The sequence below is a fragment of the Quercus robur genome, chromosome 9 (genome assembly GCF_932294415.1).
Source record: "Quercus robur chromosome 9, dhQueRobu3.1, whole genome shotgun sequence".
In the NCBI taxonomy this organism is placed as follows: Eukaryota; Viridiplantae; Streptophyta; class Magnoliopsida; order Fagales; family Fagaceae; genus Quercus; species Quercus robur.
Window position 1 is genome coordinate 51,463,276 of NC_065542.1, and position 72,089 is coordinate 51,535,364.

At 33.9% G+C, this 72,089-nt stretch overlaps 2 protein-coding genes across 2 annotated transcripts; one reads left to right on the top strand and one right to left on the bottom strand.

Moving 5' to 3' along the window:
• The first annotated feature begins 10,029 nt into the window (after window positions 1-10,029).
• Window positions 10,030-19,741, top strand: LOC126701177 (receptor-like protein 19). Its single transcript, XM_050399297.1, has 3 exons — window positions 10,030-10,414; window positions 10,555-11,419; window positions 19,366-19,741. Exons 1-3 carry the CDS (start codon window positions 10,030-10,032, stop codon window positions 19,739-19,741), a joined length of 1,626 nt encoding a protein of 541 aa, XP_050255254.1.
• A 1,034-nt stretch (window positions 19,742-20,775) lies between these two features.
• LOC126698987 (protein root UVB sensitive 2, chloroplastic-like) lies at window positions 20,776-32,179 on the bottom strand. The gene is made up of 11 exons (XM_050396533.1): window positions 32,086-32,179; window positions 31,871-31,965; window positions 25,456-25,590; window positions 25,247-25,335; window positions 25,070-25,154; window positions 24,214-24,273; window positions 24,031-24,124; window positions 23,753-23,850; window positions 23,349-23,528; window positions 22,126-22,248; window positions 20,776-21,803 (listed from the first exon to the last, which is right to left on the bottom strand). Exons 1-11 carry the CDS (start codon window positions 32,096-32,098, stop codon window positions 21,378-21,380), a joined length of 1,398 nt encoding a protein of 465 aa, XP_050252490.1. The 5' UTR covers window positions 32,099-32,179; the 3' UTR covers window positions 20,776-21,377.
• Window positions 32,180-72,089: the final 39,910 nt, after the last annotated feature.

Genomic DNA, 72,089 nt, shown 5'->3' on the forward strand with positions numbered 1-72,089 from the left:
CCAAGACTTCAGTGGCGACGCCATGTACAGGTTAGGGTGTTCCCAGGAACATGATGACCTGAAAAAACTTTAAAAAAAAATTATATTTAAGCTAATTTAGGAACACTCTCAATCACAAAATTAGAAACACCCTCAAATTATTTAAAAAAAAATGAACTAAAATTTGAAAAAATAAAATAAAATAAAATTTGTAACAGAGCCAAGCCAAAATTTATCTGTTCAACTTTCAAGCAAAAAAAAAAAAACCCCCCAAAAAAAATTGAACTACGATATGAAAAAAAAAAAAAAAAAAAAAAAAAAAAAAAAATTGTAACAGAGCCAAGCCCACAACGAGCCCAACAGAGCAAACCTACCCACAGATTCTCAAAAAAAAAAAACACAGAATCAGAAATCAAACTTACCCACCGTACCCACGATCACATCGCTGGCAGAGAAAACAGAGAAAACCAAACCCCAATACACTGATACAGTCTATACAGAGCAAAAGCAAAACAAACCAAAACCAATACTGTGTTTATCAAAAAAAAAAAAAAACCCCAATACAAGCCTCTGTACCAAAACCAAACCAAAAAAACCCCAATACTTGCTCGTCATTGCCGTAGCTCGCTCCTCGTCGTCGTCGCCATAGTTCACTCCTCCTCCTCGTCGCTGTAGCTCGCTCGCCCCTCGTCATCGTCACTCGCCCCTCATCGCAGATCATTCTGCTCAGCTTCGATGCTCGATGCTGGGTGCTCGTAGATCGCAGTCACAGATCCCTCCCTGAGCTGATCTCCCTCAAGGTATTTCTAATTTCTCTCTCTTTTTCTCTCTAACTCTCTCTCAGTCTCTCTCTCTCTCTCTCTCTCTCTCTCTCTCTCTCTCTCTCTCTCTCTCTCTCACTGAAACTGAAAGCCTAATTTTCTAAAATAATGAATGTCTCTCTCTCTTTAGTCTTTATTCATTAAGACTAAATTAACTCAGTAACTCTCGTTCTCTCTCTCTTTGATTGGCTGGCCGAATGAATGGGGCATTATTTATATTTTGTTTTTTCCTGTTTTTTGTCTTTTTGAATTTGGCTTTAGTGTTTATCTTATCCGTTGGTGTTGGTTAGTGTGTGTTCACTGTGTTGGTGAGATATTAATTGTCTTTTAATGTGTATTATGATTTGTGAATCTGTGATTGTGAAATTTTCTGATTAGCAGGCTATTGTGATTGGGGCATCAGGCTATTGTGATTTGTGAATCTGTGCTTGTCCATTGAGTGGGGTGGGGGTAGATGGGCTAATGGGCACATGGGGTCAGGAGCACAATAATTAAAGCAGTGTAATGTGCTGCACATTACACTGCTTTAATTATTGTGTTGCACATGGGATGTGTAATGTCAGGCTCTTTTAGTGTAATGTTTACAAGGGGCTAAACAATATAACAAATTAAAGCAGTATAATTAATGACAAACAAATTAAAGCAATATAGTTTATTGTTACACTAAACAATAATAATTAAAGCTGTATAATTAACCAATACATTATAAAAGACAAATAAATTAAATTATGTTAGGCTAAATAATAATGAATAATTTTATAATTAATGAAATAACAATATAACAAATTATAGTTTATAAAGGACAAACAAATTAATGAAACAACTAAACAACAATAATTAATAATTTTATTAATATTTCAAATGAACTTATAGTTTATTATTTATTCTTTTACTAGAATTATGGACAAATATTTGATAAGAAAACCACGTACCCAAGATTCATCTCCTATGCAAGATTCATTTCCTGTACAAGATTCATCTTCATCTTCTAGGCGAATTCGTGTTGACTTTAACTTAGAAAATCTTCTTTAAGATCCTGGGCTACGTCAAAAGATATCATTTTATCATCCTAATAATCATGATGAAATAAGAAGAAATTATTTAACAAAAGGCCCTTGTCAACCTGTTCTTCATGATTTCCCTATATCATATTTTTCTGAAAAGCCCCGTCGATTTAGATCCGAATGGTATGTGGGTAGAAAGTGGTTGGAATATAGTATAAACAAGGATGCAACATTTTGTTTTTATTGCTACCTATTTGGGTGGCAAGATGTTGGTAAGCAAGGAGGATGTGAGACTTTTGTAACGAAGGGATTCAAACTTTGCAATCAGCTTGCAAAGTTAGATTCCCATGTTGGAGGAGTTAATAGTGCTCATAACCAAGCTGTCAAGAAGAGTGAAGATCTACTGAAGGAAAAGCAACACATTCAAAGTGTTTTGGTTAAGCAATCAAATAAAGATAAACATGATTATCGGGTTCAATTAAATGCAATAGTTGATTGCATAAGATTCCTTTTATGCCCGGGATTAGCTTTTCATGGTCACGATGAATCTCAAGGTTCAAGTGATAAAGAAAATTTTCTTAAGCTTATACAATTTTTGGGGGATCACAATGAATCTATCAATGAAGTGTTGCAAACAGCTCCAAAAAATTGCAAACTTACCCACTCGGATATTCAAAAAGACATTGTGAATGCAATTGCACGTGAAACATCCAAAGCCATCATCATGGATCTTGACAATGGGTTCTTTTCAATATTAGTTGATGAGTCACATGATATCTCAGTGAAAGAACAAATGTCCCTCGTTCTTCGTTATGTAAACAAAAAAGGAATTATTATAGAGCGGTTCCTTGGTATTGTACATGTTGTAAATACCACCGCTTTGTCACTCAAATGTGCTATTGAATGTTTACTTTGTGAACATAATTTGAGTTTGTCGAACCTACGTGAGCAAGGTTATGACGGGGCTAGTAATATGTAAGGTGATATCAATGGTCTCAAAACTTTAATTTTGAAAGAGAATAAGTTAGCATTTTATGTCCATTGTTTTGCTCATCAACTTCAATTGACACTTGTTGCCGTTGCTAAAAATCACATTAACATTGCTAAATTTTTTTATGTGGTTAGTAATTTAGTAACTGTTGTTGGAGGCTCTTGTAAGAGACGAGATGCTCTTCGAGATGCACAATTTGCCAAAATTAAAGAAGATTTAGAAAATGGTGTACGTAGAAGTGGACAAGGTTTGAATCAAGAGACAAATCTTAAACGCCCTGGTAATACACGTTGGGGATCATATTATGGAACTATTCTCAACTTGATTTTGATGTTCTCTGCTATTGTTGATGTACTTGAGATTATTGAAGAAGATGGCCTCTCTAACCAAAAAGTTGAAACTCGATCTATTATGAGGTCAATTCTATTTTTTGAATTTGTCTTTGCCCTACGCTTGATGAAAAACATTTTAGGGATCACAATTGAGTTATCAATAGCATTGCAAAAAAAAAAAAAAAATCAGGATATAGTAAATGCTATGGATTTGTTAAAGTGTCTAAGCAACGATTGCAAGTGATGAGAGAAGATGAATGGAATTCTTTATTAACTGAAGTATCTTCATTTGTACCACGCATGATACTTCTATCTTGAACATGGATGAAACATTTGTAGTTAGTGGGAGGTCGCGACGCAACACTTAACAAAAGACAAATTTACATCATTATCGTGTTGAGCTATTCTACACAGTCATAGATATGCAACTTCAAGAGCTTAACAACCGTTTTTCTGAGGCGAATATTGATTTGCTACTTTGTATGGCTTGCTTGAATCCAAGTAATTCATTTGTGACTTTCGATAAGGAAAAGTTGATACGTCTAGCTAAGTTCTATCCCTCTGATTTTCTTGGGACAGATATTTTGGCATTTGACTCTCAACTGCAGAATTACATTTTTGATATGCGCAGCAACGACTTCTTTTTAGAGCTTCAAGGAGTTAGTGAACTTGCTGAAAAGTTAGTGAGCACAAGGAAGCATGAGACTTATCCCTTAGTCTATTTGCTTGTGAAGTTAGTTTTGACCCTTCCAGTTGCTACTGCAACAGTAGAAAGAAGTTTTTCAACAATGAAATATATAAAGAATGAATTGCGCAATCAAATGGAAAATTAGTGGATGAATGATTGCTTGATTGTATATATTGAAAAAGATGTAACTTGTATCATTTATAATGAGACTATTATGCAACGATTTTAAAATATAAAAACTCGTAGAAAACAATTGTAAATTTTATGTATTTGCATGTTTTTGATTGTTGTTGTTATCAATATATAAAATTTTCTTTTTATTAAATTGTGTAATTTATGCTTGTTGAGGAATACCCTAACAAAATTTCCTAGAGTCGCCACTGCAAGACTTGTTCCTATAAAAACTCACTGTCACGCCCCGAATCCAAGTATAAAGATAGGCACGTGACAACTGCCGCACGCTTATAAAGTAAGCACCCTACAAGTGTGCAAGACCTTCTTAGCAACTAAAATTTATCCTCAAAAATTAAATCAAATAAATCCAAAATACCTCAACAATTTCTTTATAAAATAGATCTCTAATAATTTAATAGGAACAAAATCCAAACCTCATGTACATAATGCCAATTGGCTAATAAATATAAAACAATTAGAAGACCATCCAATCCCAAAATCACTAAGTTTCTTTTCCTGCTCACAACATAACATCAAAACTCTCAAAACTTGCTATTCTTCACAATCTGAAACTGGAGGGGAAAAGGCGGGGTGAGTTGAAAACTCAATAAGTAACCAAAATCCTAATAAGTTCTATCAAGCAATAGATCTGTAAAGTATAAGATGTAATATGTGTTTTCAAAGTTATAATATTCTATGTGTTTTCAAAATGCTGAAGAAGTTTCGTAGTCTCAAAATAATAAGTTGCACATAAATCACATACTTTAATCTTACAACTATATCATAGATGGTTTAGAAGAGAGTTAGTTTTTCATGTATCAAAAGCTATAACTTATAATAGGTTCCAAAAAATACATAAGCAATTTAAGTGACTCAAAATAGTTAAATACTCAAACATTTCCAAAATCACATATGTAGTTTTAAGGATTCAAAATAGTTCAAATACTCAAACATAATTCATATTCTTAACAATCTTATGACTATGGTCACGCTATATCCCCGTGACAATCTTATGACTATGGTCACACTATATCTCCGTGACTGGGCATCAGAGTACCAATGAATAACCCCCATTGGCTGGGTATCAGAATACCAATGAATAACCCCCATTGGCTGGGAATCAGAGTACCAATGAATAACCCTCATTGGTTTGGGTATCAGAATACCAATGAATAACCCCCATTAGTTTGGGTATCAGAATCAATTCATAGTCAGATTGTCCATAATCATATATATCAAATCATAGTTTCTAACAAAAATATATCTTATTCAAATACGTATATATAATCATATATTCAATATTCAAATATATTTGTGATATTTCTATTTTCTTTACTTAAAATCAATATAGCAAAAAAAAAAACAATTAAATAAAATACATCATATATTCAGTAGTTAGATATATTTGTGATAATTCTTTACTTGAAATCAATAATACAATGGAAATAAAATTATAACTACTGTAAACAATTTTCAGTAGTTAGAATTACGCAAAATAAAACCAATTAGGATAAGGTTACTTACCTCCAAAAGCTATTCCAAAAGAAACTTTTCCTTAACAATTCCTCTAAAATCTTTAGATATCACCTAGAACAATTTTCAAACACTATACTCAATAATCAATTATTCAAGAAAACTTATAAGAAGAGAGACTATTCAAAAAAACCAATAATTGCCCATTATCCACTCACACCAAAATCCCACGTAATTTACAATATTTTTGCTCTCTTTATTTCTGCCACTAATAGGTCCTAGGAATCAAGTCTATAGTTACACCATACCTACAGGCATAAAGGGCCAAAAGTACATCACCCATTATTATATTCGGGAGTTGATATATATATATATATATATATATATATATATAATCACTTATGTTAGACCTACTGATTTCCCTTTTACGCCTCAACCAACCAAATAAACAAATATAATAATAATAATAACCATAAAGAAAAGGAGCTGGCGTTGCTTACTCAAGGTGGTAATTCCATTTATCATATATACATATATAAATGTATTTTTTTTTTCTTTCCTGCCAGTGCCGCCGACCATAGTTCTCTTTTGGCATGAGGACAAAACTAAGAAAAGCACTATATCAAACTAGAATCAAGCTCCTGACATGCTTCTACAGAAAATACTATTTGACACATATATTTTACCTCCGTAATTATCAGACTACCGGCCTACACCATAACTTTTTGCTATTCACCAAAACTCAATTCGGTAAACCTATGTAGCACTTACGGTTAACGCAACACCGGCAGGGAAAAAAAAAAAAGATCTAATTCCTTCTTCGTTTACATCATCATATTTCATTGGATTTTTTATTTATTTTTTATTTAAGTCTCACTATTAGCCAAAATACCCACATAAAAAAATACTCTAATTCTAAATAAAACTTAGATTTGACAAGAAAGAAATTCTTAAGCTCTTACCTCAATTGTGCAGTTAAACCTTCTCTTCTAGAGTAATTTCGGTAGTCTCCTCTCTCAAAACATCTCTTCATATACGTTGACATAATAAGCTTATATATATAGCTAGGGTTTCAACCTTATTTTCTAGAAACCCCTTAGAAATATTAATTATAAATTTGACCCCATAAACAAATTTACTTAAATAACCTTACTTTTTTTTTTCTGGGTATTACACTCACCTTCCAGCTCTCCATTCACAACATTCATTATATGTACTGATGATCTCATTAGGAATGATGAGGCTCTCTAAACTCTTCCATCTCTTGCTGTTCTTGTTTTCTCAACAATCTTTTTCATCATCATCTTCAACACTAGTGTGCTCCCAACACCAAAGTTCTGCATTGCTCCAATTTAAGCAATTGTTTTATTTTTCGAAAGAAGTTTCTTCCTTTTGTGAGGCAGCTGGTCATCATTCTTATCCAAAAATGGAGTCTTGGAAACAGGACATTGATTGTTGCTCATGGGATAGGGTTATGTGTGACAACACAAGGGGGGATGTGATTGACCTTGACCTCAGTTGTAGCTAGCTTAATGGTACCATTCTCTCTAATAGTTTTCTATTTCATTGTGAGAGACACGGTCCCCAGCCCGTTTTTATAGGATGTTGGGCCAAACCCATATGAATGGGTGGAGTCGTGTTATTGCCTCTCAAAATGGAGGTTCGACTAGTTATATTTTTCCCTTTAGATTAAGGGTTTTATAATGGAGTTGCCACTTATTTAATTATTGGAAAAATAAGAAAACCATAATTGAAAAATTCCTCATTTTATTAATTTGAAATTGAATTTACATTGATCATAGGAAAATTACATGGCTTTGGTCCTAGATACAATCTAAGATAAAGTACATGATTTTGTTTCCTAGTTACAATCTAAAAATCGAAAATTACATGGATAAGCATTTGATCTACTAACCCTTGATCTAAGCTTGAAGGCTATGTTACAAGGTGGGAAGGTATTAGGCACCCACCTTGCCCGGTGAAACCGGTCTTCTAGACTATGGTGGCCAATATTCATATCACATCATCCAATATGTTATCAATTAATTTGCATATTGAATTTAATGTCTGTGCATGTGATAAATCCTAATTTAATTTATTAAACATTGAATTTGGATTGAAAAATAAATTCAAGTGAATGTGTGTGGATGGTGATAACCTAGATTCAAGGATTTGAAACAATTATTAAACAAACATGTTTTTCATATTTTTGATGTGGATTTAAGATTAAATCTAGTGATATGCATGAATATGTAATGAACAACCAAGAACATGCGAAGAATACATAAGAAAAATTAAGAACATTCAAACATATTCAAGGGAATTATCATGCTTTAATCTTAAATTCTCATCATGGCAACATAAACAAACAGTTAGGGAAGGGGATTATACTTTCATACAAGATTCATATGGTGGAGGAGAGAACTCTTGATGGAGGTCCTAAGGGTGGAGGAAGAAGAATTAGGAAAGGGAGAATAAGTCTCACTCAATACCTTGAGTCTCAGGAATACCAAAATATGACAAGATTACTTAATTTCACTAGAACTCAAGAAAAGAGAAGAGAGGGGGGGTTTTTTTTGTGTGCCTTGAAATGAAGAAGAGGAAGGGTTTATATAATAGTGGTGGAGGAAATATGAATAGAAGGCCATTTAATGAGGGTTAACAAAGAATCATGAATTTGTACCTCATTTTAGCCTTTGGAGAAATTTGGTGCATTAAATGTGGAGATTGATGAGAGTGAGAAACAAGCAAAGTTCAATTTTCCCGTAGCTGCTGTAACAGTCTGTAGAGCCAACTTCGAAAAATCATATCTAACTCAATTCTGATCGGAATTATCTCATTCTTGTGCTAAAATTGAAGCCCCGGATGTCTAGTTTCTGGGAAAATTAACCTCATTTACAGATTCAAAACATTCTGAGAGATATTGATGAAATAGTGAGCAAATGTTATTTGTTAGAAAATGGTTTCAGCACAATTAACATTAATAGGTTCCAAATTAACTCCCAATTAACATTAAATAGCTCCAGTCACTCCCATTTTAGACTTAATTGGTTCCAAATTTATCCTAATTAAAAGATAATTGTACAAATTACTCATTGAATAATTAATGTTTAACTATCTAGTTAATTAGGTGTGTGCAACCCTACCATAAAATGTAGTCCTAACCAATCAAATTATGACACATCATCATTCTCAAATTGATTATATTTATAACCAATTGAAATCAATTGTTCATAATCACATATAGTTGGACTCAATTTGTGATAATGCATCTCAGCCATTAAAACTTGATTTGATGATAACTTTCAATCTGATGGTCCGATTAGGGCTTATGACCAATCGATTTGATCGTTACAACATCAAGATCATTTTGGTGAAATGAGATTAAGGATCTAATGACCAGAATCAAAATGCACATTTCCAAGGTGAAATTACCCTTTTACCCTCCATGTGAGGTTAAATGCGGGTTGCAAAATAGGGTGTCAACATTCATCTTCCTCACTTGCAACATCTCAACCTCGCTTACAACTACTTCAATCATTCACCAATTTCATTTGGGTTTGGCCAACTTTCTAGGTTAAGATATCTTAACCCTTCTTACTCTATGTTTCCTGGCCAAGTCCCATATGAGTTATCCCACCTCTCCCAATTGGCCTCATTGGACCTCTCTGGCTATGGAAATGTTAGCCTCGAAACATCAATTGTCAAGAGACTTGTTCAAAATTTGACCAAGCTAAGGGAACTTCATCTTGATCATGTTGACATGTCCTCTGTTTCGTTAAGTTCTTTCATGAATTTGTCTTCTTCTTTGACATCCCTTTCTCTCAACAATTGTTTATTGCATGGGAGGCTGATTGATTACATTTTTCACCTACCAAACCTACGTGAGCTTAGATTAGCAAATAATCCTTAACTCTCATGGTTTTTTCCTATGGTAAATTCAAGCAAGGCCCTAAGGTTTTTGGATGTCTCTTACACGATTCATGACTCAAGAGAATTACCAAAATCAATTGGTGAGCTAAAATTCTTAAGGCATTTGATTATAAGTGGATGTAATTTTTACGGGCCGATTCCTACATGGCTTGGTAACCTTACACAACTCACCCTTTTGAATTTATCAGCAAACAATTTTGCTAGTGAGATTCCATTATCGCTTTCAAATCTCAAGGCACTCTCCTCATTGGATATATGATCCAATAATCTTAGTGGTAAGATTCTATCAGAAGTTTTAGTTATTAATGTATATTGCTTAGAAATCTTTTGAACTCATAAAATTGCAATTTTATAGGAGCAATACCCATGTGGCTTGGCAATCTCATGAGAGTTACAGAGATTTTATTTGGAAATAACAGCTTCACGGGCCAAATCCCATCATCACTTTCATACTTGAAGGATCTCAATTTTCTTGGCCTCAAAGAAAACAACATTCAAGGTAAGATTCCGAGTTTTTTGATCAACCTTACATAACTCACCTCAGTTTTCTTGTCATACAACCAGCTCAGTAGTTTTGGTAAATTTTAGTTTAGCAATTCATTGGAGGTTCTAGCATTAAGTAATAACAAGCTTTATGGCTCTATTCCAAAGTCTCTCTAATCTTGCTAATCTTTCATATCTTGATATTTCATCAAATGACTTGACGGGCATTGTGGACATTGATATGTTCAGAAAGCTAGAAAAGCTTGAAACTCTTGACCTTCATGCCAATCTACTACATGGCAAGGTTCCTGTTCTACCATCTTTTATGCACAACTTTTTCACATCGAACAATAGATTACGTGGGGAGATCCCATCTATGATTTGCAATACAACTTTCCTTACAATCTTGGACATCTCTAATAATAATTTGAGTGGTACAATTCCATCATGTTTGGGAAACTTCAGTAATTCTATCTCAGTGATGAATTTGCGGATGAATAATTTCCACGGCATCATACCTGAAAATTTTGCAAAAGGTAATAGGCTGAGAACTCTTGCCTTTAATGGCAATCTTTTAGAAGGCCTATTACCAAAATCTTTTGTCAGTTGTATTGATTTGGAAGTTCTAGCCTTGGGAATAACAAGATAAATGATTCATTCCCTTATTGGTTGGTAGCTCTTCTGAAGTTACAAGTTCTTGTCTTGAGATCCAACAAATTTCATGGTCCCATTGAAAATTATGAGACTAGTGGGATGTTTTTCTCTAAACTACGAATTCTTGACCTGTCTCACAACAAGTTTATTGGTCCTTTACCTTCCCATTTTTTCAAAGACTTGAAAGCTCTAACAACCAATGAAAATGAAGATGATCCAAAATATATTGGGGAAAACTTTTACCATGGCTTGCCTAGGGAGTATGTCATGGAAAATTATTTGTTTCTTCAATACCAAGACTCGGTCATAATAGCAATGAAGGGAAATGTACTACCGCTAAAGAAAATCTTAACCATCTTCTCTGTCATTGATCTATCGAGGAACATGTTTTATGGAAAAATTCCAAAAGTACTTGGAACGTTGAAGTTTCTTCAAGTGCTCAACTTTTCCCATAATAGACTAAAGGGACATATTCCATCATCATTGGCAAATTTGTCAATGCTTGAATCCTTAGACCTTTCTTCAAATATGCTTACCGGAGAAATTCCTATGCAATTGACAAGTATGAAATTTTTGGCTGCGTTAAATCTTTCACAAAACTTGCTTACGGGACCTATACCTCAAGGAAAACAATTTAATACATTTCAAAATGTCTCATATGATGGGAATTTGGAATTGTGTGGATTTCCATTGTCAATGAAATGTAGTACTGATGAGACACAATCACCACCACCGCCACCATCAATATTCGAAGAAGACAATGATTCAATGTTTGCAAGTGGATTTGGTTGGAAGAGTGTGTTAATGGGCTACGGATGTGGATTGGTCATTGAAATGACTATGGGATATATTGTGTTTAAAATAGGAAAACCTCACTGGCTTGTAAGGTTCGTTGAAGCCTTGAAGGAGGTGAAATGGAAAGATGAGACGGCCTAACAATCAAAGACCTAGGTGAAGAAAACCGTTTACTGTGCTAAGGTGAGCTTAACAAGCTTCTATTTAGATTAATACTGTGCTATGGTTTTGTATAAATTTGTCTTAGAAGTAGCAACAATATAAATCATTTACTGTATATATTGTTGGGAATAATACACAAAGTAATAATGGAAGAACATTATTAACATAAAAGACAAACAGAATATAGATAACTTGGAGGCACAAAATTGTTATCCTTAAACAATATTTGCCCAAACGCTATTGTTGCTAAAGGGTTATCGCAAATTTATCCTCAGGATACAACCAAAATGTTGGGTTCTGCAGATAGCAATTTTGGAGAATAATCATAGGATTTCTTGTGTTTCTCTCTAACTTACATTTTAAAGTGAACATAAGCCTCTATTTATGCCCATAGGGTTATATATCATCAAAAGGCACGTATAGAGAGTCAAAATGTTTCATAAAACCGTTCACAAATCTTGATACCTCTTCAAACATTTAGAACAATTACCAGAAAATTAATTCTGCAGAAAATTCTGTTTTACGACTTTCGATCGATCAAACAGGAATCGAATAGCGATCGATTCATCCAGAAGCTCCAGGATTATTTTCTTACCATTTCAATCGATCGAGCCAAAGCTCGATCAAAAATGAATTTCGAATTTTCACTTAGAAAATTCCAGAACTTGAATTTTCACTTTATGAAACAATATTCTTCAAACTCAAACATTATTATTACAACCTATCCATGTATATACATATATATATATATATATACACACAACATATATTCTATAATTTTAATCTATATTACTCACAAGGTATTGTTGAAAGTGATGGGGAATTGGGGACCTTATACTCTACTAAGATTTTGAGAAGATTATGAGCCTTTAACTTGTGCCAAAACGTTAGGATGTAGGTGGTTATAAAGAAATGAATCATGCTTATATGAATTATGGTGTATTATTCTTCTTCCTATAATCATGTCCAGATTACAAATATATTTGAGAGTATGCGTAGTATTCTTCTTCCTAGAATTATCATGTCAAGATCACAAATATATTTGAGGGTATTATATGTGTTTAGCTTTCATTTCTATTGATTGATGGCTTGATTAAGATGCATATTAGCAGGGGTGGCTCTATGCATTTTGGGCCTAAGCGAAGATTGAAAGGGGAAAAAAAATAATTTTGAGCTTCTTTTTTTTTTTTTTTTTGTTGAGATTTTTATGTTTTGTTGAGAGAGAGATTTCAGCTTCTAGGTCACAAACTCCTTTCCTGACTTTTTTTATTTATTTATTTATTTATTTATTTATAATTTTATCTTAGATGTATTTTTTTGCTATATTTCTGGCATAATTGTTTCCTTATTTTTTGGCTATATTTCGGGTTTAGTTTATTAGCCTCCTTTTAGACCAAAAAAATTTTATTAGCCTAGCTCCTTTCCAGATTTTTCTTCTCTCAGACGTCCACCCCCCCCCCCCCCCCCCCCTCCAATTCTTTGGCTACAATTTGAAATTTAATTTATTCATTTTACATAATTTTTTTTTTTAATTTGTTTGGGAATCAAAGAACTTACCTAATTTGATAAAATTAGGGGTCTTCCACAATTTGGAATTTTGGAGGTAGTCGCCTAATTTGGCTAAGGAAAGAGCTGGTTGAGCATATTAGGTGTATCACATGGAATCACACCCATTTAAGTCTACCACTAAAGTTACTTTTTTGTCCACTAATAACAATCCATAACAACTTGCCACTTAAGATTTTGGGTAAATTACAAATTTGGGCCCTTATCCTTAACACCATATTTCAATTTGGTCTCTAACCTTTCAAATGTGTCAATTTGGCCCATTGCTGTGATATCTTAGATGAAAATTGCTGACATGGCAAACGACCAAAATAAAATTTAATTTATTCTCACATTAGGAAGCTAATTTTTTATTTTAGTCATTAGACACGTCATTAATTTTCATCTAAAAAGTAACGGCAGAGACTAAATCGTCACGATATTGAAAGGTTAGGGACCAAATTAACACAATTGAAAGGATATAAATCAAATTGAAATATAGTGTATAGGATAGGGACTAGATACGTAGTTTATCGTAAAACAATTTATTTATGTAAATATTGTGAACGTAGTATTTCTCTATTTCAAATCAATTATTCATTATATAAGTTTTAGAAAAATGACCTTAAATTTTCATTATTTATAAATAATTAATACTATAAAATAAATTCATTTATTCTATTGAAGTGAGCTAAGGAAGCTACGGATATGTTTGGTAACTATTTTCCCCTTTATTTTATATTTTCAAAAATAATTTTCTATTTTTGAGACTAAAAAACTTGTTTGGGAAACCAAAATGGACTGAAAATAAAAACTGTTCTCAAAACTCAATTTGTGAAGGAAACTGAAAACATGCAAAATGTTGTTTTTAGTTTCTAATTTTTCAAAAGTCAATGAAAACACACATTTAATTTAATGAATCTATCTCATTTAATGAGTTAGCATTAGAGTTCAAATCCTAGTAAAAACATATTTTAGTATTTTCTATTTTTTTCTTCAAAAAACTATCTTTTTAATTTCAACTAACCAAACATGTTTTTTATTTCAAAAATACAAGAAATTTTTTTCTTTTTTCTTTATATTCCCAAAAACAAGTTTTTGGAAATAGAAAATAAAAACTGTTACTAAACATAACCTAAATGGTTAATATTGATATAACTATAAATATGAAAATATTACTTTTAGCAAATTCATATATAATTAATTATTTTGACTAATTTAAATGTACATATGGTTTTTATATTCTTCATTGCATGTGCCATTAAATTGGCCTTTCCTTTTTGTTGTTTTTATTTGGCCACTCAAAATTTATAGCATAGGAGTAGGACCATACTGAATAAAATTAGTTTGTACCCAAATCCCTCAAGTCCAACCAAACGTTAAAAAAAAGGAAAGAAAAAAGAAGAAGGATATTGTTGATATTCTACAAGTTGTTCATATTGGGTTCTGCCCTTCTGTGCCAAAATGTCTGCCTAAAAGTATGTTTCACGGTATGCGTGCATGACATGAAACCACCCTCCATGGCCTGCACATTTAATTCTCTGCAATCCAAAACAAGAGTAGCCAAAGCAACAAGATAGTGACTTAGTGAGTGACAAGAGGAGGTTTGTAAAGAAACAATAAACCTAGAGTCTGATTCTTAAAGTTTAGAGAAATGCCCCTCAACCATCTACCATTCATAGGTTTCCTACAACACTACCAACGGTAATTAGTTTAAGAAAGGCTGAGTCAAGACTCAAGAGGAAGCCATGCAATACAATGTTCTGTATCGGGTAGAGGTGATCATGAAAGAAAAGGATCATCTCTATTTCAAGTCCTGCCTATTTCGTCTATTTTATAGATTAAATTAAATTTTACAAATTTAAAGATGTATATATCATTAAATTTAAAAGATGGTTTGTGGGACAATCTTAATTTCCTGGCTAAACATTGATGAAGATAATGAAGATGTTCCATGGCATTGGAATGAAGCCACCACAAAAGATGAATTTTTTTTTTAAAAAAAAAAAAAAGAAAAGGCGAAAGAAAAAATGGTGAGGGGTAAGTAAGGGTAAGGAATAAGGATGCCCAAATAAGTTGGTCCCAATGACAGTCCTGAAGACCCATGTTGATTAATTGGCCATTGGCGGTCAAGTAATAAGTTCAATGCAAAACTAAAATGTTTTTACTGATTATTCTGACTGAGCCCAAACATACGATTTATTCAACACAGAAAACTAATGGGCTATATACAAAGGTAGGGCTAAGTCCTTAACCTTTGGACCAAGATTGCGATTACGTTAACCCAGCTTGGCATGTGTTGCAATCTTTATTCTAACATCCTCTTCCAACTTGCAATCTAGGCCATGTCTTTCTTTTTTGGGCTGGGTAGGCCATGTCTTTCATGTTCATACAAAATACGTATTTGCTTCAAAAATAAATTATTTCTTTATTATTTTTATTATGTTACTACTATTATTATTAAGTCTTGTTGTGTCTGGATCTAAGTGTTTTTTTTTTTTAATAAATAATTTGACAATTACAAAAATGGAAGGAGACTTTTTTTTTTTTTCCTCTCGTAAAAGAGATGAGACAATGTCATTGAATTACAAAGTCTTTAACGATGAGTGAGTTACAAAATTGAGTCCCTATATTTTAGAGCATCCTAAGAACTCATGGGCCATGATATTGTGACATACATACCTGTCTAACAAATCGTTGAACATAAACATTGAAAAGAACTGTTACATGAGACCCGGCCTTCCTCTTTCAAATATACCTCTCATTCATATGCAAGTAAATTTAGAATGTGTATGCTAAAGGGTATATGACAAGGTATCCCTTTTTCTGTTGGACCAAATGAAGTTAGTGAAATTCTCAAGCCATTATTAGTTATTACGGCCCACCAAATGCTTCTAAACAAAGAAATAGTAAAATCATATACATATACTATCATATTTTATTTTATTTTATATAATAAAAGTTGGCTCCTATCATCTTTTTGCGACAACTGTTTACAATCATTAATTATCTATTACCTAAGTCTTAGGAAATTTAAAATTCTAATCCAACTAGAATTATGTTATAATAAAACAATTTCATAAAATTTGTGAATTCTAATTAATTCAACCGATAAAGTTATTTGTCGTCAAATAAAATATTTGAGATTCAAACTCTACCTATACCAAAAACTAATTATTATCTTCACCTGATGATAGAGAGCATGATGTTGGGAAAGCCGAAGTAATTAAGTTGTGAAGACAAAAATGATGTTGATTAATTGGTGAGGAATAATCTATACTATTATTTAAGGGGTTTCTCCTGTTTGGAATCCTCATTTTTTTTGTTCAAAAATGCCCCTAAAAACCTATATTTATGCAGAGATAAAACTAAAAGATAATTCGGTAAAAATACAATTGTAACTCCCACTAAAACATTGCCTAAAAAGTAGGGTCATTTTCCTGTTAATTTTCAAATTATTTTATCTATTTATAAATTAGATTCTCAAAATAAAAAATATATATAAAAAATAAAGACTTTTTTTTTTTTGGCTATAAATTAGGACCACTAAACCCAATGTTTTCACTAATCCAAAAAAAAAAAAAAAAAAAAAAAAAAAACAAACAAACCCCATTACACGCGCGAAGCATGTGTGATGAGGCTAGTATGGAATAAGGAATAAGGAAACAAAAAAAATGTCAAGTAGTAACTAATAAGGGTAAGGAATAAGGATGCCCAAATTAGTTGGGCCCAATGATAGTCCTGAAGATCTGTGTTGATTAATTGGTCATTTGAGTAATAAGTTCAATGCATAACTAAAATGGCTTTACTGCTTTTCTCAGTGAGCCCAACAATAATGGGCTATACCAAGGTAGGGCTGAGTCGTTAACCTTTGCACCAAGATTGTGCATTTCTGCTTATATTGCCCAGTTTAGTTGCAATTTTTTTTTTTCAATTTGTCATCCTATTCCAATTTCCAACTTGCATGTCTTCTTCTTCTTTTGTGCGTGTGAGCGCACAGGATATTTCTTTCATGTTCATACGAAACAAGTATTTGCTACAAAAATAAATTATTATTATTATTTGTTGTGTTATTATGGGTTTGCCAAACAAGAATTAGGTCCAGTATTTTTATGCATTAGACTCATTAAAGCATAGACACGTGGCAATTATTAAACACGCGAACTCAGTGCATAAAAACACTAGACATTAGCTAGTTCCAAGTCTACATATAAGTTTTTTTTTTTTTTTAATCTTTATTTTTTATAAATTAAATTAATAGTTGTATTTTTCATAATTTGATAATTATAATAATGGGAGAATAAGATTTATTTCCAGTAAGAGGGAGAAAAAATTACATAAATTCTCTTAACCATTGTATTTGGCATAACTTTCCAAATGAATTTTATTGTTTGGCAACTTTGAATTGCCCTAAGCATAAAAAAAATATATAAATGAAAAAAAATTTACAAAAAAATAAAATAAAACCTTAGAATAAAACGGAGGCTAAGCCTGGGAGTTATAGGAGGCTTCCTACATGTAGTGAGGACTGAGGAGAGACGAAAGCAATTTCTTCAATCTCCGTGGTTTAGGGGGTTTGCTTTGCGCCCATAGTTTTAGAAACCTATGGTTTTGGACAACACACCGACCATATTCCAACAATAATCTCTCATTTAATAACACATAAAAACAAAGCAAAGCAAAGAAGATATTATAGAAATTGATGTTAATTAATAAACTAATCTTAAAAAGTGCAAATTAAAGAAAAGCACTCGACCATCACTTTGAAATCCCAATTAAATTACAATATATAATCTCTCTCTCACTTTCTCTCTGTATGTGTTTTGTCTTAAATACGACCATTCTGTTCATGTTAAGCTTAGCTGTGTTCCTTTACAAAAATTGACATAACTTAGTTTACTTTCTAATGTAGTGCTAAGTAAAAGACAAGGCACAGTCCAACAGAAGAATATCCACTCTATATGAAAACTATGCTTTCATGTAAATACAAGACAGCTTTAAGAATAGTAATAAACAATACTTACGTTTGCTAACTTATGTTTTGATGATTCATTATGAAGTTTGATAATTGATAAGTGTAATATAATATTCATTTTAATATAGATTAGAGAACACACTTTGGGTAAGTACTGTCCCAACCATTATTTAAACTTTTGTAGAAAATTTTTTTATATAGCAAAACTAAAACTAAAAAAAAGTAAATTGTGCTTTGGGGGCACTAAACTTTATTGCTTGGATGTGTACAGTCTAGTGAAGCTCAAATATAAACCTCTTCAACAAGGTCTCCGTTAAGGAATATATTCTTAACATCCATATGAAAAAAGAAAAAGAAAAATGAAGATAAACAAGACAACAACAATAACAATTGTAGTCTACACTACTTTAGAGAACTAAAATAATCTACAATCGAGTTTTGAAATATTCAGTGATTATAATTGTAAATTTGTAATCTACACTCTTTTAGAGAACTAAAATAATTAAGTATCAAATCTGAACTAAAGTTCTCAATAATTTCATTTTTAATGTAGACAACTAAATTGTCTACAAAAACTCCTCCTTGGAGATTCATAGGACGCGCTTTGGGAATTGAAGTTTCAGTTGTAGAATTCAAAGGTAATTCTTGTTGATATGTTTTCTTTTAAAAACTATATCAATAGTTCTAAACCTAAACTGTGAAAACTAAATTATAATAAGGGTAAATAATATATTGAATTAATAACACTATTTTGAGTGAAATCAAACATGAACAAGAATTAAGAATTATATTTTTTCGTAAACAAAAGGAAGTCAATTAAAAATATAACGATAAAAGATTAAAAGAATTTTGGGAAAAGAAAGCGATAATTAGGAAGAAATTTACATATTCCTACCATGGCTTAACATGGGATGTCTTTCTCTCTCAATAACTCTTTGGAGGGTGATTACCTCAAATTTAGTCAAAATTCATGCAATTCCCATGCCTTTTCATATAATTCTCATCCATTCCCAGTAAGAACCATCTGAAAGTTTACTATTCTAAACATCCATATCAAAAAATTACAATGATAAACAAGACAACTACAATAACAATTGTAGTCTACACTCTTTTAGAGAAGTAAAATAATCTACAATCGACTTATGAAATATTCAATGATTAAAACTGTAGTCTTCGCTCTTTTAGAGAACTAAAATAATCAAGTATCAAAGTTGAACTAAAGTTCTCAATAATTTTATTTTTAATATAAACAACTAAATATATTGTCCAGAACTTAATAATTCATTGGAGAGTGATTGTTATGAATATAGTCAAATCTCATGCAATTCTTATTCATTTCCATACACTTTGCATTAGGTTCTTAACAAGTGGTATCAAATACGTCAATGTTAAGATGGGAGACTATGATCTACGAGAAATATTGAAAGAATTACGGCAAATGATGAACGAAGTTTCAAAGAAGGTCAAGGTGTTTTCCAAATCTCATAAGGCCATGAAAGAACTCTCAAAATTGAAGGAGAATACTAAAGCCTCAACCGAAAAAAAAAAAGAGCTATCGAGTCTTGAATCAATGGGAACTGAAGTACAAACAAAGCCACAAGAGCCAGTAGCTATTGGCATGGAACAAGAACACACTGTAGGTATTGAAGTTACTGTGATTGAGCACAAAGACTTTCTTGGGCTGGAGCACGTTGAAGAGTGTTATGAGTTGTCAAACCTAAGATTCAGCTAGTAAACACCCAATGTGGAATTCAACATATGTCCACATACACACCTAAATAATCCTATTTGGGGTATCACAATTTCCCCTACATAAATTCCTAACGTCTTTATCAGGGCTCATAATTTCCTCCACTTAAATTCACGACATCCTCATCAGGGCCTACATTGTGGTAGAGTGTCCTTGAGCTACATGGCGATATTAGGTTTGCTCCGATACCATTTGTAATGACCCGAGCAAAGTGTTAGCGACATCTGCACTTATATCCCCAAAAGGACTAGTCAAGTTGCAATTGGAACTCCTTACAATCACTTAAAAACCCAAGAATCACCTAGTAAACACCTAATGTGGGACTCAACCCATTCCACAATGCACACTCAAACTCTAACTACAGAGTAATAAAAAATTAATGATATGTTTTCTCTCTTTCTTAGATGAATAAGATTTCCTTCGGTATGCTAATTGACTTGGCATGTTTCATATCACCGTATTCAAGTTAATGTAGAACTTCTTTAAAAGAAAAATAACAAATTTTCATTTCTTTTTGTTAAATTTTATGTCTAAACCATAATATTTGATTATTTATATGAAATGAACCTTGATTTGGTTACTACTAATTCATCAAGGTATGCATTTAGTTTATCAAATTAATTTTTATTTGGTTAGGCCTCAACTAAGGGAAATTATTGTATACTCCCGGAGTACCATAAATACGTATTCCCTCCTCTCACATTAATGGTGAGTCTCACTAATTAAATTCATAGTAAGACCCACCATTATGTGAGATAAAGAAGTAAGCATTTATAATACTCCGAAAGTACCTAATAATTTTCCCTCAACTAAACCAAGTTTAAATTCCTAAATTAAACACTTACCCTGATGAATAAATGTCACATGACATCCAGTTAGCATAAGTGCTCTTTTTTTTCTTTTTTGGCAACCTCCGATTTTTTATTCACCACTTATTAGCAATAATCTTTTTAACACAAAAACAAAATATTAAAAACTAAAATGACACTTAAAAAAAAAAAAAAATTATGTAGGGATGAAGGAATTTGAATTCTAAATATTCTCATTAGAAACACCTGAATGTGTAAGTTGAGCTTCAAAGCTTTTGGCAAAATGAAATATTTAAAAGGATAAAGAATTTTGATATATAGGACCAATGTGAAAATTAAACCTTTTTTAATATAAATCAATGTCCAGAGCAAAACAGGTTAAAAGTCTTCCACCCAAAACCCCCAGCTGCTTGGTTGAGTATTACGTTAAACAAAACCAGATCTTGTTGTCCTACGTCTCTGAAACGTACATGCGGTGGCGTCCGAAAGACAAGGAAGCAACACGCCAACACGACCTGCCGTATATGTCAAAATGACATGTCCTGTACTCTTCAAAGTTTGCTATTAGTAAGGTAGCCAAATAAAAGCCAGAATGGCCTGCGTTTATTCCCTACAAAAGTAGAATTTCAAAGCACTTTTTCTTTTTCGACGTAAAAGTACGATCTCCTTGCAAGTTTCAACTTCCAAGTGATCCCTACCTCCCTAAACACTACTATAGTCCCACTTTGGAAAGTCCAAAACCCCAATCCCTGTAATCAAAGAATTTCTATATCTTGAATCAAGTAAAGGACTATTGAAATAACATAATACTACCAGGCAAACCGGCTTCCTGTACCATCAAGAAAACGATCAGTATGCCATCCTTTGGCCTGCAGTTCAGACAAAAATGGAGAGAACACATCGTTCATCTTGTCATAAGCCTCTTGCAGGGCACTAGCACTTGGCACATGAGAGGACTTCTCAATCTGTGCAGCATATGCAGCAACTAGCCACCCCCTCAATGCATCTTCACCAGTAGCATTGTTTTCCAATACCATGTCAACCCATTTACTTCCAGGATATAGCAGAAACTTCTCCTCTGGGAATATTTCTTTCAATTCCCGAAGTTTTGAAGGCTTCACAACCTTGCGCAGAGCCCTTCCCACTTTAACATTTCCAGCATCTTCTATTAGCCGCCCAGTAAATAGGAGATCTTCTCCGTACCTTAGATCAGCAGGGCTTGAAATATTTCCTGCCTGGTTGGATTTCAATCAAAAGATATATTAGATGGTGACATTTTAGTATATGGGCAAAACCTAGACACAATTAGTTATTATACCTCAAGTTCACCAATCAAATGCAACCATGTGATTATATTGGCCAATGCAACACATACAGTATCATCTTTCCCTGTGCACAATTAAATTCAACCATATGTTACATTGGTCAATGCAACCACATAGTTGGATTTAATTTGAGAACCCTGAAATACATCACTATCGGAATTGTACCTAAATTTTACCCTTTCATATAGAGAGATACATATATCTATTTTGCATATGGTAGTTCAAAATAAACCTTTAGAAAATCAGCCACAATCATTGCAGTTCTCTGGGGATTCAATGTGTTGACAGGAGTTGCTCGCATTTCTTCAACAACACTGTATACATGTAAGACAGAGAGGACAGGCCCAACAACCAACTGAAAGAAACTGTAAATAATTAGGAGTTCAGAACCACCAAAGACAAGATTCCTATGAAAATAAGATGACTTGTTGCAGTTCCAAAAAGAAAATAGATTAACAGAAAAATTTTCTAATTCGTGTGAACTATTAATCCTCTAACTGAACTACATAAATCGCATCCACCATGCTTTAAAACTTGAAAAAAGATTAACTCGTTCAAGCACCTCTAGATGGCCTAATGTTCAACCTGATCATAAATTTAATACCATATCATATCTTTTTTTAATAATTTTATATCTTGATTCTGAAAAGATATTCATACTCTGTTTCACTTCTACAAAGATCTAGGCATAAGTCAAAATTTTAAGTATAAAAACTTAATATTTATTGTCAAGAGGCCAAGAACTAGTAAATAGTGCTGCTACCGAGACTCGCCAAAATTAACTTATACTTTAGAAAAACTAGAGGGGGGGGGGGGGGGTGTGGAGGCAAAATCAGCTATTTTAGCAGTGCTCTAGATACAATGGTTAGACTGACAATTTCTCAACCGGCTTCTCATTACCTTCTGATTTGTCATGACTTTACTAGATGACTTTTAGGACTCCTACAAGTTTAATTTATTTACTTTTTATATTTTTTGGATAAACCACATTATAAAGTAGAGCATGTGACATGAGAACCATTTTTGTAGCTTACTCATTCAGATGGGTTACGGGCCATTGACCACAGATAGCAGTGAGACCATCAGTGAATTATAGGCATTAAAAATAAAAGTGTAAAAAAGTAGCGTTCAAATTACTAAGTATCATGTAATCCTCTCTATGTTCTCTAAATCCATGTTGTTGTTGCTATTGACGCTTTCAATTTTTTTTGTTTTTGGTAAGGAAACATTTTACCTGTTGATTCTGTATTTGGATAAAGCATACAATTAATTAACTTGATATCAACCCTCCCAGGTTTTCCATTAACAGATACCAATAAGTCAGAAATTTTTTCATTACATGATATGCTAGATTAGAAAGAATAACTAGTAGGACCCACTTATATCAGTAAAATTAAATATAATAATCCCACTGTTCTGAAATTTAGGAAACAAGGCATTCATAAGAGACTGTACCTTTCCTTGCATTGACGAACAAACAGTAGATGCTAGAAATATTCCTGCTCCTAATCCAACTACTTTGAAAAGAGTAGAGATGGCCTCCCCTTTTGCAAAGAGATCACTAAGATTGCCTTCTTTGGCAAATGAAGAATATATTGGCAATCTTGTCGCTCTAGCTGCAACAACTGCCATTCCCTGTAAACTCAAGGTAGAGAGAGAGATTCAATATGGAATTCATTTTTTGATTAGTTAGTTAAACGTAACTTCAGATGGCAGTAGAAAATTATAAATTGAAAAATATATATATAAATTAATTAATTAATTAATTAATTTAAATAAGATATTGCGTACTTTTGAATAGTAAATAAGATATTACACATTATATAATATATTATGATTTATGAAAGACATTATCATACCTTTGCAAAATTGCCTAGGCCTGCCACTTCAAGAAAAAGATGTGGGCACATGGGAGAAAGAACTTCCAAGCCTGTACCCAAGTCGTAAAGCACATCAGCTGCAAGATGGAAGGCTCATTCCAGTTAGGCACCTCATAATAGTAAAATACTTACCAAAAGCTTCATATAATGCAACTATAATGCACTTTCATCATAAAGAGAAAAGAGCATATACAATACCAACCCCCCCACCCCCCCCCAAAAAGAAAAACCAGTGTTCTAGAGCCAAAGATGTCAACCCAGAATCCTCCAACTTTTAGGCTCAGAGTCCATTCTAGCTCCCAAGTAACTACAGATGAGCTTCCCTACATGCTGCATCCCATCCTTTAAAATCTGCATGCCAACAAAAGGAACAGAAAAATCTCAACAAGAATGCAGTCAGGACTAGACATCCACAATTAACAAACACAATGAGAACTTACCCAACTTACGGCAGTTGCTTGTGCAGGTGTGGGTCGCAAACCTGCAGCAAACAGCAGTGACTGCAAAGTAGTAAGCATATAAAACAAATAGCATAAATAAATGGCAGTAACATGTTTTTCAATTCATGTGTGTATTTTTAAAATAAAAATAAAATCAAGCATGAATAGTTCGTCTATAAATCAAATAATCTATTCCAACTTATTAAATTAAACACAAAAAGCCCTTCTCTCAGTGCCCAAGAAATAGATTTACATTCATGCATTAGAAATAATTAAAGATCTTTGTTCCTGAACTTTATACATATTGTAATTTAAATTTTGTTATAGCATATATTTGGCCTCTAAAGCATATAGTATTTTCCACTCTCATCCAAATTAAGTTTTTATTTGTAAGAAATGTATTAAAAAAAAAAAACTAATGACTTGACACGAACATTCTCAACATTTTCCACGACATTGATTTTTATGACATCATGAATATAGCTTATCATCTACAGATCAAGTAATCTATTCCAAAAAAAAAAAACCATCACTCACTCTCATTCATTGATCTTAAGCTTTATATATATAAATGTATATTGTAAATTTTGAATTTTGCTAGAGCATACATTTGGCCTCACAAGTAGTCCCTGACTTTTAATGTGATCAATGTAGTCACAAAATCAGATGACTTGACATGAATCTTCTCAACATTTGCCATGTCATCAATTTCTACGACAGCATGATCATCAGTTTGGAGGAAACGACTAAATTACACAAAATCAAAAAAAGGAATTCAAACATTTTAGAATCTAAAGGCCAAATTGCAATATAGTATAAAAATGTAAGTTTACTACATATGAGTATTAAAACAGACCTGAGTTGATAACACAGAGAGTGCTGCACTGGTCATGTGTTGCAATGCCCGAAACTGCGTGTATCTAAGGTAACCTTCACTAACACTGTCACAAAGTATTTACTACATTTTAGATTTTTATTAATATATACATATATATATATATATATGTGAGTAAATTGTGAAAAATTATATAACCTGTAGGGATATCCAGAGGGGAAAAATTTGCTCAAAAAGGAGTCAACAGTTCTATGAATTACTGATCTAGAATCATCCAGAAGCTTCATCTACAATTATTAATAATAAAATAAACCCTAAAATCAATTAGTTTTTTTTTTTTTTTTTTAAAAAAGAGTGATTAAAAGGAAATAGAAATTTGATATAGAAAAAGAAATGAAAGAACTAACGGAGAGTTGACCGTCCGGGTGGAAATGGAAGCGGCAAGAGACGGAGTCGGAGATTTCGGTCCAGTACAGTGGTGGGTTGTCGGGGGGTTTGACTTTGACTTGCTCCTTGTCCTTGGTTTGGATTTTTATCTTATCCTGCTTTTGCATCCAAATTATTTCATGTAAGAAATATACTTACACAATGAATATGAATAAGAAAATATACACTAATGAAAGAATTTTGTATGGAAATTGGGAAAAGAGAGTTTATGAGCAGCAAGTTCGTGATAGACAGGATGATTCGAAGATTGGAAATATCAGTACTATAAGGTTGAATTTAATCAACCATATGTTGGCTTTATTCCGTGCCAAATTTGCTTGTAATTCAACATGTAGAAATCCTGTATTTAGGTGGGAATAATGTAAGGATTGTGTGTGAGAGAGTGTGAAGAAACTCAAGTTGTATGCATTCAAGAGGAGTCTCGCAATTGGATCTCGCGACTGGCAAGTCACCAAAGTGCCACACGTGCGAAGCATGCAGGAAACTGCAGGGTCACAACAGCTAGAGCACTATAAGACAAAAAGTACAGTTTGGCCTTGCAATTAACTTGCAACTCAAACTCGCGACTCATTCCAGTCATGAGACCAAGTCACTAAAATGCCCTGTTTTGCTGAAAACTGACTTTTCACATTCCTCTTATACCCTACTATAAATACCCTTAGAGCACCTACATCAAATGTGCTAAATGTGCCTAATGCCAAATTTTTGACACATTTGGCACACCAAACACAAAAACGGAGCTTTATCAGATGTTCCAAATGCCAAAAATTATGCCACATATGAACAGTACCATTGCAAATTTGCAACGGTACGAACGAAAATGGTATAAGTTTTATTAATCTTTTATTCTCTTTTCTCTCTCCTCTCTCTGCACTTTATTCTTTTCTCTTCTCTCTCTCTTTCTCTCCACCTCTCCGTCTCTATCTGTGTCTCCTCTTTCTCTTTCTTTCTGACTCTCCCTCTCTTTCTTTGATTGTTGATCTTTCTTTGTGGGCCGAGTTGATTTCGCGGGTGGTGGTGGTGGATCGTCCTTGTTTGTGATTTCATGGGTCTAGGTTGATTTCATGGTTCAGTTGTTCGACGAGTGTGAGTCTGGGTTGATTTCGTGGGTTTGGGTGATGGTGGTTCGACAAGTGTGATATGATTTTGGTGGGTTTTGTGGTTTGATTTCAGTGGGGTGATTTGATTTGTGATTTGGTGGGTTCGTGGGTCTCTGACCGGCATAGGTCATCAACTAGGAGATCTGTTGGTCACTGGCGTGGGCATCATGGTGGTTGTTTGCTAGATTTCGTGTGTTTGGGTTGTGTGAAATGTGATTTGTGACTTGGTCGGTGGTTGATCTGTGGGGGGTGGCCGGTGGTTGTGGCTGTGTAGTGTTTGTTTGAGTTTTTTTTTTTTTTTTTTTGGTAGCAGTGGCTGACATTGGTGGTGGTGGTGGTTGATCTGTGGGGGTGGCCGGTGGTTGTGGCTGTGTAGTGTTTGCTTGAGGTTTTTTTTTTTTGGTAGCAGTGGCTGATATTGGTGGTAGTGGTTGATCTGTGGCAGTGACCGGTGGTTGTGGACTGTGGCGATTGATCTGCAGGTGTGGGTTGTTGTTGTTAATGTGTAGTAAATATTATTTTACTGTATAGAATTGAATGATAAAACATCTGATAAATGAGATGTTGTAAAATGATGTGGTAAAATAATAAAGTAGGTCTTTGGTATGACAAAATGGCATAAATTTTAACACAGCTGCTGTGGATGCTCTTATACCCACGAAATGTATTGTGCTAAAAAAGGAGCCTATTGAGAGAAAAACCCTAAGAAAGGTTTCTACAACACACCCACCTTATTAGAGAGAGCTACTCATTCTTAGAAAGAAATTTTCGTAGTCTTTTCTCCTTCCCTCTCTCATTGTTATATCCATTGAGAGGAGATTTGTACCCAAACACTACCCACACCCATTCAAAGTGTTGAGGGTGTTTTTGAAGCTTGGGAAGCATTGGAAAATGCCAAAAATGGCAGATGCAATATGGAGCTTATTGCAGAATCCGGAAAGTTAGAGAAGACAAGGTTAGGCGTAACCTTGTTGGAGCAAGAAGCTTGGAGAGTTTAGGTGCATCGGATAGATTAGGTTTTGAGGGCCTATTGCTATTCATATATCCCAACTTTATTCTTTAATGGATCATTTGACCGCTTGGAGGGCGGCAGAGAGGTTTTTCGCCGAGTTCTTCGGTTTCCTCTTTGATAACACGTGCCGGTGTTATCTTTGTATTTACATCTCTCTTCCCTTACTCTTTACCTTTTAATTGCTGCTGTGTTTGTGATTATTTATGGTTTAGAGTGTTTTACCAATTTGGATATAACTTATATTCATCATTCTACACACATATTATTTGTGTATAAGCTTGTGTTGGTATTTTTGATATTAAGGGTCTAAACATTCATTAGTGTTTTACACACTAATCAAACTTTCAAGTACTGTACAACACGGTGTCAGTTTGGGTTTTCAGTAAGAGCAGTCCAATGTTTTTCTTACTGAAGAGGGGCAGTCTAGTTTTTTTTTTCTTTTTTTTTTTTAAGAAGAGGGGCAGTTTAGTGTTTTTCTTTTCTTTTTTTTTCTTTTTTTGTTCTTAGATAGAGTTTTTAGACCATGACTGTAGTGAGATATCAATTTTTTTTTTTTTTTGAGTAAGTGAGGATCAAATCTCATATCTATTATTATTTAACTACAAGAAACTTTAGCATTTTTTTTTTTTTTTGAGAAAAAAAATTTTATTAGTTGAATTAACTAAAACTAACACAATTGTCCACTCATAATAATTTAAAGCAAAAGACTAGGGATGACAATAAAAAAAACTAATTGATTTTTAGTGTAGGTGAGGATCGAATCTCAAATTTGACGACAAAGCATCTTGTTAAAATACCAATTACTTAAAAAATAATAATAAATAAAAATAAAAGCTAAACTCCTTAAAAACTCGATGCATCGGGCTCAATAGCTTGTCCTAAAATGTAACAAATAAACAATGCGCTTAACACACTTGTTGAGGACACCGTTCATCAACAAACTAATTTCGGCCAATATTAATATTAAAATTTTTTCTCTCTTCTTTGCAAATAAACTCTCTCTCCTTTCCCTCAACAACCCTACCTACTAGACCAAGTACCCTCTTCTCACTCTCTTCCTTTAAATCAAAAATCGCCATCACCATTGCTATGCAACAGTTGGGTTGTGTTGGTTAGTTCCGAATTAGTGGTCGATGGTTGTGGTTTTGTTTGATTTGGGTTTGTGTTGGTTTTTGGTTTGATTTGTGTTTATGGATTTGGCTTGATATGTGGTGTTTGTTTGTTGAGTGGGACGTTGAAGTTGGAAACGACAAAGCTCGTGGTGGAGGACATTGGTCGTTGATCTAGTTAGGGTTGTTGTTGGATTAAGGTTTTGTTGGTTGAGATAGAGGGATTTTATGGTAGTTGTGTACAAGAGAGAGGCAAAAAACTCAATGGGCACAAAAAAATAATAAATAATGAATAAAATAATATTTTAAAGGGAGAGTATTGAGTCTTATGTAGTTTTTTACTCCAAATTTAACTAAATTCACAATGCTCTTAAGAACTGGCTTGGGTTCAGTAACCCTATGCACCAAATCCATCGGAATGGGCACATGTCGTGTCCACATCTTAACAGGTTCAATATGTCCATTGGAATTTCGAAATACAAGTAGGAATTTGGAAAACTATATTTTTTTCCCCTAGAAAAATGGCTTTTCTTATTTGTTAAACTACAGGATCCAAATCTAGAAAGATCTTAGCCAAGCAACATTTAACTAGAAAGGAATTCAGCTAAAAACTACCTCTTTAATTACTTTTTGGGGGTGATTTTGATGTGTTTAAAAAATGTGTCTAACGGGGTCTTTATGGAAAAGTCTAAGACCACATAATTTTTCACAACTTCTTGCCACAACTGTGACGTGATAGAGTGTCATTGATAAAGAATAAATGGTGGGTCCATATATAAGTGATAATTAACCACTCACAAAATGCCACGTCAGAGTTGTAGCAAAAAAGTTGTGGAATAATTTGTGATCCTAGAACTACTCAGGTCTTTATAATGCTTAAGAAGGGGTGCAAGATTGTTATTAGGTGATATGAGATTAGTCTTGCTTTTTTTCCACAATAAAATTTCCACAAAACTAGAGTTTGAGTGGGATTTTTGTTTATTTTTTCAACCTTATGGTTAGGGACGAAGTTTAGCTACAAAATTGGATGTAGCCATAAGCTACAACCTTACTCAATATATTTTTATTGGAGATGAATTTTGAGAATTCCACCATTGGATTACATCTTATTTTTATATCCTCCATGCTTACAAAATTTCTAAAAAATTAAAGATCAATAGTTATGCCATCAATAAATTGTTTAAATTGCTAGTTTTTGTAGTTTAAGGTTATGCATTAAATATGAGCTTATAAATCATATAATATATATATATTTTTTATAGGTATATATCGTATCATATAATATATAATACGATATACATGTGTATTAAGAGTGTAAGGAATATGCAATTCATCAGTTAGATTTTCAAAATATGTAATAATATTTATTTTATTGAGTAAAGTTATAGCCTTAGTCTAAGGCTACAACCAATTTTATAGTTAAATTTTGTCCTGTAGTTAAATGGTTTGCTTGGTCATGATCTTCTTAAAAATTGAGAAGTACTATGTCCATAATATTTTTACAACAAATCATAGGTGGTTAGTTGTTGCTGGTTCAAATTTGAATCTAACACTAAGATTACTTTTTTGCCCTAACAATAACAACCAGTAACAACTTGCCACTTATGATTTGTTGTTAAAATATTGTAAAAATATTATAGACATATCACTTTTCTTAAAAATTTTGTCATCATGAAAAAAGGGCTTAAGTCAATTTAGGAGTGCAAGAAAAGATGTACACAGATGTTGTAAAGTAAACTGAAGTACAAAATCAAACTATAATAGATCACAATCATTTTAAAAAATAAATAAAAAAAACAACCACATCCAAAAATATATATAAATATAATAATCTACATAACCATCCACAATTAATCAAAATATAATCATCTACATAACCATATAAAGTATTTCAAAATATAAGCATCTATCGAATATTTCAAAATAGTTTAACATGCTAAATTTTCCAATGCTATTTAAAAAAATTAAACCAACTACATCCACATAATCAGAATAGTAAGCTTAATATTTGTTAAGTCTACCGAATCATTTCCAACCAGATCATTTGGAACAAACTTAGGCCAGGTAAACCTTATACCTAGAAACAAAATTACCAACTAACAGTAAAGAAAAATCCTTGTAAGCTGTAATTTGGATGTCTTATATAAGCTTGGTTGGATGGGAAGAAAGGGAAAGTAAAGGGGAGTAGATGTCACAAATCATTTCATACACACACTAGTCTCATCACACGTGCTTCACGCAAGAGATTGGGCTTTTTTATTTTGGGTTTAGTGTCATAATTTTCCTACAACAACCTCCAAAGAACCCTCTGGAGGGATTCTTCCAAGCAGGTAAAGGTTTAAGCAACTCTATTGTTTGAAATGAAAAAAAAAAAAAAAAAACCATGGGGAGAAGTTTTCTGATAGTTTAGGCTCAATCAAATTAAGGCCCTCTTAATGGTCTTAAAACGACTACCTTTTCCTCTGTGCAAAGTGGGGCTTTCATAGGTAGCTTAAAGTCTGGGCTTGATGGGGAAATAAACAAGGAAACAAACTGCTACAAATTCATTCATGTTTGAGTGATGTCTCCTTTTAACTATTACACTATTCACTCAAGAAAGCATAGTTGTACCAATTTCAAACAACCATTTATCACTCATTTAAAAATCCAAATTGGGTCAATTTTGTGTCCATTTTGAAGTGCTAGATATCTACTTTCCAATGAAACAAGTTTCACTCAAATAACACAACAACCCAAATGAGACACTTTTGATGATTTGGCACTAGGATTTACCAACACATTATTGAAACCTAATACATGTACACATTCACAATTAACACAAAATCATATGCAAATTTGAACAAAGGATGCTATGTTACATGCAACACAAATCGGAAAAAGTACAACAGCAACTAATCCAGATAACTTAACAGAACTTGATAAATGATAAGTGGGTCCAAAATTCCAAAAGTTAACACATATTTTTGCATTGGTTTAAGAATAGCACCAATCCTTTCATGTTCACATTCAGTTCCCATTTGCACTATGACCCCTTTTGCATTTTTCTCAAAAACCCATAATTTCAATATACTGTTACTCATCCCAAAAAAAAACCATTATTAATAATTGCTAAATTAAATTCCTGAACAAGTTATAGAAAAATAGGAAAATTTACCTGCTTCTCGGTGATTCGAAGCTCTTCGTGGAGCTTGGCTCTCCTGCCCAGAAGAGAAGTGAGCATTGCCGATGGGTTCAACGAGGCTTTTTGCCCTGAAATTTTCATAATTCAATTCAAAAAAATTCGACATTTTTTTAAAAAATAATTCAAATTCAAATTCATATCTACGAAGGAATTAGTAGTATAAACAAACACAATTATCCAACGGCTACCTTCGGATTCCATTTTCGCGCGAAAATTTTGAAAGTGAAAAAAAAAAAAAAAAAAAAAAAAAAAAAAAAAAAAACCCTAATTTCTCTGCTAGGGCACACGCGAGAGGGTGAGGGAGGGAGGGGTTGATTTTTAAATTTGGGGGTAAAGTTGGATTAGTTCCTCTACGGGCGTTTTCTCTTTCGAGTTACGTGAAATTGCCAATCATGTCCGCCATGTCATCATGAATTTTTTGGGCCCTTTTTTACAGCCCAATATAGAAATATGGGCCAGATTGTAAATGATAAACGACGTCGTCGCCATTATCCTTATATATTTTTTCCTGGCCTTCGCAATAGTGTAAAGTAATAATAAAATTATTAAGCTTAAATGCTCTTTTCGTCCCTACATTTTAGGGTCATTTCTATTTTGATTTCTACATTTTTATTTTACCACTTTTAGTCCCTAATTCAATTAACGCTTGTTATTTTAGTCCTTTCCGTCAGCCAACAGACGGAAATAACTGACGTGGCTAACGACACATTAAAATAATAATTAAAAAATTTATTTTGACATTAAAAAATGTCACATCAGCATTTAAATTAATTTTAATTAAATAAAAAAATTAAAAACAAAAAATTACAGATCTAAGAACATAAGAACTTGTTCTTTAATGTTCTTCTTAAATCAAGAAATAAACCCAACAACGACATCAAACCCAGAATCAAAGAGCAAATCTAGAGTCAAAGAGCATGAACATCAAACCAATAGGAAAAGGGCAAAAAAAAAAAAAAAAAAAAAAAAAAACACAAACACAAACACACACACACACAAACATAAATATCACCAAATCAACAAGAGTACAAGAGCAAACACAGAAACCCACAAGAAACAACACCTAAACCAAACCATTCAAAGAATAGAAACCCAGCAAAGCACCCAACTCATCCACTCCCAAACCAAACCATAATCAAAGAAATTTCAAATACCACAATAAGTTAATAACTTAAAAAACAAAAAGAAATTTCAAAATGCAAAATCCCAACCAACGAACCCAACACCCACCAATAACCAATAAGCTTTGAGATTCCTATCGAAAAAGCTACACTGCTTTGGCCAGATTTCGATATCGAGAAGATCGATAATGACATCAGAGCCATAATCGGAATCGGACTAGAGACCGTGCTAGTTCCTAAGGCCAAGAAACTGAGGAGACCGAGTGGTGTAAAGCTCGCGACGGCGGGCCTCGAACACGGTGAGGACTGAGGGGTTTTCGTCGATCGTATCGGCTTCGCTTTCCGTGAGAGAGGCAGAGAAGCCATCTCTTTCTCTAAACCCAGATCCAATCAAACCCAGTCAAACCCACCAACGATCACTGATCAAAGCTGAAGAGAAAGACCAAATCCCAGCAAACCCAGTCGAACCCAGCATTCACCATCTCGATCCTGATGAGATGGCTTCCGATCCCGATAAGATGGCTATGGTGTATAACATGCTCACGATGGTGGAGAATCTGGTGGAGGTGAAGCCTGTAGTGGCGGAGATGGTGTGCGAGAGGACGAAGTTGTTGAAGTGGTTGCTAGGTTCTGGGTTGCTAGGTTCTAGGTTCAGCGGTGACGAAGTTGTCCTGGTCGGGTTCTAGGTTTCAATGTGAGTTTGGTGATTGAAGAAGTGTGGGTTGTGGCTTCTGGGATTTGATGATTTTCTGGTTTTCAACTTTCTGGGCTTATGGCTTAGGGATTTGATGATTTTGCTGGGATTGAAAATGAGGACTGAATTTCTTTTTTGAGTTGAATTTTTTGGGTTTCTTTGTGTGTTTGTTTCTCAAGAAAATTTCTGGGGATGAACCAAGGAACATGAACATGTTCTTCAAAAAAAAAATAATGAAAGAAATAAATTTTTTTAATTAAATTATCATATTTTATTTTAAAAGAATTTAGAAAAAAAAAATGAAATTTTTATTATTATTATTATTTTATGCTGACTTGGCATTTATTAAATAATAAATAATTTTTTTGATGGTGTCTTAAAAAATCACCAACTCTTGATTCGTCCATATAGGTCGTCCGTATAAAAGTTCAGAACAAACTCTCGTCCTTAGTCCACAAGGCATAAACCCCCCGTATGTCGTCCACAAAAACCTCTAGACGACGTCTACTGGTTGATGGACAAATCTCTCGTTCAACAACGCTTAGGACGATCCCAGCGGCAATTTCTGACAAAAAGATAACCGCTGTAGCGGTTATCAAGTTATACGCTCCGGACTTCGTGAAAAAGGGGGAAGTTATCCAGAGGATAACCGTTTCCTAAACCTATAAAAGGGAATAAATCTCCGACAAGTAAAGGGTTGGTATTTTCTTTCTTTTCAGACAATATAATTTTGTCTTTCACAAGGCTAACTTCATCATCAGAGGATTTGTGACCGGTCAACCTCGGTCTCCTCTGATTTCTTATTTCTTACATTTCAGGCCCTCATCGTGATCCGTGCTGTTCAACTATCTGATTCCTCGATCGTTATCATTTTTTATTATTATTTTATTCGCCACGTCAGCATTTACTGTGTTAACAGTGCATTCCGTTTGCCACATCAGTTTTTTCTGTTAGTTGAGTGGCAGAAAGGACTAAAATAACAAGCGTTAATTGGATTAAAAATTAAAAGTGGTAAAATAGAAATGTAGGGACCAAAATAGAAATGACCCCAAAATGTAAGGACGAAAAGAGCATTTATGCCAAATTAGTATTACGAATTGGTTGCGCAGCGACAATGTGAGTGAGACCCACTTCACTTTTTGGAAGGGAATTTTTTTTTTTCTTATTGAGAAACAATGGAATTTAGAAATATACGAATGTGTACCATTCTCACGACCTCAAGTACATGTAGTTCACATATAGCGTGTGTTTGGATATCGCTTATTTTACTGAAAACTGAAAAAATTGTAGCAAAATAATTTTTAAACGTGTGAATAGTGCCGTGGGACCCATTTTAATGAAAGTTTTATTGAAAAAAGAGGTTTGTGGGTTCCGTAAACAGTGCATGGGATCCACTGGAAACACCAAAATCCTGTTAAAACACGATTCCAAAAAAAAAAAAAAAGGAAAACGCAGACGCAAGATAGTGCTTAAACTAAAAAAACTGTAACAAAATAATTTTTAAATGTGTGAATAGGGCCGTGGGACCCATTTTTAATGAAAATTTTGTTGAAAAAAGAGATTTGTGGATCTCATAAACAGTGCATAGGATCCACTGGAAACACCAAAATCCTGTTGAAACATGCTTCCAAAAAAAAAAAAAAGAGGAAAACGTTGACGCAGGATAGTGCTTTTTAGCACTATCCAAATGCACACCTTTTTTTTTGAGAAGCGCGTTTCAACAAAGCCAATGCACTTCCAATAGGTCCTATGCACTATTCACAAAACCCACAAACCTCTTTTTTAATCAAAACTTTCACTAAATATGGGTTTTATGGCACTATTCACACATTTAACAATTATTTTGCTACAGTCATTTCAATTTTTAGTTTTCAGCAAAATAAGCAGTATCTAAACACACTCATAGTCTATGCATGCGTTTGGATTGCATTTCTGGTGCTGCATTTGCGTTTTCCTTCTTTTTTTTTTTATTGAGAAGTGCATTTCATATGGGATTTTGTCTGTTAGTGGGTCCTGTGCACTGTGCACGAGACCCACTACCTCTTTTACCAGTAAAATTTTCACTAGAATGTGTTTGTCAGTGGGTTTCTTGCATTGTTCACGGGTCCCACAAATCTCTTTTTTTAACAAAATTTTAATTAAAAATGAGTCTCACGGCACTATTCACACATTTAAAAATTATTTTGTTATAGTGTTTTCAGTTTTTAATTTTCAGTTTTCAGTAAAATAAATCCAAACACACTTATAGTCTACGTATGCATTTGGATTGCATTTCTGGTGTTGTGTTTACGTTTTCCTTTTTCTTTTCTTTTTTTTATTGAGAAGCACATTTCACGTGGGATTTTGTCTGTCAGTGGGTCCCGTGCACTGTCCACGGGACCTACTACCTTTTTGACCAGCAAAATTTTCACTAGAATGTGTTTGTTAGTGGGTCCCGTGAACAGCAAACCTCTTTTTTTAATCAAAACTTGCATTAAAAATGGATCTCATGGCACTATTCACACATTTAAAAATTATTTTGTTACAATATTTTCAATTTTTAGTTGTCAGTTTTCAGTAGAATAAGCAGTATCCTAACACATCCATAGTCTACGTATGTGTTTGGATTGCATTTCTGGTGCTGCATTTGCGTTTTCCTTTTCATTTTTTTATTATTGAGTAGCGCATTTCATGTGAGATTTTATCTGTCAGTGGGTCCCGTGCACTGTGCACGGGAGGGGACCCACTACCTCTTTGACCAACAAAATTTTCACTAGAATGTGTCTGTCAGTGGGTCCAGTGCACTGTTCACAAGACTTACAAACTTCTTTTTTCAACAAAATTTTCATTAAAAATGGGTCCCACGATACATTTACACATCTAAAAATTATTTTGTTATAGTGTTTTCAGTTTTCAGCAAAATAAGCGGTATAGAACAGACCCTTAGTACCTGTTTGGGTACTGATGAAAAGCCAGCTTATTGCATCTACGTTTCCTCTTTTCTTTTCTTTTTTTTTTATCCACACATTTTTGTGGCTGTTGAGCTTTCCAGTAGGTTTTGTGCACTGTTCACGGGATCAACAAATCTCTTTTTTCAACAAAATTTTCATTAAAAATGGGTTCCACGACTATTTACACATTTAAAAATTATTTTGCTACAGTATTTTCAGTTTTCAGTTTTAAGCAAAATAAGTGGTATCCAAACACACCTTACCTCTCATATATATCAGGTAATTATATGAAGAAATTCTTTGAAAGTAATTGTAAGACATTTCGAATTTAAATCCTGTAGATATAATAAGGGTTTAAGAATCAATACATCAACTCTTTAAAGTTTCTGGATGACTCGATCGACTCTCGATTCCTGTTCGATAAAAGGAATTCTCGATCGATCGATTGAAAAATTGAAGAAATTCATCACAAAGTCTCGGGATGACTCAATTGATTCTCGATTCCTCGAAGGGAATTCTCGATTGATCGAAACTCGTGAAACTAAAACTTTTTCAAATTTTTCTGACAACCATTTTTGACGTTTCACTTCAACAAAACATAGTTTCTTGATCATATCAAAATGACATTGAGATCAAAACTGAATTTCATTGATGCTATAGCCTTAAAGTTCAATCTAACATACTTAATATCAAACTTAAACAGCATCATAACATCAATATCCGCTTTTATCAAACAATAATTTCAATAACCATGCAGAACATTGATTGTAGAATCTTCAAACATCATGAAATTACTATCTTTGATTCCAAAACTCACAAAACATGTTAAACAAATTCGAAATTGAATACCTGGCTTTGATACCAATTGTAGGAAAAACATAGTTTGTATCGCATACAAAACATACGCAATGGAAAATTAATGGATCTACTTCATTTGCAATTGATAACATGTATAATGTAAATTTCAAAATTTAAGAACAAGAAAGCGTACCTTGGTGTGGTGAAATTCAAAATCAAAGGTTAGAAGTACTTGGGAACATCTTTAATCTTCACTAATTCCACTTATGCTCAAGAAGTGTAGTCTCTCAATCAATTTATACATATGTATTCAAGGGAGAATAAAAGAGTGGCTTACACTCACATACACACCATACTCATACATTATAAAATTCTGTATGTTTCTCTCCTTATATATAACTGATTATCTAATTGGGCTAGCCTTTTGGGCCATTCCAATTAGGCTTTAGTATGTGGTTTGGAGTGGGACCAAAAGGGACAAATAAGACACTAGCTCCAATAGGTTTTGGGCCTTTCTATCAACTCTTGACAATCCAAAAATTACCATTAATTATATTTAATACCACTATATAAATATAATTGTACTTTAGGCCTTATTAATAAATTACATACCAAGACTTTATTATATATTCAACCACTTCATTAAAATATTCGTAGTAATACAAAGTCATGAATGTTGACTACCACTTTGAAGATTACTACATCTTAATCCTTAAGTACCTTGTTTAATTTTTTAAGTTATTCATCATATATTTATGAAATCCAATTTCATAAATATATACTTTAGTAACTTTTTACTAAAGTGGTTAGGCCTACACTCTAAATAATCAAACCCATTAAACTTATCTCAAGGGAATATTTTATATCTCCATTAAAAGATTATGAATTCCATCTTGAGAATATATGCTCCTTCAACATTAAATGTGGTTACCCAACATACTAAGGTTTTGATCGTGACTTTAGATCTTACTTCTGATATATCAAAAAAACCTACATTTCATGATCATGTTCATTATTCTCTTAGGATTAACAGTTTATGTAAATAGAAGTCGTGAAATTTATTATTCATTTGATAGTCATTAGTAGAATAATAAATCTCACAACGATCCAGTTCAATATTTCTTAACACTTAAAACATATCAACATATCAACTAGAAGTCTCCACTTTCATGATCAAGACAAATCATTTTAGTTGATGTGTTATAGTCTTCACAAATGAAATGCCCAATTTCATCACCAACTACGAACTAAAATTTTGAGTTTACAAAGAACTTGTGATTTATATATTCTGTGACTAAATTACATAAATCACTTACTATGCATCTCATAGACTATATAATAATGTCCAAATATTCATATTACCATTATTGTATGTAAGGTTGAATTTAATCAACCATCTTGTTAGCTTTATTCCGTGCCAAATTTGCTTGTATTTCAGCATTTAATAACCTTGTATTTAGGTGGGATTGTTGTAAGTGTAGTGAGTGAGATAGAGTGTTGAAATGCTCAAGAGTGTGCAAGAAAACAGAGGCTCGCGACTTGATCTCGCAGATGACTCGCAGTTTCAAGCCGCCAGAAGCAGCACACGTGCCAAGCATGCTAGAAGTTGAAGCATCATGCTAGCTAGAACACTATAAGACAAAATAGGACAACTGGCCATTTTGTTATCGCGCGGCTGGATCTTGTGACTCAGTCAAGCCGCGAGGCCAAGCCGCGAGCCACCCCTGTTTATGAAAATCCTGACTCTTCACATTCCATTCTCACCTTAATATAAATACCCCTTATACCCACATAAGAAAAAGAGCTTCCAGAGAGAATTTTGAGAGAAAAACCCTAAAGTAAAACAAGATTGATTTATCTACAATCTTTACATAAGAGTCTCTTCAAATTCCTCATCTCTCTTCCTCTCCATTGTTAAACCCTTGAGAGGTCTTTTACCAAAACATTTTCTCACCATATCCATTACTGTGAGAGGGCTGTTTGGTGTTCTGGGAAGCAGTTATGAAGGAACCAATCTACATTGGTTGATGTTATGGTCAAGTAGCGGAATCCGAGAAGTTAGAAAAGAAATAAGTTCGGCGCAACCTCATTGGAGTAAGAAACTTGGAGGGCTTAGGTGCACTGGGTAGATTAGACTTGGAGGGTCTATTGCTGTCCATGTATCCCAACTATATTTTCTAGTGGATTACTTACCGCTTGGAGGGCGGCGGAGAGGTTTTACGTCGAGAGCTTCGGTTTCCTCTTCGATAACACATCGTGTGTTGTCCTTGTGTTTGCATCTTCCTTCCCTTTTATCTTTGCCTTTTATTATTTGCTATGGGTTGTGATTTTAAATTGGCTTAGATTGTTTACCAATTTTGTTTTATAACTTTTGTTCATTTTCCGCACACTAGTTGTTTGACATAAAGCTTGAATTGGTTATTTTATAATTAGGGGTCTAAACGCTCAAGGGTGTTTTACACACTATTTGAACTTTCATTTTAGATAATAATAAAACAACTCTATTAATCACAACATAATATCATACAAAATTTCATACATAGCATTATACAATAGGATTTAAAGGGCACATATCCTAACATTGAAAGCTCTAACAACCAATGAAAATGAAGATGATCCAAAATATATTGGGGAAAACTTTTACCATGGCTTGCCGAGGGAGTATGTCATGGAAAATTACTTGTTTCTTCAGTACCAAGACTTGGTTATAATAGCAATGAAGGGGAATGTACTACCACTAAAGAAAATCTTAACCATCTTCTCTATCATTGATCTATCGAGGAACATGTTTTATGGAAAAATTTCAAAAGTACTTGAAACGTTGAAGTTTCTTCGAGTGCTCAACTTTTCCCATAATAGACTAAATGGACATATTTCATCATTGTTGGCAAATTTGTCAGTGCTTGAATTCTTAGACCTTTCTTCAAATATGCTTACTAGAGAAATTCCTACACAATTGACAAGTTTGACATTTTTGGCTGTGTTAAATCTTTCACAAAACTTGCTTACGGGACCTATACCTCAAGGAAAACAATTTGATACATTTCAAAATGTCTCATATGATGGGAATTTGGGATTGTGGGAATTTCTATTGTTAATGAAATGTAGCACTGATGAGACTCCATCACCACCACCGCTGCCATCAATATTTGAAGAAGACAATGATTCAATGTTTGCAAGTGGATTTGGTTGGAAGAGTGTGTTAATGGGCTACGGATGTGGATTGGTCATTGGAATGGCTATGGGATATATTGTGTTTAAAATAAGAAAACCTCATTGGCTTGTAAGGTTCGTTGAAGCCTTGAAGGAGGTGAAATGGAAAGATGAGATGGCCTAACAATCAAAGACCTAGGCAAACCATTTACTGTGTTAAGGTCTTGTCTCCTTTGTGGTCAAGGATATAGAGGTACGATCTTATAGAATAGATCCTGTTCAAGTAAGGTCGTCATTTGCTATGCTACGGTGAGCTTGACAAGCTTCTATTTAGATTAATACTGAACTATGGTTTTGTATAAACTTCTCTTAGAAGTAGCAACAATATAAATCATTTGTTGTATATATGTTAATTTTGTTCTTCCATTATTACTTTGTGTATTATTCCCAACAATATATACAACAAATGATTTATATTGTTGAGAATAATACACAAAGTAATAATGGAAGAACAAAATTAACATTAAAAACAAAAAAAATATAAATAACTTGGAAGCACAAAATTGTTATCCTTAGACAAAATTTGCTACCACACTATTGTTGCTAAAGGGTTATCGTAAATTTGTCCCAAAATACAACGAAGATGTTTGTGGAGTTAGTTATTTTTCAAGTGAACATAAACCTCTATTTATACCCATAGGATTATATTTCATCAAAAGGCATGTATTGAGAGTCAAAATGTTTCATAAAACCGTTCACAAAGCTTGATACCTATTCAAACATTCAGAACAATTACCAGAAAATTATGCAGAAAATCCTATTTTACGACTTTCGATCGATCAAAAGTTCCTTTCAATCAATCGAGTCCTCTTTTGGATTGATCGAACAGGAATCGAATAGTGATTGATTCATCTAGAGGCTCCAAGATTATTTTCTTACCATTTCGATTGATCGAGCCAAAGTTTTTACTGATCAAGCCAAAGTTTCGACCAATTGAAAATGCTGAATTTCGAATTTTCACTTAAAAAATTTCAGAACTTGAATTTTCATTTTATGAAACAATATTCTCCAAACTCAAACATCATTATTACAACCTATCCATGCATATAACTATATATAGGACATATATTCTATAATTTTAATCTATGTCACCCACAAGGTATTGTTGAAAGTTATGGGGAAGTGGGGACCTTATACTCTACTAAGATTTTGAGAAGATTATGAGCCTTTAACTTGTGCTAGAACGTTAGGGTGTAGGTGGTTATAAAGAAATGAATCATGCTTATATGAATTATGGTGTAGTATTCTTCTTCCTATAATCATGTCCAGATTACAAATATATTTGAGAGTATGTGTAGTATTCTTCTTCCTAGAATAATCATGTCAAGATAGCCAAAAAAAAAAAAAAAAAATCATGTCAAGATTACAAATATATTTGAGGGTATTCTATTTGTTTACCTTTCATTTCTATTGATTTTTGGGCCTAAGTGACGATTGAAAGGGAAAAAAAAAAAAATTTTGAGCTTCTTTTTTTTTTATTAGTATTTTTTACATTTTGTTGAGAGAGAGATTTCAGCTTTTAGGTCACAAACTCCTTTCCCCATTTATTTATTTTTATTTTTTGTTTTGTATTGACGTATTTTTTTGCTATATTTCTGGCATAATTATTTCCTTATTTTTTGGCTATATTTCGGGTTTATAACAACTTCCCACTTAAGATTTTGGATAAATTATATATTTGGTCATTATCATTTACACCATATTTTAATTTGGTTCCTAACATTTTAGTGTTGTGTCAATTTAGTCTTTACCGTTATATCTTAAATGAAAATTGTTGACATGACAAATGACCAAAATAAAATTTTAATTTATTCTCACATCAATGGAAGTTAATTTTTTATTTTGGTCATTAGACATATCATTAATTTTCATCTAAAAGATAACGGTATGGACTAAATTGACACGGTATTGAAAGTTTAGAGACCAAATTAACACAATTAAAACGTTATGAATCAAATTGAAATATATTGTATAGGATAGGGACCAGAAACGTAGTTTACCATTAAAATTTTTATGTAAATATTGTGAACGTAATATTTCTCTATTTCAAATTAATTATTCCTTATATAAATTTTAGAAAAATGATCTTAAATTTTCATTTTATATAAATAATTAATACCGGAAAATAAATTCATTTATCCTATTGAAGGGAGCTACTAAGGAAGCTAAATTGTTAATATTGATATAACTATAAATATGAAAATATTACTTTTAGCAAATTCAGATATAATTAATTATTTCGACTAATTTAAATGCACATTTGGTTTTTATATTCTTCGTTGCAGATTTTTCATTGCAGGTGCCATTAAATTGGCCTTTCCTTTTTGTTGTTTTTATTTGGCCACTCAAAATTTATAGCATAAGAGTAGGACCATACTGAATAAAATTAGTTTGTACCCCAATCCCTCAAGTCCAACAAAACGTTGATATTCTACAAGCTGTTCATATTGGGTTCTGCCCTTCTGTGCCAAAATGTCTGCCTAATAAGAGTATGTTTTCACGGTATGTGTGCATGACGTACGATGAGATCACAAAGGAAAAAGATTATCCACCTTTCAAGTCTTGTCTATTTCGTATATTTTATAGTTTAGGTTAATAATGGGCTATATACAAAGGTAGGGCTGAGTCCTTAACCTTTGGACCAAGATTGTGATTACGTTGACCCAGCTTGGCCCTACCCAATTGGGATGAACGTTGCAATCTTTATTCTAAAATCCTCTTCCAACTTGCAACTAGGCCATGTCTTTCTTTTTTTGGCTGGGTAGGCCATGTCTTTCATCTTCATACAAAATAAGTATTTGCTACAAAAATAAATTATTTCTTTATTATTTTTTCATATATTATTTTACATAATAAAAGTTGGCTCCTATCATCTTTTTGCGACAACAACTGCTTACAATCATTAATTATCTATTACCTGAGTTTTAGGAAATTTAAAATTCTACTTCAACTAGATTTCTGTTATAATAAAAAATTTCAAGTAATTTATGGATTCTAATTAACTCAATTGGTAACGTTATTTATTCTCAAATTCGAGATTTGGGATTCAAACTCTACCTATACTAAATATTAATTATTGTTTTGACCTGATAATAAAGAGCAAGACTTGTGGATTTAGATTTAAAATTCGAAAGATGGTTCGTGGGACAATCTTGATTTCCTAGTTAAACACTAGGGGGGGCATTTTGGGAAAGCCAAAGTAACCAAGTTGTGAAGGCAAAAGATGATATTGCATGGTTTACGAGACCCATGTTGTAATGAAGCCACTGCAAAAGATGAATTTGAAAAAGGAAAAAAAAAAAAAAAAAATGGTGAGGAGTAACTAATAAGGGTAAGGAACAAGGATGCCCAAATTAGTTGGGCCCAATGACAGTCCTGAAGGCCTATGTTGATTAATTGGTCATTTGAGTAAATAAGTTAAATGCATAACTAAAATGGCTTTACTTCTTTTTCTCAGTGAGCCCAACAAAGTCAATAATGGGCCATACCAAGGTAGGGCTGAGTCGTTAACCTTTGCACCAAGATTGTGCATTTCTGCTTATATTGCCCAGTTTAGTTGCAATTTTTTTTTTTTTTTTTTTTCAATTTCTCATCCTATTCCAATTTCCTACTTGCCATGTCTTCTTCTTCTTTTGTGTGTGTGAGTGCACAGGGTATGTCTACGAAACAAGTATTTGCTACAAAAATAAATTATTATTATTATTTGTTGTGTTATTATGGGTTTGCAAGATAAAGATTGGGTTCAGTGTTTTTGTGCATTAAACTCGTTAAAACATGGACATGTGACAATTATTTGACACGCAAACTCAGTGCACAAAAATACTAGACATAAACCAGTTTAATTTTTTTTTAATCTTTATTTTTTATAAATTAAATTGATAGTTGTATTTTTCATAATTTGATAATTACAATAATAAGAGAATAAGATTTTCTTCTAATAAGAGGGAGACAAAATGACATAAACTTCTCTTAACAATTGTATTTGGCATAACTTTCCAAATGAATTTTATTGTTTAGCAACTTTGAATTGCCCTAAGCATAAAAAAAATATATATAAAAAAAAAAATTTAGGAAAAAATAAAACCTTAGAATAAAACGGAGGCTAAGCCTGGGAATTATAGGAGGCTTCGAGGAGAGACGAAAGCAATTTCTTCAATCTCCGTGGTTTAGGGGGTTTGCTTTGCGCCCATAGTTTTAGAAACCTATGGTTTTGGACAACACACCGACCATATTCCAATAATAATCTCTCATTTAATAACACATAAAAACAAAGCAAAGCAAAGAAGATATTTTAGAAATTGATGTTAATTAATAAACTAATCTTAAAAAGTGCAAATTAAAGAAAAGCACTCAACCATCACTTTGAAATCCCAATTAAATTACAATATATAATCTCTCTCTCACTTTCTCTCTGTATGTGTTTTGTCTTAAATACCACCATTCTGTTCATGTTAAGCCTAGCTGTGTTCCTTTACAAAAAATTGACATAACTTAGTTTACTTTCTAATGTAGTGCTGAGTACAAGACAAGGCACAGTCGAACAGAAGAATATCCACTCTATATGTAAACTATGCTTTCATGTAAATACAAGACAGCTTTAGGAATAGTAATAAACAATACTTACGTTTGCTAATTTATGTTTTGATGATTCATTATGATGTTTGATAATTGATAAGTGTAATATAATATTCATTTTAATATAGATTAGAGAACACACTTTGGGTAAGTACTGTCCCTTTTTTAATTTATTGTTTATTTAGGGCCAGTTCTTAATTAACCATTATTTAAACTTTTGTAGGAAATTTTTTTATATAGCAAAACTAAAACTAAAAAAAAAAAAGTAAATTGTGCTTTGGGGGCACTCAACTTTATTGCTTGGGTGTGTATAGTCTAGTGAAGCTCAAATGTAAACCTCTTCAACAAGGTCTCCATTAAGGAATATATTCTTAACATCCATATGAAAAAAAAATGGAGATAAACAAGACACCTACAATAACAATTGTAGTCTACACTACTTTAGAGAACTAAAATAATCTACAATCGAGTTTTGAAATATTCAGTGATTAAAATGGCATGTAGTCTACACTCTTTTAGAGAACTAAAATAATTAAGTATCAAATCTGAACTAAAGTTCTCAATAATTTCATTTTTAATGTAGACAACTAAATTGTCTACAAAAACTCCTCCTTGGAGATTCATAGGACGCTCTTTGGGAATTGAAGTTTCAGTTGTAGAATACAAAGGTAATTGTTGTTGACATGTTTTCTTTTAAAAACTATATCAATAGTTCTCAACCTAAACTGTGAAAACTAAATTATAATAAGGGTTAAGAATATACTGAATTAATAACATTATTTTGAGTGAAATCAAACATGAACAATAATTAAGAATTATATTTTTTCATGAAGAAAAGGAAGTCAATTAAAAAAATAGCAATAAAAGATTAAAAGAATTTTGGGAAAAGAAAGTGAGTAATTAGGAAGAAACTTACATATTCCTACCATGGCTTAACATGAGATATCTTTCTCTCTCAATAACTCTTTGGAGGGTGATTATCTCAAATTTAGTCAAAATTCATGCAATTCCCATGCCTTTTCATATAATTCTCATCAATTCCCAATAATAACCACCGGAAAGTTTACTGTTCTTAACATCCATATAAAAAAAAATACAATAATAAACAAGACAATTACAATAACAATTGTAGTCTATACTCTTTTAGAGAAGTAAAATAATCTACAATTGACTTTTGAAATATTCGATGATTAAAATTGCAGTCTTCACACTTTTAGAGAACTAAAATAATCAAGTATCAAAGTTGAACTAAAGTTCTCAATAATTTCCTTTTTAATATAAACAACTAAATTGTCCAGAACTTAATAATTCATTGGAGAGTGATTGTTTTGAATATAGTCAAATCTCATATACTTCGCATTAGATTCTTAACAAGTGGTATCAGATATGTTAATGTGAAGATGGGAGACTATGATCTACGAGAAATATTAAAAGAATTACGGCAAATGGTGAACAAAGTTTCAAAGAAGTTTAAGGTGTTTTCGGAATCTCACAAGGCCATGAAAGAACTCTCAAAATTGAAGGAGGATGCTAAAGCCTCAACCCAAAAAAGAGCTATCGAGTCTTGAATCAATGGAAACTGAAGTACAAACAAAGCCACAAAAGCCAGTAGCTATTGGCATGGAACAAGAACACACTGTAGGTATTGAAGTTACTGTGATTGAGCACAAAGACTTTCTTGGGCTGGAGCACGTTGAAGAGTGTCATGAGTTGTCAAATACAAATTTGCAAATGCTAGCTATAACTCTTGCTTGTCATCACGACATGCCATTAGATGATTACAAAGAATGGATATCATCTACCCGCCACTATGGTATCAATTTTATTACATCTGTTAGAGAAGGAAATGGGCATTTTTGATGGGGCCAACATCCAAACATGCATGTAAGCCTTGAACGTAATCTTGCAGTGCCTAACAACAAATGGAAGTCAACAACGTGTGTTACTTTCATTCTTAAAATGTAAAAGGAGAGCCACGTGGGGATTATTGAGAAGACACCACGTCTTCTACAGCTTGAATATATGGTTGATGTTACTTTCAATCCTGTCGTAATGTTTGAGCTCCATGTGGGATGAAACTGTATGGTCAATGTTGTGCATGCAGCTGAAATGGTGGACTACTTTGGAGGCTACATTAGGTCCATGTGCTGCATGAAAATTGTCTGAGCAAATTGTCCAAAGTACAGAGCAAGTGCAACCAATATGGAAGCCATCGAGCATTCTATTGATTTTTGTAGTACATTTTTCAGGTATTTGTTTGCTGGTCTAGCTGGATATGGGACGTGTTTGACGTCAAGATCCCTTAAGAGTGTCAGTTTAGTGGCTGCTCACTCATTATGAAGATGACAACAAAAAATTTTTGCCAGTAAAGCGTTTTGAAAGGAAGGGAAATGTTTGTATCCTCACATTTGGACATAGGTTTTTAATTCCTGGAATATCCTAATAATTGTTGTAATAGTATCATTTCAATTAGTAAGTTGTATTCTGATTATGTAATATATTATAAACCCGATTTAAAATACTAGTATTATTATTTTCATGTGTGTTCTAATAAGTATAACCGTTTACTTAAATATATATATATATATATATTAATTCCAAGTAGAATAGATAGGTTTCTTAAAAAAAAAAAAAAAAGAAGTAGAATAGATAGAATAGAGTTAGTTAGATCACATATGTAACACATTAATCACATGTGCTAATTAATAAGAATACATGTTGAATTAGTAGGGTGTGTATAAATAGTTACATGTACTCTCATTTGAAATATTGAATGAATAGACCAAATTGTTGCTTAGAACGACATTTCTCTCTCTTAATCTTTCTATGTCTTTCTCTCTTAATAATTCTTTAGAGGGTAATTACTATTTTGAATATAGTTAAATCTCATGCCATTCTCATTTATTTCCATACTAATCCCAATTAGGAACCACCAAGTTCTTAACACAAAACACAGAGAGAGAGAGAGAGAGAGAGAGAGAGAGAGAGAGAGAGAGAGAGAGAGAGGGGTTGGGGTGATATTGCCATTCCAAATTACAGACTTATAACTACTATAGGTGACCATAGTCACTTTGCCTCTTTGCCAAGAAAAAAAAAAGGCTTTTATTTTTTTTGCCCTAAGGGTAAAATTATTCTCATGTCTTCTCATTGTTCTCAAAGGTAATAATAGTTACATAATAAAGTTTTCTTCTGCTCTTTACTAAGTGCAAGACATGGCAAGGCACAGACAAACTAAACTAAATAAATAAATAATTTAATTCAAGATTCAAATCATGCTTGCATAGGTGTACAACAGTACAGCATAACATAATGACAAGAAAAACAAACAACAAGTGTTTATTTAATCTTTTTTTTAGAAACAATTATTAAATTCCTAAATAAGCTGTCTGCATGCTAATGATTTTTTTTTGGGGGGGGGGGGGGGGGGTGTGGGGGGAGGGCTTTCATTTTTTTTTCTTCCAAAGATGATCTAAGATAAAACTTGTTACAGGTGTGGTACATATTTATTGGGGTTAGTTTATTACTCTAAGAAAAAGAGGATTTTGCTTGCATTGTTCATGTTCGTTTCTTTATCTCTTAATCAATTATTCTTAATATTTTTCTTTCTTTTTGGACTGAAGCAATTTTATAATTTTATATTTGGTATGAACCTGCATTGTGTTGATATACAACCCTTTCTGATTGATTTTCTATTGCAAGTCATATATCATATTATAGTATTGAATTAAGTAAGGAAAAAAAATTAATTTGGACTAACAACTGTATGCGATGAAATAAATATAAAACTATTAATAGGGAACAGTTTCAACAATTTCATAATAATTGTTGGAAATGGATTAAGACAGAATGAAGCCAGAAATTTGATTCCATAAAGCTGAAAATAAAATAACTATGGTAGAAGCGATCTGCTTCACGCATCTAGCAAGGGAAGGCATCAGAAATGAAAATTTTGACTTTGTACATTCAAACTTTGCTAATAAATTATGCTTTCCCAAAAAGTGTGAAAGCCATAGTAAGCATGATTTTGGACTTGCTATTTGAACATCCACATAATTGGATTTTAGGTTTTATTATCTACAAAAATATTTTTTTTCTCTCTCTTGCAAGAAATATTTAATATAAAACATGCAAAGAAAAAATGATTACTCTCTTCCCCCTCTCTAATTTAATTATTTAATGCCAAGAGACTTGTAACTGAATTAGCACGTCCCCATGCATAAACTACTTGGGAGTTTAGGAAAGAAAGGGTTTGAACTGCGGAGTTAGTAGTATATTGTAATTGTCTGTCAAGAATAGAATGTATTTAACCATTATTTTTATACTCATAGCATGGGTTGAGATTCCCCCACTTAACAATTATTAATCTAGTATTTCTATCCACATCTTGATTCAAAATTCCCTTTAATAAGTGGAGCCCGAAAAGTTCATTCAAAAAAAAATTATCGTTATTTAATAATTTAAACTCTTAATGCGTGTGCTCAAACTCTCCCCCACTTAATTATTATTTTGTCACTTTCTCTCATGTGTGGATTCAAACTTCTCCTTAATAAGTGAAGTCCAATAAAGTTTAATTTTCTAAAATTTAAATAAAAGGTAGAATAGAGATAAGGTCAACCCTAATACTACATCATTAGTGGGGAAAAAAAAAACACACACACACACCATTATAAATTAATATTAATGCAAAAATGTGTAAATTTATATATACAAAATTATGAATTTAATTAGTCAATTTACTATCTAGGCATAATATGTACAATACTCAAGCTTATTATCACTTGACACAAAGGGTACTTGGGATTTGTTTGGTCAAGAGACTAGTCGTTACAAATTTTACTCTAGGTGGTATGAATCGACCTTTAAGGATAACACACTTTCGTGATTTTATAGTACTGTGAGATTGTTTCTAATCTCTTCTTTATTTTTTGCTCCTATTAATTATTTGGGATACTCTTGTTCAATGAAAACTTGTTTGTTCACTAAAACATTTTCAATAAACATCTATATTAAATTATTAATGTCGAGGACATATGACATATGATGCACGTGCTCCAAATCATGGAGCAAGAGACTTCTGTAATAAAAAAGTTCACTCACCACTAAAAAGGGAGTGATGTGAATGTAGATGCACGTACGAAACCTATATTTATCTGAAATGGTGAAATCCTATCAATATTTTCAATTTGGAGAAGGTTTCTCTCCAAAATACTTTGGACTAAAACCTTGTCGTTGGATGTAAATTTTGAGAGAAACCTTTCAAATTTCTCCTATATCTTTTTATTGGATGTAAATTTTTAAAATCTAATCGTTAGATTGCATGTTCTTTATATTCTAAACACACATATCAAATTTCGTTCAAATCAAATTTTATTGATTATTCAATCAATAAACTTATTTTTTATGCATAACTTTTTATCACAAAAATTTGAAATTTAAATATTTAATTGATTACATAGTTATTAATCTTTGATTTTCTTGAAATTTTGCAAGTATGGAGGATATAAGAAGAACATGCAATTAATGGTTAGATTTTCAAAATCCACATCTAATAAAAAAATATCAACAGAGTTTGAAGAATTTTTCTTCAACCTTTTCCTTCCAATTTCACATTTCATATAGCACAGTACCAGCCCCAAGTTGTAGCTCAAGAGAAAATACATCTTCCTTTTTTCTTTTTCTTTTTTTTGGGTGAATGAATGATCTACAGATGGCCAATGAGTTATTATCCCTAACCCACTTGAACCTTATTCATGAATAGCATGGAATCATCTGCACAATTAACAGAGCGTGCCTAGGGATGGAGGCATAGTTGGACCAAAGGGGGCAATAGTCCCCCCTAATATTATATATATATATATATATATATTTTTTAAATACTAGTATTATATAGGTACTAATTTTAGCAATTTTGTTCTATAAAATTATACTTTGCCCATCTTAATAATACCATTAATTCTTTTATGAGTAATGCTATAGCCACAAAATTTTCTACAACATTTTTACAAACTATTGAGATAGTAAATTCTTATTGGTTCGCATCTAGGCTCATCACTTACATCACTTTTTAACTTACTAATAATCACTCACCATATTAGCAATTTGTAAAAAAAAGTTTGTACCTCTAGCATTTTCCTCCTTTTAAAGGCCATAAAAAATAAATAAAATAAAATAAAATAAAAACTTGATCTAAAATCTAAACATAATATACAAGCCCAAAAAAAGTAGTCAAACAACAAAATTACCAATAGTAAAGTTAAGAACAATTAAGCTTAATCAACAATTATACCCAAAACAAACAGTCCAATCCTTTAAAAAAATTTAAATGAAATAATTTTGTCCTTACTTAGAAGCAAGGCACATATCAAAAACACATGAAAATAAATAAATAAAACCCATTGGCAGTTAAGCAGCAAAGTCAAAAACTAAAACTCTACACGCAGTCAGTAGCAAAATCGCTCCCCCATATTCCAAGTCCCAACTCCGTCCCTGAGCGTGCCAATACTCTCTCTCTCTCTCTCTCTCTCAAAAAAAAAAAAAAAGATCTACCAAGTTCAAGTTGTCTCAATGAGAAATAAATTGGCACTCTTGTTGGTACAGTGGACGGTGGAGTTGCCCGGTCAGCATGCCAATTGCCAAGTGATGGAATCTAGTTGGTCGTTACTCTTAAGACTATGACCAGATTTTTAGAGTCATGCAATTATATGCTTAATAACTACGTACGTATCTGTATGATTTTATGATTTGCTAACTATTCGTACCTCAAGGTTGTTATACATTTATTATATATCATTTAAAATTATGAGTTTCCACGTATATGTATATATGTTTTTCAAAATCAATAATCATTAGTTCATGTGCACAAACTTAAGATGATTGTATTTGTTATTTTGTTTTTCTTGATATTTATATGTAGTTTAACTTTATATATATAGGAGTTAAAAAAGAAAAAAGATGTTTATTTATTTTTTTTAATAGTGTATGAATGCGCATAAAGTTAAATTATATATACTATTTACTACGAGCGCATTCATACACTATTAAGCAAAAAAAAAAAAAAAGTATGAATGCACTCGTAGTATATTTATTTACAAGACCCATGATTTTAAATGTTGTAAACGTGAAAATCCCATCATTGATACTTTATAGCTGCTAATTAATCAAAACTAATTGCTAACACATGCTGTTTTTTAGGGCTGCTGCATCAATCATGGTCCCATTTTTTCTCTCTCTTTTTCACCTTTTTTTCTGAATTCGTGCCCATGACTATCTGATCAGTGCTTCGTGACCGCAGTCAATGATGAATGTTCTTATTATGAGCTTCATATATGACAAATGTGCCTCACGAGGTTTGGTAGAGGAAACTCATTGAATCTTCGTATAATTCTTAAGAAAATAGTAGTAATACTACAATGGAGGGACCATGCAATGCCGGGTCAGCCATGGATTTCTCTGTGAATAGAAATGCTAGACTATTCAGCCCAAAAGGGAATTTTCTAGTTATAATTAATGTTATAACAGTGATGGATAATGTCCTATTTGTTCAAATTGAGAGATACATGACAAGAATGGTTGTCATCGTCCATTCTCATTCATTGTTTTTTTTTTTCTTATTGTATATATATATATATATCTAACAACAGGCGCTACATTAATGCAAAAGCACCTGTTTTTCTTTCCCCTACTAGAATAAAGCAGCTAGCTAGTTGATATTTTTCGTTTTGTCCCTCTTAATGACAATGGAAAATATTTTTTCAACATTGCCTGATATATACTTCATACGTGACTATAATTTCATGCGTGATATATATATATATAGATTTTTTAATATTTATATTTAAAACGTAAAATGAATAATAAGTATCTTTCAATGCATCCTATCAGAAAAATAAAAAAATAGGAAAGAAAATCGCAGCCAATATATACTAAAATATATATTTCATTGGAACCCGAGCGGTTGGAATTGTACTTCAGAATTTTACATATCTTTATGTAATTAATTATACAACAAAATAGGAGATCTCTATTTGACTATTTTTTATAGTTACATGTACTCTCATTTGAAATATTGAATGAATAAATCAAATTGTTGCTTAGAACGACATTTCTCTCTCTTAATCTTTCTATGTCTTTCTCTCTTAATAATTCTTTAGAGGGTAATTATTATCTTGAATATAGTTAAGTCTCATGCCATCCTCATTTATTTCCATACTAATCCTAATTAGGAACCATCAAATTTTTAACACAAAACAGAGAGAGAGAGAGAGGTTGGGGTGATATTGTCATTCCAAATTACAGACTTATAACTACAATAGGTGACCATAGTCATTTTGCCTCAAAGGTAACAACAATAAATAAATAATTTAATTAAAGATTCAAATCATGCTCGCATAGGCGTACAACAGGACAGCATAACATAATGATAAGAAAAATAAACAACAAGTGTTTATTTAATTGCTGGTCTAGCTGGATATGGGACGTGTTTGACGTCAAGATCCCTTAGAGTATCAGTTTAGTGGCTGCTCACTCATTATGAAGATGACAACAACATATTTTTGCCAGTAAGGTGTTTTGAAAGGAAGGGAAATGTTTGTGTCCTCATATTTGGACATAGGTTTTTAATTCCTGGAATATCCTAATAATTGGTGTAATAGCATCATTTCAATTAGTAAGTTGTACTCTGATTATGTAATATATTATAAACCCGGTTTAAAATACTAGTATTATTATTTTTGTGTGTGTTCTAATAAATATTATCATTTACTTTTAAAAAAAAAAAGGTTAATTCCAAGTAGAATAGATAGGTTTCTCAAAAAAAAAAAGTAGAATAGATAGAATAGAGTTAATTAGATCACATATGTAACATATTAATCACATGTGCTAATTAATAAGAATACATGTTGAATTAGTAGGGTGTGTATAAATAGTTACATGTACTCTCATTTGAAATATTGAATGAATAAACCCAATTGTTGCTTAGAACAACATTTCTCTCTCTTAATCTTTCTATGTCTCTCTCTTAATAATTCTTTAGAGGGTAATTACTATCTTGAATTAAGTTAAATCTCATGCCATTCTCATTTATTTCCATACTAATCCCAATTAGGAACCATCAAGTTCTTAACACAAAACAGAGAGAGAGAGAGGGGTTGGGGGTGATATTGTCATTCCAAATTACAGACTTATAACTACTATAGGTGACCATAGTCACTTTGCCTCTTTGCCAAGAAAAAAAAAAGCTTTTTTATTTTTGCCCTCAGGGTAAAATTATTGTCATGTCTTCTCATTGTTCTCAAAGGTAATAATAGTTACATAATAAAGTTTTCTTCTGTTCTTTACTAAGTGCAAGACAAGGCAAGGCATAGACAAACTAAACTAAATAAATAATTTAATTCAAGATTCAAATCATGCTTGCATAGGTGTACAACAGTACAGCATAACATAATGATAAGAAAAACAAACAACAAGTGTTTATTTAAAATTTTTTTTTGATAAGTAAGAAGAGGATATTATTAATAAAAGACAACCAAAAGAAACACAAAGAGTTCACGGTAGTGAACAAAGGAAAAGAGAAAAAAAAAAAAGGGAATAGAAAGACGAGCAGCCCCTAATCTATTCTAAGAGATGAAAGGAAGTCCAAAAGGGTAGAACAATCCGAATAACCCCAACAATGAGACCACTCAAAGAGGGTCCGCTGGCAATACTAATAACTGAACCAAAATTTTCCCTTCATTCTCAAAAGTCCGCCGATTCCGTTCAGTCCAAATAGTCCACATTAAACAACCTGGAACCAAATCCCAAATATTAGAGCTATGCTTCCCAAGCCAATGATACCAGCAAAATAATAAGTCCACAACTGAACCTGGCATGACCCATTCGATCCCAAATAACCGAAGCATATACATCCACAAAGAATGAGCTATCGGACAAAAAAGTAATAGGTGATTCACAAATTCCACGTTGCTACAGCACAAACAACAACGATTTACCAAAGTGCAACCACGAAACATAAGATTATCCAAAGTTAGAATCTGACCGTGGGTTGCTGTCCACATAAAGAAAGCCACCCTTTTAGGGACCTTAACTTTCCAAATTCATTTCCAAGTGAAAGTGGAAGGAGCTGCATTTCGAATCTTATGATAAAATGACCGAGTATCAAACTTCCCACTGCCATTAAGATCCCAACAAAGTCTATCACACCCTCCACCCCTAGGAATTCGGGTTTGGATGAAATGAAGAAAGGAGTAGGAAGCAGCCAACTCCCAATCATTGAAATCCCTCTAAAATCTTAAAAATCTTAAACTCCACACTCTGTCATTATCGCCCATTGGAGGGCTTAACACCTTAGAAATACAGGCCTCCTTATTAGCTGAACACAAAAATAGCTGAGGATAAAGAATTTTGAGAGGAACATCCCCAATCCACTTATCATGCTAAAACAGAATATGAGAACCATCCCCCACCACAAAAGAGAAATGCTTAGCGAAAGTTTCCCACCCTTCACTAATACTCTGCCATAACCCACAACCATGAGCCCTACTACAAGCTCTAGTGCACCAGCCCTTTATTCCTTCCCCATATTTCATGGCAATGACCCTTCGCCACAGATGCGAGGTTTCATGGCCATACCTCCAAAGCCATTTCCCTAATAGGGGCTGATTAAAAGACGCCAACGTCCGAATTCCTAAACCACCCAACTCACGCGGTAGGCAAACCTTTTCCCAAGCCACCAAAGGATATTTGAAACACTCAATTGAAGAACCCCACAAGAAATTCCTTTGAATGCGTTCCAAATAGAGTCGGAAGGCTTCAAAAGGTACTCTTCAGCAAGGTGAGTCTACCACCCTTTGACAAATAGAATCGCTTCCAGCTAGAAAGCTTCTTTTCCATCCTCTCAAGGATCGGATTCCAAATAGAGGCTGTTTTGTACAAAAAACCCAATGGCATACCCAAGTAAATATAGGCAAACTGCCTACCCTGCACTGAAGAATATTAGCCAAAGACTGAATGTTACGCACCTCCCCAATAGGGACAATTTTACTTTTCCCCACATTCACCTTCAAACCAGTAGAAGCTTGGAAACAAGTCAAAACCAGCCTAATAGAAAGAATCTGCTCTCTAGAGGCATCACAGAAAAGAATGGTATCATCAGCAAATAGAAGGTGAGAAACACAGATACCAGTAGAATTAACAAGACCCACATGAAAACCCTAGATGAAACCCCCTTCCTCGGTTTTCTTCAGGATACAACTTAAAACCTCCATGATCAAGAGAAAGAAAAGGGGAGACAAAGGATCACCCTATCTAAGACCTCTAGAGCTACCAAAGAAACCAATAGGAGACCCATTAACCAGAACCGAGAAGCGAACGGTAGAGACACAAGTCTTTAGCCATCTCCTCCATCTATCCCCAAAACCCATCCTCTCCAACAAATAAAACAAAGTGTCCCAATTCACATGATCATATGCTTTCTCGATGTCTAACTTACACATCACCCCCGATATACGACACTTCAGTTTACTGTCTAAACATTCATTAGCAATAAGAACTGAATCCAAAATCTGTCTGCCACCAACAAAAGAATTCTGTGACTTCGAAATAAGATTATCTAGCACCCACCTCAATCTATTAGCTAAAACCTTAGACAACAACTTTTATACACTGCCCACTAGGCTAATAGGCCTAAAATCTTTGATATTCAAAGCATTATTTTTTTTAGGAATCAGAGAAAGGAAAGAAGCATTCAGAGATCGTTCAAACTCTGAACTCCTATGGAAATGATCAAAAAAAGCCATGACATCTATTTCCACTACACTCTAACATTTTTGAAAAAAAGCCATAGTGAAACTGTCAGGACTAGGGGCTTTATCACCCTCCATCTCATGAAGAACCTTTACCACTTTCTCCTTAGAAAAATCCCTTTCTAATTCAAGTCTCTCATCCTCCTCAATTCTAGCAAACTCTAAACCATCCATAGAAAGGCGCCAAGAATCTGTCTCAGTGTACAACCTCTGATAAAAATTGACCACCTTAGACCGCACCTCTTCCTCATCCTCAAAGAGGACACCATCCACCTTTATACCCCGAATATGATTAGCTCTTCTATGAGAGTTTGCAACCTGATGAAAGAAGCGAGTATTGTTGTCCCCCTCCTTCACAAATAAAAATTAGGACTTCTGTCTCCAAGAGATCTCCTCCAAAGAGGCAAGATTCGCAATCTCACCTTTAATCTGAATACGACGGGTTTGGTCTTCCTGAGAAAGACCAGACAAGTCCTCCGTAGCATCCAAACCCAGCAATTCAGATAAAAGACATTTCTTCCTAAAGGCCAAATCCCCAAATTCCTCCTTATTCCACCTTTTCAAGTCCTCTTTAAGAGCTTTTAATTTACGAGCCAGAATAAAGCTAGGCGAACCCGAAAAGCAATACCCATTCCACCATTGCCGAACCCTCTCTACAAAACCCTCTTCTTTCAACCACATATTCTCAAACTTAAAGGTACTCTGACCTTTATTAACACTACCCCCCACCACCAAAAGAGGACAATGATCAGAAACTACATGAGGGAGTACCCTTTGAGACACGTTTCCAAAGTAATCTACCCAATCCACTGATGCCAAGGTTCTATCAATTCTTGACATACAAACTGACCCTGAAGCTCTAAACCAAGTAAACGAAGCCCCTTCAAGGGGTAGGTCCACAAGGTAATAAGCCTTAATGAAGTCTGAAAAAGCAAACATAGCCGAATTAAAAGCCTCACAACCAAGTCTCTCACTTGGATAACGGATGGTATTGAAATCACCTAAAACGCACCAAGCCACATTCTACCTGGAGTGCATACTACAAAGTTCTTCCCACAGAGCACCTTGCAGATTATCCTTATTAGGCCCATACACTCTAGAACAAGCCCATACAAAATCATCTGCAACCCCCTTTAGTAACACATTAACAGAAAAAAGACCAACAACACAATCAACTTTTTCAAAAACTCTCTTGTCTCAAACCAGCAACACCCCCCCTACTGTGTTGACCGCATCTAGAACCACCCAATCTAGGAACGGACTACCCCAAAGGCTACAAACAACAAAAGAGTTTAAAGAAGACAGCTTAGTTTCTAGAAAGCAAACTATATCACACTTCCACTCCTTGAGAAGATTTTTACAAACCTCTCGCTTCTGAGGATTATTTAATCCCCTAACATTGCAAGATAACAGTCGTAAACTCATTTAAAACTGGTAATCACCCCTGTACCTACCGAGAAGTCTCTGTTCCTCCCCTTAGAAGCTGCCCCATCATAGTTAATAGAAGAAAACAAGCCTTTGATTTCCCTAAGCCTTTTCTGCTTAGAGTTCACAATGCCTTTAGATGACCCAACACTAACAACATCAACACAGTCTTGTTCAAGAAGATGGAATAGAGCCAAGCACTGATCTTCGTGCTTAACAATAGGAAAACCAATAATTCTACAGAAATTTTTCATCAGGCTACAAACCCATTTCGAATTTTTCACCGTTGACCCACAAACCTCTCCCTCGCCACCTTCTTGGAACACCTCCAACTCCTTATGATCCTTGGGATCCCATTTAGATAGAGGTGAGCACTCCAAAGATCCATTCTCATCCTCTCCCTAAAAGAAAGAACTAGGATTAACTTCACTATTCTTCCACTGGATTAGAAGATGCTCAGTCCCTTCCTGTAACTTCTCAACACCCTCCAAATGACTTGGCAACACTGGCTCAGCAATAAGATTGCTCCATATTTCTCCCTTCTCACCTGAACCCACCATGGAGTCATCTCCCACTCCAAAACAAAGACCCTCCACGCTACCCAGACCCAACAGAGGAGAAAAAGAGTTTCGGGCATCTCCTTAATGCCTAAGATCAGAAGAAACAACATTCCCGAGTCCCGTCAACTTCGCCGTCGACCCGACCCTCAAAACACTAGCTATCAGAGCCTGGGTGTCTTCCCTCCACCTCCGATTGGTCCCCTCCAAATCGGAAAACCCAAAAAAGGAACCCTTGGTCGCTCTTGCTGGTGTCGCTGTAGACTCCGGCAACTTGGAAACCACCGTCACACTCACCGGCGACTCGGAAACCACTGTCGCACTTGCCGGCGCCGCTGCTGACACCGACAACTTGGCAACCCACCTCGATTTACCACTCGAGCACTCCCCTTGTACCCACGTTGACTGACCATTGTATGTCTCTTTTAAGGATCCGGGTTTGACCAAAGTACCCTTAAGTGGTAATATGGTCTCCACGGAATGGGCTTTGTCAAGCCCATCAGATTGTTTTACAATTTCTGGCCCGCCACTTAAAACTTTGGGCCAACTGAAATCTTTTTTCCCCATACAAGTTACAGAATGTTTCCTTCCCTCAGGCTTACATACTTTCAAAGCCAAAGCAACAAGAGTTAGTTTAAAAGTGAAAGCCCACGTGGGTCTGCCATTGATGACTGCAACATTGTCATTTAAAACTAAACCATCTACTGAAGGGACTTCAGGAATCCCATTCTGCCCCATATTTGCTCCAAAATTTTCAAAATTCCTGAATTTTTCTGGGGACCATATGTAGACAAAATTTTCCCACTCTGGTCCCCACTAGTAGACAGACTGCCTCCACCACCACCATTTTTGGAGGATCCTTCAGCCATAGAAACCGGTTTAGCACCAGTGAAAAAATTCCTTAGCTCTCTCTGAAACAAAGACCAACCTACACGATTGGAGCTTGCTGGTATCATAACACACCTTCAACGAGCCCCACCATAATATTCAGCAATGACCACAAAAATACCAGCCTTATTCGACCTCCCACAAAATTCCAACAATTTGTTATTTTCCCGAAAATGTTTGCAGATGGAAACTTTCCCCGGAACCCAGTCTCGAATATCAGCAAAACAAGAAAGGATCCACTCCAATCTTTTACGTCCTACCCAAATAGTGTGCTTGACATGCCGATTGCTCTCAAGAATAGCATACGAATCATGTTGCCCACCATTGAAAGAAAAAGAGAAAAACTTTGCATCTATACGGAAAGGAATCTTCCTCCCCTCCTAAACCGATAACGTAGGAGAGGTATTTAGGTTTGAAGTTGGTTTGGTATCATTTTTAGGAAGGGAGGTAATGGGTAACAATGGAGGTGGATGCACAAAAGGTTTAATAGGCAAAATGGATGGCAGTAAGGGGTGTGTTGATGTGCATAAACTAGAAGGGATAGAAGGATGACAAAAGGTGTATGGAGGAACACCAAAAGGTGGGAGTTGAGGTGGAAAGAAAAAAGAATAGGGAGGGAGGGAAGGAATATGTGGTACAGCCAGTGGAATAAAGGGGAAGAGAGAGAGAGAGAGTTGGGGGGTGTTGGTGGTGAGGGTGAGGGTGGGGGAGGGGTGGGGTAGGGAGAGAACACATAGGGAGGGGTTCCTCTATGTTCTTGAGCCAAAATTAAGAGAAGGAAATAATAATCCAACTTTTGCAGATTGAAGGAAACCCAAACTGCCCATGGGTAGACATTTTTCCAACTCCTATAAAAAACCTTACAAGGAAATGACTTCACCCAGACTCTTATTTGCTCCACACCCTTACAATGCCCAACAAAAAATAGCTTCTTTAGACTGAAGCAAAAGTTGGTATAAAGCTGTCTGCATGCTAATGATTTTTTTTTTTTTTTGGGGGGGGGGGGGGGTGTGTGGGGGAGGGAGGGCTTTTTTTTTTTTTTTTTTTTTCAAAGATGATCTAAGATAAAACTTGTTACGGGTGTGGTACATATTTATTGGGGTTAGTTTATTACTCTAAGAAAAAGAGGATTTTGCTTGCATTGTTCCTGTTCGTTTCTTTATCTTTTAATCAATTATTTTTAATTTTTTTTTCTTTCTTTTTGGACTGAAGCAATTTTATAATTTTATATTTGGTATGAACCTGCATTGTGTTGATATACAACCCTTTCTGATTGATTTTCTATTGCAAGTCATATATCATATTATAGTATTGAATTAAGTAAGAAAAAAAAATTAATTTGGACTAACGACTGTATGCGATGAAATAAATATAAAACTCTTAATAGGGAACAGTTTCAACAATCTCATAATAATTGTTGGAAATGGATTAAGACAGACTGAATCCAGAAATTTGATTCCATAAAGCTGAAAATAAAATAACTGTGGTAGAAGCGATTTGCTTCACGCATCTAACGAGGGAAGGCATCAGAAATGAAAATTTTGACTTTGTACATTCAAACTTTGCTAATAAATTATGCTTTCCCAAAAAGTGTGAAAGCCATAGTAAGCATGATTTTGGACTTGCTATTTGAACATCCACATAATTGGATTTTAGGTTTTAGGGATAATTACACATAACCCACCTGTGGTTTGGGCGAAAATCACCTTGCCTACCCGTGGTTTGAAAAGTGTCACTTAACCCACCTGTGGTATGGTTCCGTCAATCTCCGTAAGCCACCTCAAGCCCAGCCGTTACAAAAACACCTCTTAACCCCAAAACACAACATAACGCGAATCAAAACACCAAAAACTCAGAAACTTTTCGAGAGAGAGACCTGTGGTGATATCAACGTGTTCTTCATGGTTTGGAGTGTCTGGAGGGGGAGAAAACATAAGTTTTGCAACATCGAAGCTAGGGAAGGTAGTTTCAGTAAAAAAAATCAAGATATTTGTGTCTGTTCTCGATTTAGGGTTTCAGATTTTGTTTAAGTGCCAAAACAAAAAATAGCACAAAAATGAAAGAAAAACAAGATCAAAAGGGAGAGTTTTGTGAAAATTAATATTTGAACCCTATATTCAACACTCCTAATTTCACCTCTCCCTGTAATCAAAACTCGTATATTTGGACCCTATATTCTAAAGACCCCCTTTGTTTTCACCTCTCCTTGTATTCAAAACCTCGATGGATTAAACCGCAACCGGCATAAGAGCCTTGAGCATTTGGATGAAGGAGACAGAGAGGTAGATGTAGGTGGAGTTAGAGAACCAGAGGGAAAGGGAGTACAGAGCTCCAATGGGTACCACAGATTTGAGGTAAAGGTCACAAGTCATGGTGGATGGGAGTTCCACGACCTTGAAAACTTTGATGAGAACTGGGTTTTTGATTTTTTGGAACTGGGTTTTTTGATTTTTAGGAACTGGGTTTTTAGGATGGGTACTTTGATTTTTAGGAACTGGGTTTTTAGGATGGCTACCACGAAACCCAGACAAAATCCAGCCATCCACCACAAAACAAACCAAAATCCATTACCACAAACCCACTACCACGGCCAAAATCTACCACCATCAAACCCACAAACCATTAAACCCGAAACCCACATTGAACACGGCGAAACCCACGGCTTGGGTTGGCGAGAGTAAGGGTCGGCGGCGAGTGGAGGAATACGTTTGGGTAGGGGAGTTGGGCCGCCGGTGAGGAGTGGAGGAAGATCGGTGAGCTGGGTCGGCGGCGAGTGGAGGAATACGTTTGGGTAGGGGAGTTGGGCCGCCAGTGAGGAGTGGAGGAAGATCGGTGAGCTGGGTCGGCGGAATGGGCTGCGGAGATTGGCGAGCTGGGTCGGCAGAAGGGCTGGATCGGAGCTGGGGAGGCGAGCTGGGTTTATGGTGGATGGGCTTGTGCATATCGGCGATGGAGGAAAAGAGAGAAACTCAGTGGGAAGATGTGAGGAGAGAGACGGCTGAGATGAAATGAAAGAAAAGGAAGAAAAAAATAAGGAAAAAAAATCATTAAAATAATAAGAGTAGTGTGAACGTGCTAATACAAATTTTTTTTTTTGGTATGTTCTTCATGTTCAAAATTTGTGTGAATATAGAGAGACAAATACCACTTTTTAATCTTGTTTCTCTTCTATTTTTGTGCTATTTTTTGTTTTGGGAGGAGAGAGATATAAAATTTGAGCAAAAATATCTATTTACCCCTGATTTTAACAGAGGTGGGTTACGGAAAACAAACGGAACATACCTCAGGTGGGTTAAGTGACACTTTTCAAACCACGGGTAGGCAAGGTGATTTTCGCCCAAACCACAGGTGGGTTATCTGTAATTATCCCTAGGTTTTATTATCTACAAAAATATTTTTTTCTCTCTCTTGCAAGAAATATTTAATATAAGACATGCAAAGAAAAAATGATTACTCTCTTCCCCCTCTCTAATTTAATTATTTAATGCCAAGAGATTTGTAACTGAATTAGCACATCCCCATGCATAAGCTACTTGGGAGTTTAGGAAGGAAAGGTGTTAAGGACATATTTTATATAATTGGCTAATCCTTTAACAAAACGCACTTTACTTGTATTTGGGTAGATCTAGGATATGTTTAATACTTCAAGAAACATGTTGTTCAAGTCTAGTATTAATGCCATGAAGATTGGACCAAGAAACAAGTGAAGAAAAGCTGTTTACTGAAGTTGGACAGATAGCTCGACACCTGCGGACAGATAGCTCAATAGATAGCTATCTATCGAGGTTTAATGAGGCTCGACAGATACTATCTATCGAGGTATCTATCAAGGTTACGAGAAATTAGTTTTTCATATATGATTTTTGGCCCATACTTTTGTATTTGTATAGGGTTTCTTTTCTCACAACCCTAGACATATATAAGGCTTATTTTAGAGGCTGTCACATAAGAGAATACAAGGAGAACAAATGCAAAAGATGACCGATGCCTTATTCTCTCTGAAAGAAGTTATTGCATTTTTGCGCCTTAGGATTTTGTAACTAAGTGCTTCTTGATCTTCATTGTTGATGAAGTGATGAACTTTGTAGCCAACATCTTCTTTAAGTTGGTGCTTAAGTCGCGTATCGGGATTCGCCTAATTGGTTAGTCACGTACTGGGATTCGTGCATAAAAAATGGTGGTGTTCATATATTGAAGAGTTTAGAAGTTCTAAAGCAGTAAAAGGTTTTTGCTGTAAGTTCATATACGGGGATTATAGAGTTTAGGGACAAAGGTTTTGTACTAGATCTGAAACTTTTCTTTACTATAGTGGATTGCTTTTCGGGAAGGTTTCCCCCCAAGTTTCTTATTGTGAAACTAGTTTATTTCATTGGTTTTCCTGAGTCATCATATTTTGTTTTATTTATTTTCCGTTGCATAATTTTGACATGATATTGATGTTTATTTGTTTTAACAAGTTTAATTCATAATAAATCTAATTAACTACTTAGGTTTAAAACTTGTTAATTCTATTAACCGGGGTCTAAATTTTCTAACAAAAGGGTTTGAATTGCAGAGTTAGTAGTATATTGTAATTGTCTGTCAAGAATATAATGTATTTAACCATTATTTTTATACTCATAGCATGGGTTGAGATTCCCCCACTTAACAATTATTAATCTAGTATTTCTATCCACATCTTGATTCAAAATTCCCTTTAATAAGTAGAGCCCGAAAGTTCATTAAAAAAAAATATCGTTATTTAATAATTTAAACTCTTCATGCGTGTGCTCAAACTCTCCCCCACTTAATTATTATTTTACTACTTTCTCTCATGTGTGGATTCAAACTTCTCCTTAACAAGTGAAGTCCAATAAAGTTTAATTTTCTAAAATTTAAATAAGAGGTAGAATAGAGATAAGGTCAAACCTAATACTACATCATTAGTGAAAACACACACACACACACACACACACACACACCATTATAAATTAATACTAATGCAAAAATGTGTAAATTTATATATACAAAATTATGAATTTAATTAATCAATTTACTATCTAGGCATAATATGTACAATACTCAAGCTTAGTATCACTTGACACAAAGGGTACTTGGGATTTGTTTGGTCAAGAGACTAGTCGTAACAAATTTTACTCTAGGTGGTATGAATCGACCTTTTAAGGATAACACACTTTCGTGATTTTATAATATTGTAAGATTATTCCTAATCTCTTCTTTATTTTCTGCTCCTATTAATTATTTGGGATACTCTTGTTCAACGAAAACTTGTTTGTTCACTAAAACATTTTCAATAAACATCTATATTAAATTATTAATGTGGAGGACATATGACATATCATGCACGTGCTCCAAATCATGGAGCAAGAGAGTTTTGAAATAAAAAAGTTCACTCAACACTGAAAAGGGAGTGATGTGAATATAGGTGCATGTACGAAACCTATATTTATCTGAAATGGTGAAATCCTATCAATATTTTCAATTTGGAGAAGGTTTTTCTCCAAACTACTTTGGAGAGAAACCTTGTCGTTGGATGTAAATTTTGAGAGAAACCCTTCAAAATTTTCCTATATCTTTTTATTTGATGTAAATTTTGAAAATCTAATTGTTGGATTGCATGTTCTTTATGTTCTAAACACACATATAAAATTTCGTTCAAATTGAATTTTATTTATTATTTAATCAATAAACTTATTTTTTATGCATAATTTTATATCACAAAAACTTGAAATTTAAATATTTGATTGATTACATAGTTATTAATCTTTGATTTTCTTGAAATTTTGCAAGTATGGAGGATATAATAAGAATATGCAATTAATGATTAGATTTTCAAAATTCACATCTAATAAAAAAATATCGACAGAGTTTGAAGAATTTTTCTTCAACCTTTTCCTTCCAATTTCACATTTCATACAGCATAGTACCAGCCCCAAGTTGTAGCTCAAGAGAAAATACATCTTCCTTTTTTCTTTTTCTTTTTTTTGGGTGAATGAAAGATCTACATATGGCAAATGAGTTATTATCCCTGATCCACTTGAACCTTATTCATGAATAGAATGGAATCATTTGCAAAATTAACAGAGGGTGCCCCGAGATGGAGGCCTAGTTGGACCAAAGGGGGCAATAGCCCCCCCTAATATTATATATATTTTAAATACTAGTATTATATAGGTACTAATTTTAGCAATTTTGTTCTATAAAATTATACTTTGCCCCCCTTAATAATATCAATAGCCACAAAATTTTCTACAACATTTTTACAAACTACTGAGATAGTAAATTCTTATTGGTTCGCATCTAGGCTCATCACTTACATCACTTTTTAACTTACCAATAATCACTCACTATATTAACAATTTGTAAAAAAAAAGTTTATACCTCTAGCATTTTCCTCCTTTTAAAGGCCATTAAAAAAAAAAAAAAAAAAAAAAAACTTGATCTAAAATCTAAACATAATATACAAGCCCAAAAAAAGTAGCCAAACAACAAAATTACCAATAGTAAAGTTAAAAACAATTAAGCTTAATCAACAATTTTACCCAAAACAAACAGTTCAATCCTTTAAAAAAATTTAAATGAAATAATTTTGTCTTTACTTAGAAGTAAGGCACACATCAAAAACACACAAAAATAAATAAATAAAACCCATTAGTAGTTAAGCAACAAAGCCAAAAGCTAAAACTCTACACGCAATTAGTAGCAAAATCGCTCTCCCATATTCCAAGTCCCAACTCCGTCCCTGAGCGTGCCAATTCTCTCTCTCTCTCTCTCTCTCTCAAAAAAAAAAAAAAAAAAAGGATCTACCAAGCTGTCTCGATGAGAAATAAATTGGCACTCTTGTTGGTACAGTGGACGGTGGAGTTGCCCGGTCAGCATGCCAATTGCCAAGTAATGGAATCTAGTTGGTCGTTACTCTTTAGACTTTGACCAGATTTTTAGAGTCATGCAATTATATGCTTAATAACTACGTACGTATCTGTATGATTTTATGATTTGCTAACTATTCGTACCTCAAGGTTGTTATACATTTATTATATATCATTTAAAATTATGAGTTTCCACGTATGTGTATATATGTTTTTCAAAATCAATAATCATTAGTTCATGTGCACAAACTTAAGATGATTGTATTTGTTATTTTGTTTTTCTTGATATTTATATATATATAGATTAACTTTATATATATAGGAGTTAAAAAAGAAAAAAGATGTTTATTTATTTTTTTTTTAATAGTGTATGAATGCGCATAAAGTTAAATTATATATACTACTTACTACGAGCGCATTCATACACTATTAAGCAAAAAAAAAAAAAAAAAAAAGTATGAATGCACTCGTAGTATATTTATTTACAAGACCCATGATTTTAAATGTTGTAAACGTGAAAATCCCATCATTAATACTTAATAGCTGCTAATTAATCAAAACTAATTACTAACACATGCTGTTTTTTAGGGCTGCTGCATCAATCATGGTCCCATTTTTTCTCTCTCTTTTTCACCTTTTTTTTCTGAATTACTATCTGATCAGTGCTTCGTGAGTCGTGACCGCAGTCAATGATGAATGTTCTTATTATGAGCTTCATATATGACAAATGTGCCTCACGAGGTTTGGTAGAGGAAACTCATTGAATCTTCGTATAATTCTTAAGAAAATAGTAGTAATACTACAATGGAGGGACCATGCAATGCCGGGTCAGCCATGGATTTCTCTGTGAATAGAAATGCTAGACTATTCAGCCCAAAAGGGAATTTTCTAGTTATAATTAATGTTATACGGTGATGGATAATGTCCTATCTGTTCAAATTGAGAGATACATGACAAGAATGGTTGTCATCGTCCATTCTCATTCATTGATTTTTTTTTTTTTTTTCTTATTGTATATATAAATCTAACAACGGGCGCTACATTAATGCATGAGCACCTGTTTTTCTTTCCCCTACTAGAATAAAGCAGCTAGCTAGTTGATATTTTTCGTTTTGACCCTCTTAGAGACAATGGAAAATATTTTTTCAACATTGGTTGTTATATACTTCATACATGACTATAATTTCATGCATGATATATATAGATTTTTTTAATATTTATATTAAAAACGTAAAATGAATAATAAGTATCTTTCAATGCATCCTATCAGAAAAATAAAAAAATAAGAAAGAAAATCGCAGCCAATATATACTAAAATATATATTTCATTGGAACCCGAGCGGTTGGAATTGTACTTCAGAATTTTACATATCTTTAGGTAATTAATTATACAACAAAATAGAAAATCTCTATATGACTATTTCCTTGAGTTTATAATATTTAAGAACATTGTCGGTTGTAATAAAAGTTTTTTAGATCCGGAGGTGTAATATTATATTCACCCACCCTTTATTCATGTACTGGATTATTCTTTAAGATTTTCAAGAATCTATTATTCATTTCAAACTTATCATCGGTCTCTTTTTCACATCACACACGTCACGGGTGGGACTGAAAATGAAGCAAACTTTTTTTTGGGTATTTTGAGAATCAAACTTAAATGTGCTTGTCTGAATGCTTTCACTAACTAAACTAACTAAAACTTAAACTCAAAATTGAAGCTTGATAATGAGTTAACGATAAAAGGTTGAAAAGAGTGAAGAGCTTGATATGCTTAATTATGAACGCTAACGTTAATATTTTCTTGTCTCCAATGGTTTTATAACCGTTCTTTATGATTAAATGCATCAAGGTGGCTTTCCTAATATGCGTATTGAAAGGTTTTAAACTCGTCTCTAAATAGGTGATTTCATATTTAATTTTTTATATGATTTACACAAATTTTCAGAAATTCACAAAATTTCTCTAAAATTTTTATTTGTAGAATTCTTGATTTAGTTGTATTCTGGTGACAAATTTACGGTATTTCTTTAGTTATACCTGAGGAAGACGCAAATACTAATTCATGCCTCAAAGTCATTATCCTTTGTTTGATTTATTGGTTTTTTTTTTTCTCGATTTTTTTAACCAATGATTTGCTAACACGAACCCTTTTTATAAATTTTCATGGGTGCATGTCGAACACCTGTATATGTAGAACTGTAGAAGTGTTATTCTTGCGACTATAATAGGTCAAATCCCCACTGGCGGCTCCACATGTAAGGTAGGATGGTCACGTGATCACCCTTGCACCTTACGCGAAAAAAATAATGTATATATATACTTGCTAAAAAAATATTATATGTTGAATTAATTTATTGTGACTACCTTAATAAAAATGTTGAACACCTTAATTTGAGAACTATAAAAATTTGGATTCAACAAAAATAAGAATAATATTATATTCACAATATTTTTACAATGATTTCACAACAAATTCAATGTAATAAGCTGTTATTAATTCTAATTTGACCCGATATTATTTTTTTACCGAACAACAACAATTTTTTGCATAAGATTTATTATAAAATTGTTGTGGCCGTAGCATTAATTCAAAATTAATTCTCTCCTCCCCAAACATAATCCTTAATCCCTTTTATAAATTAAAAAAAATATCTTAAATAACAACAATAAATATTAGCCCAAATAACAACAAACAAAAATAAAACAAGACCAAACAACAACAAGTGACCATCCTAAAAACAATTTCTAGAGCTGTCAGTGAAATTGCCTAACATTTTTTTTTTTTTTTTGGGGAGAAGAAATCGCCTAACATTTAATGATTTAATTGCATTAATTGCATATGATATTTTATATATTTGGACTGGCACTATAAAGGAATTAGGTAAGCACGATGGAATTAGGTAAGCAGGATTATATATGCATCCCAATCCCACTTTAACACTTTATAACAATTCCTCATCTTTTTTTGCTTCGCCGTGTGATGGTAATATTGACTGTCACCATGTTTTGAGTTGATGGATGAGAAATAAAACACATAATTATCATTTCTTTCGATGTCATTATCATCATGTTTATGCTATATATCTATAGCTTTTGATTGTAAAATATACATGTGGGGCCCAATAGTTTATGGGCCCGGCTCGCTCGCTTATAGGGAGTCCACAGGCCCCAAACTAAAGGAGGCCAGGGCCCAAGCCCAAAAATAGTGAGCCCGATATGACTCAAAGATACGTCCGAGGACCGCTCAGTCCTCGGAAGACCCAGAATCCCATTGACGAAAGTGGAGTATAAGCAAACTTAAAAGATCAGAAAATATCTCAGGGAAATAGTCCTTAATACCCTTCATTGACATGACACCGCACCTAACAGAGCCGAATTCTTAGGCTTTATGGACCATCTCCCACAATTTCGGGATGAGACTGATGGGACAAATCTCTGTCCTGGAAAAGTCGACCCTACACGTGGACGGGGGATAATGAACGTAGGCTAGTATAAAAGAAAACACAAGGTAACAAAAGGGGGGGGAATCCATCTCACTGCCTAAGAAAAACTCCAGGAATGAGAATGCCCGGAAAGTATATACGCTCCACCAAGGATAACCCATCGACGGGTAACCGGAGGATACATTAGTGCTCCTCGGACATGATCCGAGGAGTCCAATCCCTCAATTCATAAAGTTAATGGGCTTAGATAACCGGACTAAAGCCTTTTTCAGTCTAGGTTTATCTAATGTCCGGCCTGTACTAACGTCCCGTGACCCAACTCCAGCCTTTCAAGCCCACTCTCTACAAAATTTATTGTGAGGGATCCATCACGTGCGAGCCCAGCGTCATCGTTGGGCCGCTTGAGAATCGTGTCCTTACAATTGGCGCCGTCTGTGGGAAGGCTTACGCGTTGGCGCGAGTGGCGCATAAGTCAGCTCTCTAGCAAGCGGAGATTCACGAGTTTTTCTCATTTCCGGCGACGTGCAGTTGTTGCTCCGCCATAAGCTTCTGCTAGGGGTTACGCCTTGCACCGCTAACGGCGCGGGTTTCTCTAGGGGCTTCCGACCCCAAGTCTGCTCCCCCCGTCATGGCCAAGGGGCTGACCTCCAAAAAAAAAAAAAAAAAGATCTTATAAGTTTTGGACAGAACCAAGGCCTTGCATGGTCCTCGGACCCAAGCCTATGGGGAAACCAAATGCAAACAAGTTTTGGACAGAACCAAGGTCTTGCATGGTCCTCGGACCCAAGCCTGTGGGGAAACCAAATACAAACAAGTTTTGGACAGAATCAAGGCCTTGCATGGTCCTCGGACCCAAGCCTCTGGGGAAACCAAATACAAACAAGTTTTGGACAGAACCAAGGCCTTGCATGGTCCTCGGACCCAAGCCTCTGGGGAAACCAAATACAAACAAGTTTTGGACAGAATCAAGGCCTTGCATGGTCCTCGGACCCAAGCTTATGGGGAAACCAAATACAAACAAGTTTTGGACAGAACCAAGGCCTTGCATGGTCCTCGGACCCAAGCCTGTGGGGAAACCAAATACAAACAAGTTTTGGACAGAACCAAGGCCTTGCATGGTCCTCGGACCCAAGCCTATGGGGAAACCAAATGCAAACAAGTTTTGGACAGAACCAAGGCCTTGCATGGTCCTCGGACCCAAGCCTGTGGGGAAACCAAATACAAACAAGTTTTGGACAGAACCAAGGACTTGCATGGTCCTCGGACCCAAGCCTGTGGGGAAACCAAATACAAACAAGTTTTGGACAGAACCAAGGCCTTGCATGATCCTCGGACCCAAGCCTGTGGGGAAACCAAATACAAACAAGTTTTGGACAAAACCAAGGACTTGCATGGTCCTCGGACCCAAGCCTATGGGGAAACCAAGTACACAAAAGCACCATCGGAGCTCCCTACTTCCCAGTCGATTGCTCGGATGGATTATTTGGAGATTATCAGCCTTAGACGGTGTTCGCGCGCTTATCATAGAATATTCAACTGTTATCCTGGTTAGTTCCCTAAGTTAGATTTATTATGAATTATCGATATAATGCCTGGTAGTGTTGGTAAATTGGAGTTAGTTAAATTATGCTTCAAGCCATTTTGCTCTAAATATTCTTGAAGAAACGCACACATAGGGCACACCCATTCAAGAAACAGTGTTGTCAAAGAAACAGTGTTCAAAACAAGTAAAGAAATTTCCATTCTTACTAAAACAAAGAAATAGTACAACGTACAATGAAAAAGCAGGAATCAGTTTGTGTCGAAGCTCACTACATAACCAAGAAGAAAGGAAAATACAAGAGAAAAAAACTGAAGCTGAGGAGGTAGATCAGAGGA

What these genes read in the sequence shown, in the direction of transcription:
- LOC126698987 (XM_050396533.1), bottom strand. An exon ending in TAAAAGTTGGAGGATTCTGG is followed by an intron (nt 23,851 to 24,030) that starts GTTGACATCTTT and finishes TCCATCTTGCAG; the next exon opens with CTGATGTGCTTTACGACTTG. An exon ending in GCCTAGGCAATTTTGCAAAG is followed by an intron (nt 23,529 to 23,752) that starts GTATGATAATGT and finishes TTGAGTTTACAG; the next exon opens with GGAATGGCAGTTGTTGCAGC.
- LOC126701177 (XM_050399297.1), top strand. Translation starts at nt 10,030, where the DNA reads ATGGCTCTATTCCAAAGTCTCTCTAATCTTGCTAATCTTTCATATCTT. An exon ending in ACCTGAAAATTTTGCAAAAG is followed by an intron (nt 10,415 to 10,554) that starts GTAATAGGCTGA and finishes ATTGGTTGGTAG; the next exon opens with CTCTTCTGAAGTTACAAGTT. An exon ending in AAACCTCACTGGCTTGTAAG is followed by an intron (nt 11,420 to 19,365) that starts GTTCGTTGAAGC and finishes ACTTTGCATTAG; the next exon opens with GTTCTTAACAAGTGGTATCA.